Source organism: Lygodium microphyllum, chromosome 29, assembly GCF_053477565.2.
Source record: "Lygodium microphyllum isolate KBCC chromosome 29, Lygodium_microphyllum_v1.1.10, whole genome shotgun sequence".
NCBI lineage: Eukaryota > Viridiplantae > Streptophyta > Polypodiopsida > Schizaeales > Lygodiaceae > Lygodium > Lygodium microphyllum.
The window spans coordinates 28,238,503-28,310,591 of NC_141163.1; positions in this window are offsets into that span (position 1 = coordinate 28,238,503).

Genomic DNA, 72,089 nt, shown 5'->3' on the forward strand with positions numbered 1-72,089 from the left:
TGCTCAACAACTTGCCTTTGCACTACCTTAAACTTCTTCTCCCGTATGAGTTCTTTTGCAATCTTTGAGCTAACAAGTGGCTTAAGTCACTTTGCAAGGTTGACATTGGGGTACAATTTTTCTTGTTTGGCTGAAGCACATCCCAGACAAGAGATTCCTAACCTGATAGCCCTTATTTGTTTCTTCATACCTCGAGAGCCCACCTTCAAATCCTCTACGTTCTTTAGTTCTTGTTTCCTTTGTCGAGGGCCAAGCAATGTTTGCTTCTGTCTCAAAATTTGCAACTACTTGTTCAGCCTTTCTATCTATTGTTGTTGGGCTTTGATATTTTCTTCTTGGAGGTTGCATTCCGCCTTTAAGTTATTGATGGTTCTACTCTTGATGTGCATCATTGCACTCTCCATTGTAGGTGTTGTAGAGATAGCTTTGCAATAGTCAAGAGGGCCATTCTTGCCATCTCCGACAAACCTAAGAAGGGTAGTCAGGTTTGAAAAGGGTGGGGTGCTAATAGTGTGAGGGTCTTTGGGATAAAGAGAACCATCACACCAAAGATCAACATGCCTTGCTCCTCCCTCACGTAGTTACGTCTTCACTATTTTTGAGATGTCATTTCCTCCCCTCCTTTTTTGTAATGGGGCATAAACATTCTCTACGTCTATGTGGAGGTGATACTTGGCATTGGTGTTGAGAGGAGGTTGTTGCATGTTTGTGTCTGCCATTGCACCTATGTGTGTTGGATTTTGTGAGTTTATATTCACCATTGCACCTACGTGTGGTGGATTTTGCACCATTGCTATAGAAACGAGAAAGGCTTTAGAAGAAAATCTCACTTTTTGAAAGTTTTGAATTTGGGGCATTTAATGATGTTTCTTTCACCTTAGGGAAGAAGCTGATTCAGTATCTTGACCATTTAGTATAGATGGGGACACTTTTTGACCCAAAAATGAGAAAATATGCTACATTTCTAGAGAGAGAAAGTTCAAGGTTGTATTCTCTTAGAGGGATCTTTTTTTACCACTAAAATTCTCTAATGCTAGCCACAACACCAAGGTTGGTAGAAAACGAGTCTCCGACTACTATAGTGGAGTCCGAGAAGAAACAACCTACCTCCAAGGCTTTGACTGTAGGCTTTGGAGGAGTGTTAATTGCCATCATTTGGAAAACTCTAGGAGAGGCAGAAATAGAAGTAGTAGAGAAGACCCTGAAGCCATCACCAATCCAAGAGGAGCATCACTCTCCCACCCCATCAAACCCAACCATCTCACTTTCAGCAAAGTAAGAGAACAAAGGGGAGACAAAGTCCACAAGGAATAGTAGGACAACATGGAGAGAGTTACTTAATAAAAAGGAGAATGACCAACCATCTCAACAACAAGAGAGCGAGAGGACAATTCGTGAGCAACAAGGCTAAAAATTCTAGGGGAGAGGGGAGAGGAAAAAATCACACTCTCAAAATCCCCATAAGAAGAACTTGATCCACCTCCAAAGAAAATAGAGAGCTGCAAAGGGTGGAGGAGGAAACGAAAAGACTAGAAGAAGAGCCCAAGAAAATGCCAAATGAGGAGGAAGAACGACTAAGGGAAAAGGGAGGAGGAGATTGCTCTAATGAAGATGGAATCAAAGATTTAGCCTACAAGCTGGCACATCGCTACAACATGGACTCCATGCCATGTCACCTAAGCCTAACACTAGCTTAGGAGTAGAGGAGCAACATGCTCTCCTAATCTCAACTAGTTGAACCTCACAGGAACTCTCCTTGCTAGAACTTGGGGAGCCAACATGCAGCCGCCTCAATAGGAGCCACTAGAGCCAATCCAGGAAGAAGGTGTGACTCTAAATCAGATCAATGAAAAAAGAACAAGTGTAGGAACCAAGCCCCCTTTGTGGCCACAACAAGTACAGTCAGAAGAGAAAGAGCTCCATGCCAAGCCATACATTCCTTGGTAAATCTCTTAGATCCCCTTAAAATGTAACTTACTGTAGAGCATCAGGATGATGTCTAGTGTGCCCCCTCCCAATGGATCTCCAAAACAAACAAACAAAAAAGAGAAAGAAAAAGAAAAGAGAAAACAAACAAATATCCACAAAAAGAAAAAGGAAAGGAACAATGAGCTTTTCCATGAATATCAGAGTGCCACAAACACTGCACCTAGGGGTCCTCAAGTTAGGCATGTTCAGTGGCCTTGGTCAACCGGCTCCATGCCTAACCCTCTAGCACTTCCTGTCCCCTCACTTCACACTTAGGTGCTGTGGGTATCACTTAGGAAAACTGATCTAACCTAGGGAGTTTATGCTCGCCTATGGTTAGATCTGTCTCCCTAAGTGACACCCACAACATCTCCCCTATACACAAACTGGGTCCTCAAGTGTGGGACAACACCACCGGCTTCCCCGAGGTTCAACTCAACTCCCAATTTCACTAGCACCAGACACCATGCAACACTGCACAGTGGGGTAGACACACCCCTAGGTAGTGCAATTTCTTTTTCTTTTTTTAGGTATACTCAACAATGGCGATCAACCATCAACATTGAAGGCCCCACTACCCGATCAAATCTAATCTTGACCTCTACAATCTAATCTCAGTGTCAATGAGCTCAATTATCCTACATCGTGTTGACAAAAGCACAAATGATGTCTCAAGAAGCCTTCAAGTGTACTTCTCCTCAACATCGACAAATTTTTCCACCCCATTGAACACTTGCTTCATCCACACATTGCTATAAGGAACTAGACTAGCAATCTTCTAACTACGTAATATCTAAGTATGCATGTGCACTCACATAATATCTGCACCACAATCTATACATAGTTTGGGTCCTCAATTGCAAGACATTATTCTCAACCTGTCTCCCAAACTAATCAAACTACGTCTTGTGCATGATAAGAAGACTAGCACTACCCCCAGGAAGAGACCACATATGAGAGGTTTTCAATTGCAGGTATTGAAGACTTCAATGAAAGTACCATCAGCTCTTCATCAACGCTCAACTTTGAATTCTTATCCTTTATCATCATGCAAGCCCACCAAAGAATCGTCACACATAGAATCCCTCAAACATCAATACATGTACCAACCATGACTGCAACTCCCAACAAAAAACAACCATATCACCAACTAATCAAGCCAACAACGTGCCCCCAATGACCTTCATCTACACCACCACCAAAACTTCTCCACAGAAAACCACAACAATCCCTTCCACCCACGTCTTCGGTGCATGCCAAAGCCTACTACCTATGATGGTGATTGCCATGGGACTGGCACTTGTCTAGGAGGGGGATAACGTTAACCCTCAAATGAACAAGATGGAAAATCCAAAAAATATAAAGTAGAAGACAAGGCTAAGGCAAAAGTGAAATTGAAGACAAATGCCTGCCCGCAAGTCAATACTTTTATAAAAGAGCACAAGGCGCATTATGATTTATTTTAAGAGCGCCGTGCAAATTGTAAAGGTAGATGGGTTGTAGGAAGGAAGCTAGGAAGATAGGAGGACAATGGGAAAAAGGGTTGACATAGCCAGCCATGTAAAAAAGGGGATGAGGGGATGATCGCCCAAAAGGGATTTAGGGTTTTGTATACAAAGTTGAAAAGTGAATGAGAAGCTCATTCTTGTATGTGGCCAAAAGTAGCTCTCTTCTTCTTCATCTTCTTCTTCTTCTTGCTTGCTTGCTTGCTTGAGCTTGTTCTTGAGAGAGGGACTATGAGAGCATGTGAGGATGAGGGACCATGGTGGAGAAGCTCTCCATCTTCTCCTCTCTTCTTCTCTTCTCTTGCACAACAATGGAGCTTGGAGCTTGAGGGTTGGGCTCACTTGAAGCTTGCACTTAGATTGTGGAGCTACAAGAGTACTCGGGAGAGGAGGCAACTCAATGGGGCATGGAGGTACGCTCACTACACTCGTAGAGAGATAACATGTTGGCTATGCGAGAGGTAGCCATTAGTGCTCAGCTTGAAACGCTTGAAAGAATAAGCGGTCCATGGATCTTGGGTGGTTGATTGCCCCAACACCATAACTATTCATGACTATATGGGACATCATGCATTTCTAGTTTTCAATGATGAAAAATTGTATAATCCATATTTTGTGCAGTTACAACTTTTTTTGGCTATCTCTTCTGAAACCGCGTGCTACCACTTTGTAGACCTTGGCAATGTTTAACTTGAAGGAATTGATGGACCAACCACCACTACAAATGTAAACATGGTAGCATTGATAGTGGTAGCCACATCAACCACTCTCCTTACAATCATATCTAATTTTAATTGTGAATTTATTAGGTTGCATATATTGTTATGGGTAATGTTAGTGGCTACTTATACCCTATAGACTAGAGGAGTCTGTGGGGTACACACTATATCTTTATCCATATAGCATGTGTGCTTGTATGTGTGTAATATCATCTGGAAAAACCATGTCATCTGTGCCTTTGGCCCACTTATCATCATAATCCACTGTATATTTACCTAGGTGCAAACTCATGGATTCCAACATCTCTCTCTCTCTCTCCCTCTCTCTCTCTCATTACTATGTAAAAAGTATAAATTCTATTGTCTACAAAAAGAAATATAATCACAACATTGATTTATCTGTGTATATATGTACCTATATATACATGTGTATATAGAGATGGATAAACATACATATGTATCCCCCCCCCACACACACACACACATGCGTGCATGCACACATGCACACACACATGTATTTTATGTATATGAACAAGTTAAAATTTACATGTTTATACATGAATTTGCACTACTTTCCAACCTCTTATATATAGTTATTATTCAAAAATCTTGTAATATTTAAATCTTTATAGAGGAATATGTTGTAACATAAATACATAATTTTGGCTTTAAAAATATACATGTATTTATGCATGCATAGTATTCACTATTGGCACTATCTCATAATCTCATATTTTGAAAATTTTAGCTTCTTACAATGGATGTTGGACCCTAAGAAGGATTGAATCTATTGAATTTAAAGATAACCTTATGTCCCTTTTATAATGGACTATTAGATGTGGTTTTGATCTAGAGGAGTGGCATCAAATAGGGCATTGGTAAGTTGAAGATTGATAGATTGCATGAAATAATGGGAGCAAAAGGATATAAACATCATGTTTGAGAAATCAATGGAATTAAGAAAAGAAATCCACTTATCAAACAGGTGGAGGAGCACATATCTGGCAAGTTTGGCCACAAGGCCATAAGTGACATAGTAATTGAGGGGCATAAAGAGATGATAGTGAGGAAGGCCAAGATGGAGTCCCCCATCCGATCCCATTGGATCTCCATAAATTACTGCAATAGAAGTGTGGGGTGCTCACCATGACTAGAGGTGGGGCGGCGGACGCCAAAGGTCAAATATGGAGACCAACATAGGCATGAAGAAGAGTGTTGATGCCCATCAACAACTCACTACAGATAGCCATAGAGGAGGTCCTAGTGTCATGCCTACCATGATGCTCATGTAATTGATCATAAAGGCATAGTATTTCTCCTCAAATTTCTCATTAACCTTCTTCTCATCCACCACCTAAACAATGTGCAGGGCCACCCTAGCTAGTTTCTCCAACCTATAAATCCCCTTGATTGATGTGTCTAGCAAGTCTATGTATAGAAACATGAGTGGCACTATCCAAAGCTCTCCTATCCTTATGTGCAAGAAGGATAGCATGTTCACATCCCATGTGTCCACTCCATATCCATCACCTATCAGAAGTAACCTAATGCCACCTTCCATCATTGGGAAGTAGGTGAAGGGCATACCACTGCTCTATTTCTTGATGATTGCATATGCGATGAGGAAAAAGTCACCAGCCTCAAGCTAAAAGGTGGGGCTTTGCTTCTTGTCAAGGATATGGAAAAGCAAGATGAGCATGTCATTAGGGAGGAGGGAGACAAAATGTGAGGCAAGCCACCAATGTTATATCCCACCAAGCCTAATGGCATCACTTGTTCTGAGTGGGGATGGTGATACAAATAGTGCTCGATCACAAGAGACAATGCCCATTATAGAGCCCTAGAGTAGGCAAGGCATCTTTGGCTTCTTTTTATTATAATCATGACTTGCACCAATAGTACGTGATCCATGGATCCACTCAAACAAGCATTGCTCACAAAACAAGTGATGGCACAGAGTCATGAAGGTCTCCTTGTCCAAAGGCACCATATCCAAGTCAAAGCACACTAGGCTAAGGCCCTTCCAGATGATGCTAGCTCTACAAATGTGTAATCCATTGGGAAAAACATAGTTATGCTCTCATTAAATTTCCAATCCATTAGAGCAAAGATGGTGATGCCTAGAGGACAATCTTGAAAGTATTAATCAATGCAACATTATGCCTTAACCAAAAATTGTTGGATCCAAAAATTGTAAAATATATTGCTCAAAATATCTCATGGCCCAAATTTAAGTTAAGAAATTTCTATTTAAAATTTCTCTGTACCTAAGCGATGGTTGGCCACCTTAAGTAGTGTATATGTACTTCGGGTGAAGAGTAACTGAGGTGGCCTTCAAGATGGTATCATGCCTCATTTCCATCTAGTTGTTCTTGGAGCCAAACATAATTAGTATAATATTTCTCCATTTATTAAATTCAAAATGAGTCTCATCTTTCTACATTTGATTATATTCTACAATTACGTACGTGTGAATATGCTCATTTTTTCCTTTCTCCATTCGCAAAAGTATACTTCACTATTTTATGCGTATGAAGATACTCTAACAAAATAACAACAAGTTAAAAAAATTTCTTACACAAACAATTATAAATTACTATAATTTATGAATTTATCTTATTTTAATAAGTAAATAAATAAAATAAAACAAAAAATAACATTATCCAATGAAATACATTTTTATGGAATACAATTTACATCTATAAAAAAATCATTTTTTCTTTTTTTTAGATCAAGATTTAAAGATTTAAATAATGATCTATATTAGATGTGGAATAAGATTTTTTTGAATTTGATTTTAGCCATCGTAAGTAGTACTAATAATTCTTAACTAATTTTCTAATTGAGAATTATTTGAATTAAATGTTTAATGATATTTCTAGTCATATTTAATTATTGTTAATTTTTGAGCTAGTTTATTTTATTTTTAACTTTATTATATTCTTTTATAAATTTTGGTATTGATTGTCCTACTACTTGGGAGGCCTTTCAAAAGAAAAATTTGCAGAATTTTCTTCCACCTCAATTCCATGAAAAAGTAATCAAATAGTGGGATCTTCTGCAACAAAGAAATCATGACTCTATTCCACAATACACTGAGCATTTCTGGAATGCCTTATTGCAACTTCAAATGCTTGAAGATGTACCTGAGGTGATCCACAAGCACGAGTATATGTCTAGTTTGCTTGGTCACTTCTATGCGGAGGTGAACATGTTAAAGCCAATGATTCTGGAGGATGCGATTTCTTTGGCCCATGATGCTGAAGACAAAATTCGTGGACGAGAAAAGTGTCCACAATAATTTTCAACTAACGATAACTTTGGTACAAATCAATTCAATTCTAACTTTCAAATATTCAATCAAAATTGCTTTGTTCCTTCTTCTTTCTGTAAACCCTGGACACAACCTCTTCCTTTACCATCAAACACAAATTCAAATCCTAAGCCATCTTTCTACCCAAATTCTATATACCTAAACTTCCAGCCAGTACCAATAATGTTTCCATAGCCAAGTCTGTAGTTTGCTACAAGTGCCTCCAACCTAGACACCTAGCGGTGAACTGTCAATCCAAAAAACCACTTGTTCACATCAATTACTTGGGAGCGACTAAAGACGAAGACCATGAAGAAATGCCATATTTCATGGAAGATGATGATGATATTGGTACTACTTCAGATATTTTACCAAATATGCCAAATCCTCATTCATTACCACCTCATTTGAAATCTTTGATTGCTCAATACACATTCCCTCTCCCTTGCCTCCACTCTACACCCTTTGGAGTTTCTTTTTGTTTTCTCTCCAATTAGCTACACGTTTGTACCCTCAATCTTCCTAGATGGAGACATCTTCTCAATGTAGAAGACTTAGTGCTTCCATTGAGTCCATAGTCACTTTCAATATACTCAATGAGCAGGACATGTGGATTTCCTTGACCATAATAAAGGGAAGTTGGATAATCATGCAAGGAAGAAAGTGGAAGAGATCTTCAAGAATCAACCCTTTTTTATCATGCTGGAAGGGTAGGATAACGGATTTTAGGCTTGGTGGCTCCAAGAAGATAATCAAAGAAGTATGTTTGTAGCATGTTTTCATGCATAAGGAGCTTCACCTTGAGCCCACTGTATATAATTCCCCTCTCCATAGACCCAATTGTTGGTGCATTTTGGCTGCATTTAATTTTTGGTATGAATGAAGGTCCATGTTTCTTATTCACCTTATAATTGAGAAGGCCATTTGATGTTAATAGACTTGTATCCATCAAGCTTCTGTGTGATAGATGTTATGGATTTCATCCACAACTCTATTGGTGAAGAGCTTTACAAGGGAAGGACCAAGGCGGCAATGTGGCTAAGAGGGGTATATTCTTTTACAACCATTTTTACATACCATCTCCCTCCAATGGGCAATGGGGAGCCTTGTTCAACCTTCCCCCTCCATATTTCAAGAGCAAAGGAGTACACCGAACACATGCTTGAGAGAGTAGCGGGCGAAGAGGCCTACAGTTTTCTAGATGGCTTCTCAAGATACAATCAGGTGTAAGCGCACCCTAACAACAACAAGCACAAGACTGCTTTTGCCACCGAGTGGGATGTCTTCGCCTACATAGTCATGCCTTTCGGGTTGACTAACGCACGTGCTAGTTTTCAGTGGCTCGTGTGTGCAATATTCAAGGACATGCTTAGGAAAGAATTAGAGGTCTTTGTTGAAGAATTATGTGTTCATTCCAACTGGAAGGAACACTTAGACTCCGAGCAATTTTTGAATGATGCAGACTATATCGTCTCTCATTCCTAGTTCTAGATAAAGCATGGATGCATCCTAGGGCATGTGGTGTCTGAGAACGGCATTGCCACTGACTTCTCAAAGGTTAGGGTTATTGTCGATCTTCCACCTCCAACCGATTATAAGGGATTTCAATGCTTCCTTGGCCATACAGGAGGGTACTATCGACGATTTGTGCTAAACTATGCATTGATTGCTAGACCCCTGTACAAGTTGTTGATAATATTCGAATGGACTCAAGAATGCCAACACACATATGAGGAATCTAAAAGAGCTCTAACCACCACACCAATCTTAAGAGCCCCAGACTGGAACACAACCTTCCATGTTCATATTGACGCTTCAAAATCTGCAATGGGAGCTGTGTTGTGCCAGTTTGGTGACCACAATCTAGACTATCTAGTGAGCTTCGCTAGTAGACAACTCACAGATACATAAATAAATTTCTCCACAACCAAATGAGAGGGGTTACCCATGGTGTTTGTCGTAAAGAAATTTCGGCATTATCTTTTGGCTACACCCTTTATTTTCTTTGTTGACAATCAAACCTTGATGTATGTAGTAAACAAACCCTGCACTACAGGCTACATAGCGTGATGATTACTTCTGCTTCTTGAATTTGACTTCTCTATTGTCGTACACAAGGGAAAAAAACACTATATGGATGATCATGTATCTTGTGTATCCCCATAGGAGAAGCGGATGGACAGGGCATTGAAGACGAATTACCTGACGCACATCTATTCACCTTATCTAGTGAAACAAATCTATTTAGAGATGACTTGACGCCATATTGGGCAGACGATATAGTCCAAGTGTTGGAGCACGAACTACCTGATTGACCCATAGAAAAGGCCTGACTGAGGCGGCTCATTCTCAAACTCCAACCCTATCAATTAATAGCATGCCAACTCTATCAACCTAGTCCAAGACAGGTTGTTGCGAAGGTGTGTGTGTGAACATGAAATGCACGATGTACTAGTTGAGGTGCATGGAGGAATTGCAGGAGGACACTTCAGTGAAGATATGACAACTCGCAAGGTGTTGTAGTCTCAATTGTGATGGCCCACACTTTTTCAGATGTGGCATGATTCGTGAAACAGTGTCATGAGTGCCAACAAATCAAGGTGCCAGTTTGCAAGGACAAAATGGAGCTAAGTCCCATCATTGCGAGACAACCATTCGAGAAATGGGGGATTGACTTCTTGGGCCTATCAACCCTGTAGCTCAATATTCGTAGGCCAAATACATCATGGTTGCCACCAATTATCTCACAAAGTGGGTAGAAGCTCAAGCCACCCAAAAAAATGATGCAAAACTACTGCTAAGTTCTTATGGGAACAGGTAATCTCTTGATTTGGTTGCCCCATCAAACTTGTTAGTGATCAAGGTACACACTTCATTAATGAGGTGATTTCTCATCTCCTGTCCACCTTTCTGATCATCCATCGAAAATCCTCACCATACTACCCTCAGGCAAACGGCCAAGCGAAATCAGCAAATAAGATTTTGGTAAACATCCTGACCAAGGTAGTCTCTACTTCATGTAGCGACTAGGATAACAAGCTAATGGCAGCCTTATGGGCTTATCGAATAGCCTATAAAATGGCTATGGGATAGAAATCTTCGTTCTTAGCTTGAAAATCGCTATTCAAGAAAGATGGCAAGGAAGGGAAGCATGGAGGACATGTATAGTTGAGCTAGAACATTTGTCGAAAACTCAACTTCTAGCCACCCATGCGCTGATTTGTGAAAAGGCACAACACAAGAACTAGTTTGGCAAGCACGTCAAGCAGTGTAATTTCACATAGGGTGACTTTTGGTACTATTGTACTTGGTCAAGGGACATAAGCAGAAAATGAAGTTTAGGGGGTTAGGACCTTTCCAAGTTCGCACCATAAGTCGAACCAGTAATGTAGAGCTCAAAACCCTGGAAGGTGAGGGCATAGGCTTCTTTAATGGCAACTGCATAAAGAAGTACTACCATCCCACACATCCATTTTACAAACCCCTGATGCTAGAAGCCCCTATCAATGTACGAGTAGCCACCATTAGGAGGTTGAAGATGAGAATGAGGAAGTCGTAGCCTTCGCTTACCTACACATGACCATTATAGCCTAGTAGACACACGCCATTGGTGCATTGATCAATGAGGGAACTAACTTTAACATCCTAACTTACGATCATTGGACTCAAATTGACAAACCATAGTTACAAGCCACTAACGCCAAACTCAGTCCATTTGGTGGCCGCGCATATGTACTTCTGGGAAAGTGCAAAGTTGTAGTCTCTATCGAGTCTGAGAGCTTGCCCATGGTCTTTTATGTGTTGCCAAACACCAAAGATGCATGCACAGAATCACTATTAGGGCAAACCTTTAAGAAGCAGGCCCATTGTAATATTGACTACTAGTCTCAGCACATTCACCTAGCCATTGGTAATGTACAGATTATCATAGCCTTTAGTAAGGGCTGCACAACTCCATCACAATCTCGGGGGGGGGGGGGGGGGGGGGGGGGGGGGGGGTCACTCATAAATATATGTATATATAATAGGAGTTCAAAATAATGGGTTTTTTAAAAACCATTTTTATACATTTTTTACATACAGAAGGGTGTCATATAAAGGGGTTACTTACAGATTGAATAGAAAAGGGTCATATTTTATTCAAGAAAAATTCACAGATTAGGATATTTATAAATAGGCCATGAACACACGTTATATAGAGGATATATATATAGTGAACCCCCCGAGATCACAATCCACAACAAAGCCACCAGTAGAGAAAACCATCATCAAGCCTAAGGAGGGGGGTCATGATTCGTTTACCACACATGCTGCCTCAACACCAACAAAAGCCAACCACAAAACTAAAACCCTTGAACATCGGTTCAAATGGGTACCAAAACATCCAAGACCGCCACCTAGGAGTGCCCAACCACCAAGTCACAAGGCTAGGAACCTTCCCTCAAAATATAGGAGGCCTAGAGGAAACTATAAGCATTGTCCAATGGTCAAGCCGCGATGGGTCTCCAAAACCTTATTGCAAGTGCAAGGCTATTACCAAGGTAATACCTGGATTTGGGTACCTAAAGCCAAGATGGCCAAGCACACTACTCAAACACAACCCACACAAAGCATCAAGACGAATCAATTATCAATGCCACAAAAGCCTCTGGCTGTAGGGCCCATTTCCCTTCCAATACCTAAACCCATCCAGTATTAGCAAGTCTATCGATCCAAACCGCAACCTGCTACTCCTACATTGCCTCAACTTGGCCCTGCTAGTACCCCAACGGCCGCCCATGCATCTAGTAGCACACCACCCACTGCACGGGCCACCCCTAGTCCACCAATGCCAAAACCACAACCACATGGTGCACTAAATAGTTGTTGAGCTATCCAACCCCACAAAACCTCACCCATTTACTAACCTTAGACCCTCTTACTAGCAGAGATCCATTCTAACCTTGGTCACCGAATTAACTAAGAAAAGATCCATTCTAACCCCACCAAACCTCACCCACTTTGCTGACCTTAGACCCTCTTACTAGTAGAGATCCATTCTAACCTTGGTCACCGACTTAGCTAAGAATATAAGTGACAACTTGGTTGCCTACCTCTCAAATGCTTGGATGTCACATTTACCATGCTTGCTAAGAGTTACGATCGGCTAGACTTAAGTCATTTAGACAAGCCTTTAGCAATGGAAGTGTGAAAGCTACCTTGCTCATGGGAGGAATCCAAATTTGTATTTGTCAAATCTACCCAAGTAGCTAAGGAACTCATTGCCATCGAGCTCTCCATTGAGCAAGCACACAAACAATGCCTGATCACATCTTATGTCAAGAGCAAATTTCTTGCCATGGACTAGGAAATTGAGAAGTTGAAGCAACTCACTGCCAACAATTTCTCTTTCTTACACAAATGGTATGCTCTTTGACTTTAGTGGGAACAAGAAGGCTATCAAATGATGACCAATGCTGAGCAAGGACGCGCCATTAAGACCTCCGAGTATGATCCCACTTACGTAGCTTCTATCTCTTTTAGGATATTGGCCATCACTCGCAATTAATCATTGGAAGATCTTGTCATGAGCCACCCTTATCTAGATCAAGTCCTTACTGAAGAAGAGATGCACATTGCTAGTAGGATTGACTCTAGTGATCTTATTACTAATGTCCTCACCTATATCACACATGTAGGCACTAGACCTCATGATATGGACCGACATGCTCAGTTGGAATATAACTGACAAATCTATGCCTGGCTTGTGCAAGATCATATCCCGCCCAAAGGCACTTAAACACCCTTAGCCTTCACTTGCCAATCCTAGGAAGGATTCAAATCATTCCTGAGGGAGGGAGGGGGTAAGGTGGAAAGGAAACAATCATAGAAGGAAAACTGGAAAACAAGCATGCCTTAAGTGTCAATCAATGTTGAAATGACAAGACTTAGAATGTGGGAAAATTTATCATGGATATTTTTGAATCATATGGATTGCTTGAAGCAGAAATTCTACTCTACACTTAAGCATTTCATGTTCTCAAGAGCTTTCATGTATGTTTTATCTACCTCTCTATGAAAATTGACTCAAGAAAACTAATGGTGGGTCATGATATATGACAAGAACCTAAAATGGCAGGCCAAGACAAAGGTGGTAAGATCCTATTCACAGAGGAAGAGAAAGCAAAGTATGGCTTGATATAGAAACGAGTGGTTACAGCCAGTTCACATTCAAGCACGTCCTAAATCTAGAAGATGACATCATGTTGGAGCCGACGGTAAAACAACTTATGGACGAGTGCATCCTATATAAGTATGTAGAGAAGGTCGATTATAGCAAGTGCACAGAATTTTTGAGGAGCTTCAATGCCGAAAGAAAGTATGGCACAATGACAATAAGAAAAAGAGAAGAAGCCCACAAAGTTGAGGTGGAATTGAGCCCTATGATGGTGGAGAAGACCTTGGGTCTAGCCAGCAAGACTAATAAATGCCCAAGGAGGGATGTGTATAACATGCTGGGGATGAATAAGGTTGCAGTGCACACAATGGATGGGATAAGCTTGGCAAACATCCCAAAACTTGAAATCAAAATGCATGCAAAGATGGTTCACACCCTCTTCTCCAGTCAAAGATACAATGCCCTTATGAACAAAATCAAGATACCATTGCTGGGAAGCATTGTAGCTAGATCTGGTGCACAAATCGGATGCCATATGCGTACATAGTGAGCGTCGGAAGGTCCCCAAGAACAAAGAACTCTACTTTTTGCTCAAAAACCAAGAGGAGAGACTTGCACGACATGAAGCAAGAAGACCAATCATCGATAATCTCTCCCCATGCCTTGTGTGAGCACTCCACAAAGCATGTATTTAATATATTATTCATCTCCAAGCTCAAAAATAGCTCAAAATTACAATTAGCATGCTTTAGCTTTTGTGTTTGCTTTTGTCCAAATAAAGAATAAAGCCGTTGGGCACCCCAAGAGTCGAGCTATGCCCAAATACAATGTCTAATAATGAATATTTAAATCGTGCACCCATGCACATACAAAATAATAAATATATGTCAAGTGCTTTAATAAATAAGCGCGTCAAAATAAATATTGGCGCCACACCTAAGATGCGTGCCTATCAAAAATGATAATTTCTTCTAAATAACTTGAATACACGCTATCGCTCACAGTGCTTCCCAGCGCCACCGCCGCCTGCTCTACACATCAATTGAAGCATTCACAATTGTTAAAAAATAATAAAATTAAACTGACAAAAGTGAATACCTAGCAGTCTTCAGCTAAAAAATAAATAAATAGGTTGGAACTCAATCCTAACCTTAATTTAATATGAGTGTGCACTCTAAACTCATAAACGTCCATTAATTTAAATATGTATTTTGTGGAATCACCCGCTATGGAATCACCCACTTGCACATTAAATTAACGAGATGCTCGAAAAGGACAGGCGTCCCCATCAACTTTTTGCATAAGGAATCCACCTTGTGTATGAGCCCCGACAAATAAATATAATTTTACGGAATCCACTGTGGAATATGCCTCTTGGCATCATACCCCTGGGGTGGGATAGCAATTGTCCTCAATTGCTATTAGCTCAATGTGGAGCGAGCAATGAGGGGTAAGCACTTAGGTCACGAGCGTGCATCCATTGGGCCTCTTCAACAGGATGATTTTTAAATTTCACCAAATATCTAGAATATCTATGACCAATTCTAGTAGTCATAAAGTCAATATCTAGAATAGTCTTAGGTTCAAGGACTTCAGTTTCTTCTTTTAACAAAGGAGGATTTTCATAAACAGGGTGGACAGGTAATTGGCCTTTGAAAGGTCGTAACAAGATGATATGAAAAGCGTTGTGGATTTTCCAGTGTTGGGGTAGTTCTAATTTAAAGGCATTGTCATTGATTTTGTGAATGATTTTGAAAGGTCCATAAAATCTAGGAGCTAACTTTACAACATGGTGTTTCTCAACACTTTGTATTCTTCGCTTTTCAATTCGTAACCAAACATAATCATTAACTGTGAAATTCATAGCTTTTCTTTTCTTGTTTACTTGTTTAGTATATGATTGCTGGGCTTTCGCAATCATATCTTTAACTTCATAAAAAATAGTAGCATGCATGTGGGCAATATCATCAGCAGCTTTAACTTTGTTTGACAATGAAGTAAGAGGTGTAGGCAATCTATATCCATAAGTGATTTCAAAAGGTGCTTTTTGTGTAGCTGTATGTGGTGTGTTATTGTATGCAAGCTGAAGTAAATGCAAGTGTGTATCCCAGGTTTGTGGTTTTGAAATTGTGTATGCACGTAAAAGATCTAAGATTGTGTTGTTTGTAGCTTCTATTTGTCCATTTATTTCAGGATGAAATGCAGATGAAAAATCAATCTTTGTTCCTAAGTTAGCAAACAAAGTAGTCCAAAAATTATTGCAGAATCTAGAATCACGATCAGAAATAATAACTTTTGGTAAACCATGGTTAGTGAAAACAGTTTTCAAAAACAATTGAGCAGCTTGAGATGCAGTTAATGTTTTCTTACATGGAATGAAATATGCTTGTTTGCTAAATCGATCTACAATAGTCCATATCATATCGTGATTAGCTTGAGTGTTAGACAGACCAGTAATAAAATCCATTGAAATATGCTCCCATGGTCTTTCAGGGATTGGTAAAGGCATTAACAAACCATACTACTTGCCATGGTGTCTCTTAACTCTTTGACAAATTAAACACTCAAATACAAAGTTAGAAACATCGGATTCCATCTGTGTGGCCAATAAAAATCTTCAATCAAAGTACGTAAAGTGAAAATAATACCTCTATGGCCTTGATATGGGGGACAGTGAATTTCATGCAATACAAATTATCTAAAAGGAATAGTTAGACATAACCTTTTCTCATAAAACATAAATCCATCAGCATAAGACAATGAATCAATTGGAATCCAGTTATTGTTAATTAATTTATTCCAATCAACTTGAAAACTAGGGTCTTGGTCATAGGTATCTTTCATAGGGATAAGAGAATCAAAAGATATTACAGAGATATTATGAATAGTTGTCTTCTACTCAAGGCATCAGTAACAACATTTTCTTTTCTGGGTTGATATTAGATAAGTGGATAAAAACTTTGAATAAAAGCAGTCCATTTAATGTGTCTGTCAGTTATTTGTGGCTGATTAAGAAGATGTTTAATACTTTTTTGGTTAGTTTTAATCAGAATTTAGATCCCATTAAATAGTGTTTCCATTGACGTAAAGCTTGTACTACAGCTAGCAATTCTTTATTGTAGTAGGTAGAATACTTAAGTTCAGAGGGTTTAAGCTTGCAGCTGGAGTAGACTATGGGATGGGAATCTTGCATAAGGACAGCTCCTATTCTAGATCCACTAGCATCAGTGACTACTAGGAAAAATAGTCTAGTAAAGTCAGGAAGTTGCAATACAGGAGCATGAGTTAAAGCATGTTTCAGTAAATCAAAAGACTTTTGCTTATTTTTAGACAAATGATACACAATACCTTTCTTTAATAATTTTGTCAAAGGTAATGCAAGCAATGAAAATTTTCTCACAATTTTTTTGTAAAAGCTAGCAAGACCTAAGAAAGAACGTATTTCATGCACATTTCTAGGTATCGACCAATTCAAATTTACTTCTATCTTTTTAGGATCAACTTTAATACCTTCATATGAAATAATATATCCTAAGTATTCAATTTGTGTTTGGAAAAATTCACTCTTTTCAGGATTAGCATATAATTGATTCTTTTTCAGTAATTTGAAAACCAAAGATAAATGTTCATAATGCTCATTCTCATTCTTACTAAGAACCAATATGTCATCAAAGAAAAAAATGACACAATGTTGATGCTTCAAAAATATGTGATTCATCATATGACTAAATGTGGCTGGTGCATTAGTTTATCCAAAAGGCATAACAAGAAATTCATAATGTCCAAATTGAGTTCTAAATAACACAATATGAGTGAGTTTGGGAATCTTCCAATTCCCATTTTTTGAACACTAAAAAGGTGGCACCCAGATAACATGCCCATAAGTTTCTCAAAACCATATGGTGTGACCTACCATTGGAAAGCACTTGAAAAATGGAATCTATTGAGCTATAGAGCGCTCGATTTGGAGTTATAGTGTTCAAGTTATGAAAAATCCAAAGATTTGACCATGTGTCCCAAACTTATGGGAAATTCCCATATTCTGTAATATGGTGCTAAATGTAGTTTTGAAAATGTCAGATGTGTCCAGTCGACCTTGATGGTATCTAGATTTAAGGTCTATTTTGCTAAATATTGCAGCCCCTTATAGTTTGTCCATAAGATCGTCTACCCTAGGGATCAGATATCTATTTTTGACAGTGATTTTATTTAAGGCACGATAATCAATGCACATCCTATAAGTGTTGTTTTTATTTTTAATTAATAGGACAGGTGCACCAAATGGAGAACTACTGGGTCTAATGAGTCCTTGGGTTAACAATTCTTCAACTTGAGTTCGAATTTCTTTCTATTCAATTTGATTATGTCGATAAGGTGCTTTACATGGTGGTTGAGAACCTAGAATTAAGTCTATTTTATGATATTCAGGACGTGTGGGTGGTAAACCAGGTGGTAAGTCAACAACAAAATAGTCTTTAAATTATGAAAGAAATTGTGCGTGCCTAGGATGCATCTTATTTTCCTTAACTTCAATTTCATTCACCTAGATTAAATAGGATTTGCTACCTTTTCTTAATGCACATTTAGCCTGTGTATGACTAAGCAATGGAAAATTATCAAAAGTGTGCATACCATGCAATGTGATTTGTTTCCCATGAGAATGAATCTTCATTGAATGCGTGGAATAATCTATATTGGGGTTATACTGATGGTGCAAGGCATTTCTAAAATAATGTCACTAGATTGCAGAGGCACAACTAAGAAATTTCTACGTTCAACATAATCACCAATTTTAATTTCTAAGTCATACACTTATGTGTTCCATTGTATCTAGTGCCTAAGAATGCAGCCTTGATGCGATAATGAGTGGAAACAGTATGTAATTTCAATTCTTTGACCAATTTTGTAGAAATGAAGTCATGTGTACTCCCATCATCATGTAAAATAGTCTTTTCTTTACCATGCACAAGACATTTCATCGTTAATAAAAAATGGGGATTTGGTATACCTGGTAAAGTATTTGAAGTAGTGCTATTATCATCATCATCTTCCGTGAAATCTGGCATTTCTTCATGGTCTTCATCTTCAGTCACTTCCAAATAGTTGATGTGAACAGTTGGCTTTTTGGATTGACAATTCGCCACTAGATGTCCAGGTTGATAGCATTTATAACAGACTATGGATTTGGCTTTAGATACATTATTGGTAATAGTGAGAAGTTTAGGAATGTTGGGATTTGGCTGAAGAGATGGCTTAGGATTTGGATTTGTGTTTGATGGTAAAACAGGGGGTTGTGTCTAAGATTTATGAAATGAAGATGGAAGAAAACGGTTTTGATTGAATCTTCGAAAATTAGAATTGAATTGTTTTGTACCGAAGTTACCATTATTTGAGAATTGTTGTGGACACTTCTCTCGTCCTCAAATTTTGTCTTCAGCATCATGGGCGAAGGAAATTGCATCTTCGAGAGTCGCTGGCTTGAACATGTTCACTTTCGCATAGAAGTGACCAAGTAACCTAGACATAAACTTGCGCTTATGGGTCGCCTTAGGTACATCTTCGAGCATTCGAAGTTGCAATAAAGCATTCCAAAAATGCTCGATATATTGGAAAATAGGCTCGTGATCTCTTTGTTGCAGAAGATCCCACTGTTTGATTGCTTTTTTGTGGAATTGGGATGGAAGAAAATTCTGTAAAATTTTCTTTTGGAAAGTCTCCCAAGTAGTAGGACAATCAATGCTTTTGCGGACAATAGTCCACCATAAGGATGCTCAGTTCACTAAATGATTAGTGACACACTTAATTTTGTCTTTTTTGATATACTGTTCTTCATGGAAATAATCATCAAACTGGCTGATAAAAGTAAGAACAGTCTTTCCATCGCGTGACCCATTGAAAGTATGAAATTTGAAATTTCTTTTACTTATCTTTGTTTCTTTTCAGATAGATTGCGCTTCAAGTGTCGCATTGATCGTATGTCGTATAATATCTTCGGGTTGCGTCCATCTTGATTGGCAATAGATCGTTGCAGACTGGCCAATTGAGCTTGCAAAGTTTTACGTGCTCTTTGTTCCTCTTGAAGCTACATCATAATTAGGTCCAGTTTTTGCTCCATCGTTGGTTCCGGTAGATCACCTTCGGCCATAAAATCTTCCATATTTTGATTGGTCATCCTACAAAATTTCAAACAACCTCACACACTCGAAATCTTGTTAGCGGGATGAGCGTAGCTCAAGTTCAAGATTACAAGGCTTACTTTTTTCTTAATGGCTTTTTATGATCTTTCTTCTTCATGGCTATGGAAATTGATGTTGGCCTTCTTCCAAGAGAATAATTTGTCCGTGTAGATTGCGTGTATCAATCAGTTTGCTGGAATTTGGCTATGTCACAATGCAGGTGTGAACAGGGGCTTGCTAAAGGGTTGAAACGAATTCGAGATTGTCCAGTGTGAGCACTGGCTTAAGAGAAGATTGAAACTTGAAGGTTTGAAATCTTAGTAGCTTTAGAAAATAGTTAATCTTTAATTAAAAATCTTTAACTAATCAATTGTTGTCGACCAAGACAAAAGCATGTCATCGACAGATTCGACGATGATCATGCTGTCGTTGCAGTCAACGAATTTTTTATGGTTAAAGCTTTCTTTAAGCTTTTCAAGCTTGAACTTATTGAAACTTCTTCTTTCTATTTGAAACTCAGAAAAAAAAATTTGTGTTGATAAGGGAGCTTCCCAGGTAGTCCTCCGCCTGCAATGGCTGGTCCTTCGCGATCCGACTGCGTAGCAGAGGGTTTTTCAGCGCCAGGAACGCGTTGATATTGACAGATTGTCACGAGACTGACTGTAGAGCTCGATCATTCCAGGAGCTTTGCCTTCGCACGAGATGCTAAGCGATTGGAAGCCCTCGATCTCAGCTTCACTCTGATACTACTGATGCACAAATCGGATGACATATGCGTACATAGCAAGCGCCGAAAGGTCCCCAAGAACAAAGAACTCTACTTTTTGCTCAAAAACCAAGAGTGAAGACTTGCATGACATGAAGCAAGAAGACCAATTGGGTACAATCTCCCCCCATGCCTTGTGTGAGCGCTCCACAAAGCATGCATTTAATATATTATTCATCTCCAAGCTCAAAAATAGCCTCGGGGGGTTCACTATATGTATATTCTCCATATAACGTGCCTTCATGGCCTATTTATAAATATCCTAATCTGTGAATTTTTCTTGAATAAAATACAACCCTTTTCTATTCCATCTGTAAGTAGCACCTTTATATGACACCCTTCTATATGTAAAAAATGTATAAAAATGGTGTTTTAAAAACCCCTTATTTTGAACTCACGTATATATACATAGATTCATGAGTGATCCCCCCCTCCTCGAAAATAGCCCAAATTTACAATTAGCACGCTTTAGCTTTTTTGTTTGCTTTTGTCCAAATAAAGAATAAAGCAGTTGGGCATCCCAAGAGTCGGGTTGTGCCCAGATACAATATCCAATAATGAATATTTAAATCATGTGCCCATGTACATACAAAATAATAAATATATGTTAAGTGCTTTAATAAATAAGCGTGTCGAAATAAATATTGGTGCCACGCCTAAGACACACGCATATCAAAAATGATAATTTCTTCTAAATAACTTGAATACATGCTATCGCCCAATGCTTCCTAGCACCATCGCCGCCTACTCTACACATCAACTAAAGCATTCACAATTGTTAGAAAATAATAAAATTAGATCGACAAAAGTGAATACCTAGCAATCTTTAGCTACAAAATAAATAAATATGTTGAAACTAATTCCTAACCTTAATTTAATATGAGTACACATTCTAAACTCATAAATGTCCATTAATTTAAATATATATTTTGCGGAATCACCCGCTATGGAATCACCCACTTGCACATTAAATTAACGAGACACCTGTAAAGGACAGGTGTTCCCATCGACTTTTCGCACAAGGAATCCACCTTGTGTATGAGCCCCGGCAAATAAATATAATTTTACGGAATCCACTGCAAAACCTCACGGAATCCACCGTAGAATATGCCTCCTAGCATTAAGATCCATAGATGAGGTGGACTGGAATGCCTTCATGTGAAAGACCATCAAAAACTCAGCAAAAGCCTTGGCCATAGGCACAACTGCAGTAGATGGGGAGTCCCCGGCCTCCACAACAAGGTCAGCCACACCAGGAAAAAGTCCTTCTCCAAGGCATCCACCATCAGGTTTGATGGAGTACTAACTGCCATCATCCAAGTGGCCCTAAAGGATACAAAAGGAGTGACGAGGAAGTAGGGGAGACCCCTGACCATTTGCCACACCCTGAAAAGAAGTAGTCCAGTGAGAGGACTATAAGTGATAGGGAAGAGAAAGAGACACAGTCTGGCCAGAGAGAGCCCAAAAGGCACCAAAGAAGAGAACCCCATCAAAGCCACAGAAGGAAATAAAAGAAAGAATGAAAAAGGAGGAACATGCCAAGAGCTAAAGAGGGCCCAAAGAGAGTCCAAGACGGCTAAGAAGAGAGAAAAAGAAAAGTAGAGGAAGAGGCAAAAGAGTTAAGGAGAAAGGAAGATGAAGACATGGTCGAGACCATGCACAGGTTAGTGGAGAAGACTTTTGGTGTAGAAGAGCTAGCCACCATGATCCCTCGGAGGGAAGGAGAGCGAAGCAGCAGTGCCAGGGCCTCAGAGGTTGAAGCAATCCCAATAGGCCCCAATGCAACCCCTCCCATCAATCTTCACGTCCCATGCTACAACCACCTCAACTGCCCAAGACACTGTAGTTGTCATGGACACTAGCAAGTTAATGTCCATGATGCAGTTTTTGGTAACAAAGATGCTGAGTCGAGGAAGGATCCCAAGAGATAGAATCTAGAGGCCTCTATGACTACACATCCCCATGACACCCATGGCCACAACATACGATGAGTATGTCAAAGAGATTTTAGCATAGCTAGAAAAGGCCGAGGAGAAGAGAGCAATAGTAGCCAAGCTGGAGACCGAAAGAGAAGCCTCAACAACACTCAGGTTGGAAGAAACCCGTCATGCAAAGCATCAACAAGAAATCCAAGAGCTAAAAGAGCAGCTCAAAGCTAAGGAAGGAGAATAAAGAAAGTGGGAAGCAAGGTTGGCTAAGGAGAAACAGAACCTCGTGAGCATGCAACAAATTAACAAGGAGCTAGCAAAGTTCTATGAAGAGCTGCAATGAGATATGAAAAACATTCTGGATGCCGTGGAGGGCTAAAGGCAGCAAGAGAAGAAAGGGCTTGAAGATATCTAAAAGAAATAGAAGAGTGGAATAAGAGAACTGCCCTAGAGTTGGAGGAACATGAGATATTCATTAGGAGAAATATGAACTCTCTTTTTTGCCCCTTAAGGGGTTTCTCTCACCTCTCTCTCTCTAAAAAGAGATTCCAAAATAATATTAGAATAAGAGATCTTCTACAATCAAGCAAATCTTGTATTTGTATTTTCAATAGATTTCACCTTTTATTTTAATCTCAAACTGTAGGATAAGGTCACTTTTTCTAAAAATCCTCATAACTAAAAAAATACAATTCTATTTTCTGTAAAAATAGAGCCAATCATTAATATACGACTCTTTAATTTCCTCATGACTTTTCAACATGAAAATATATTAGAATCATTCTCATTCTTGCTTCTTAAAAGGGCGGAAGTTAAAAAACGATATAAAATGATATACACATCATATTTTAAGATTATTTTTAACCCAGAGACACATTTTTGACTCAAGAGTCTCCTTGTAAATTTTTATTGTTTTTGGACAAGTATATGCCTATTTCTGGGTATTTCTTCATTCCCTCTCAAAGCCCTAGTTTTGTCCGAAATTGTGTACTCTTCTCCTACCCTCTAGAATATGGTTTCTTGCATACGAAATCTTCTGAAGCAATACTCAGTACTATATACAACACTCTCTACCCTGCTACAAGCAATCTCAAGAGTGGTTTTGATAGCATTTATTGAAATCAAATAATCTCTATCTACAACACTCTCTACCTTGCTACAAGCAATCTCCCTCTTCAATATTGTGCTATAAGATATCTTCCTCTTCAACACTCTATACTACAAGCAATCAAGTGATAATGGAGGTATCTTTATTTTTTAAATCTCTATACTGTTATTATTCTTCATATTTTTTGTTTAATCCTTAAGTGCCAATTTAGAGAGAGAGAGAGAGAGAGAGAGAGAGAGAGAGAGAGGGAAAGAGGGAGAAGGGAGGGGGGAAGAGAGAGGACTGTGTGAGATGAACTAAGAAAACTTAGTGATAGAGTAACAAAGAGTAAATTAGGGTACAAGATAAGATGTCGTTATTGTTCTCCACTAGCCAAGCTTCTGTATAAATGTGTTTAAATATCTTTGGTCAATTCTTCTTGAGGGAGAGAGAGAGAGAGAGAGAGAGAGAGAGAGAGAGAGAGAGAGAGAGAGAGAGAGAGTATATTTTGGATAGAACAGAAGACAAGATTGAGATAAGATTGGATGTTGATTAGAGATAGATTAAAAGCTAAGATTACAGGCAAATTAGGGATTGATTAGGGGTCTATCATGACTTAAATCAAGAGAAAGAGACAAGATCCAACTAGGTAAAAAAGAACATAGATATAGTGAATCAAAGGGGTGTAATTGTGTGATTTGAGCCAATCCAGAATTAGATGCATGCTGCTGGATTGATGCTAACTTGCAGCTCCTAGATATTTAGACGTTCTTGCTATTGATCATAAAATTGGCATCGACTCCTTATCTTACTATTAATCAAAGGGGTGTAATTGTGTAATATTAAAATCGGCATATATTTTTCTTTACAGATTGCATGTTCAGGACGTAGCAAGAGAAAGAGAGATATTCACTTTCAATTGGAGGATAAATATGCACCAATGTTCAAAAGAACTGCAGAAAGGGATGATGCAATAAGATACATGATGCAACAAGAAAGAAATGCAGGGAAAAAAAACGTGGACCTTTGGGTTAATAGGTGCATTTATCCACCCGATCTAGTCACTCAAAGGCCACCACAATTTGAAGAACTTACATCATTTGTGAAGGCAACGAAGAATTGTATGGATACACATGAAGACTTGTCACACAAGGATTAGCAGGGGTTCATCAAGCCTTGACAAATATGCAGACAAGATTACAAGGGAATATACAGTCTTTGATAGAAAATGATAGATTATTGATTGAGAAGGATAGGGAGAACCAGAGCCTACAACAAGCAATGTCTGTCATTGAAGATGCTATGTAGGCTACACATGTGCAAAATATAGAGTTACAATCTAAAGTTATGGACTTGGAGAAGGAGAATCGAAAATAAAGAGGAAGCTCATAAAAACTTTGGAGATTGGGCCCACTTTAAAAACCAAAGAAGTTCTTCGATGCATCCGATTAGTTAAACCAATTCACCAATTAACCAAAGGAAATTGACAATATCATAGACAAATATATGTTCAATCTACTACGATGAGAAATATGTTCCCTCATGCAGAGAATGATACTATTGCCAAAGTCCTAAGCAAGGATATGGTCAAAAATGCATTGAAAAATCGTAATTTTAGGGATATTGTAGATGGTGTTGCAAGTGAACATCTTAGGGATGTGAGCAACTTGTTTACTACTACAGATGCTCAGGGATTATGTGATAAGGTGGGAATGAGTTCTGATTCATATAGTATGCTTTATCAACAATTGGATACATGATTTAAGAAAGTCTTCAAAACTAAGTGAGTAATGCCTCTACTAAAACCATTTCATGTGAAGAAGGCTCGAAAACAACTAAATGAGAAAGTTTTAGAACTGATTAGTGAGCCGACACATCTAAAAAATACACACATATTGAAGTATGGTTCCAAAGAAGTTGCATTTGTATTGAATGCATCCAAAAACTTTGTATTGGATATATCTAGGGTTTAGATTGCTATGGTCAAGTTCTACAATATATCTATGGAAGAATGTAGAGGCAAGCTTAAGTTTATCCTCAAACCTGATGAGAGTGACAGAAACTTGAACATGTGAGTATAACACTTATGAATCAAGCATTGGATCCCAACATCAATGAAAACCACCCTTTATACTTCTGTGTACAATCAAAGAATGAAATATGGTGGCTTGCAGCATTTGAAGTACCAAAGGAGGACCATGAGGTACTTAAAGTTTTTTTTAACCTCACTGATATACCCAGTGTTATTCAACAACAAAATAATGGAGCAATTTTACACATCGAGGGGTTTGGGGATCAAGTTGAATGGCATCTTGTAGGTGATTTAAAAATATTGAAGTGTATGTTTGGTCTATCAAATGCAGCAAATGCAAAATTTTTGTGAATATACTGCATGCAAACTAGGAAGAAAGGGAAAGATGGAAAGAAAGAATGGCTTGCCAACACAGAACAACACGGTGCTTCAACATGTGATCAAAAAGTCATAAGAAATGGAATGCTTGTTCCAGTGGATCCAAACAGGTGCCCTATTTTGGAAATACCACTAACAAGGGTTCACTTTTGCACATTGCATTATTTGTTTAGAATAATTGAGAAGCTAGTATATGAATATATATGCTTTGCATACAAGATGCAACATGTGTTAGAAGATGATGCTACATGCAAGAAGGTAGAATGAATCCTCTTTGAAGTTGGATTGCACGGGGGCCAAGTAGAAATAAAGGGGATGAGAAAAAATCGAGAAAGAGTGGAAATATCCCTTGTAAACCATGCTTTGGTGGACCCAAGGAGGTTAGGAAGTTTATATCTCCACCTCGAGATGAGGAAGGCAATATACTTGTAAAACAACCAGAGTAGTATGAAGCATGGAAAAAGTTGCAACTTGCTGTTCTGGATTGGAGCAATGGGGGACGAAGGAGGATTGCAAAGGCAGAAGTGTGGATACACCTAGATAGATTAGCAGCTCTCTTTCAAAAGTTGAGGTTTAGGGATGGTGATTCCAATACATTTAAAGAGACAGTTGCTAAATTTCATAAGTCCATGGTGGAGACATGGACTACAAACAATATAAAACACTACATGGTCAGTATTGTCACCATTACAAAAAAAGTACCATCATTTCGAATTAGTTTGTATTTCTAATTTCTCTTCTTATGCAGCATATACTTGAAGCACATGGTCCATACTTTGCAGATCAAGGAAGTTTGCCAGTATGGTCAACTCAAGGCATGGAATGATCTCATTGGCAAGCTCGCTGTGCTTTTCAAAAGGCAACTGATCATGGAGGTGGCATCAACCAAAACCTCTCAAGCAGAATTTATAAGTAGGGCAATATGTGAAGTGAGAAAAGCAAGATGAAAACAACACAACTAGACAACGCCACACAGAATGGTTGGAAACCCAAGAGAGAGATGGCAAGAAATGGAGACCTAGATAAAGATAATACTTTTGATGCATTTAGAGTCCACGAGAGAGCATAGGTACCCAGGATATGACACGTCAATACTCGTATCTTTAACATGAGATGTCTTGAAAATTTTGTTTAAAATTTCAAAGGTTTGTCACTATGTTTTTCAAAGTTGATTTCAAACTATGTTTTTTAATTTTAAAGTTCATTTACACCACAGTAAGTTTTTAATGCCAAATAGTACAACTATCTACCATCTATTTCATGGCATTACCAAATTTCTTTGTACTATGTATTTCATGGCTTCGTAATGCCAAATCTGATATTTGATATTCTATTTTTCCATGATTTACATTGTGCGTATTTCCAAGTTTTTAATTTTGAAAGTAGTTTTGTTAAAGATAAATTCAATGCACAATCATGCACACATCAGTGAGATCAGTTGTACATAGGTCGATGCACTATATCTTTACTGTTATATTTAGCAATTTAGCAACACTATATCCGATATATGATATTCCTTTTGACCCATTACTTTTTGTTTGAATTTTTAAGTTTCCAATATTTCACATAGTTTGGTTGACAACACATTTAATATGTAGTTGCACACACTCGGTGCGGTGGTGAGTTTTTCAATTATCAGTGAAGTATAATCCAGTTAATGCATTTTCAAAAAATGATTGAACCGTCAATATTTTATAAATCAAAATCTAGTGAAACTTCATCCACATGTCGGGCATCATAAAAACTCATGGATGTTAAAAAATTGGCCCCATTAGAAGTCTCTGGGACATCTGTCCGGAGGCTCACATCTGGGGCCCTGAATTTGGGGATTCAGGGCCCCATACGCCAACCTCCAGACAAATGTCCCAGAGATTTCTAATGAGGTCTTTTTTTGTTGGGTAGTTGATGTACCCTAGATGAGTCCACATGTAAATTTCACATCAATCGGATCATTGGTCATATTTTTCCACATCCTAGATTCATTAATTCAGGTTTAAGGGTTTTTTGAAAGTTTTGCTATAAGTTTAAAGTTTCACCTCATTTTACACATTTCACTTTTGAGTTTTGAGGTATTCTCTCCTAACATGGCATGCACCAAGCAAGCGACTCGGAGACACCCCCTAGAAATCCTATGCAGAGACCACCTTCCCTAGCTCCACCACCACCACCACGCCAGCATTGCAAGCGTTGATGGAAGCCAGGCACAGTGTCTCTTTGTGAGATATGCCATTACCACAAGACCACGCAACTCTTGATACCAGAGGCTCCATTCCAAAAGCTAGTGCATGAGATTATGGACAGCATACTCGTTAAGAATAGCAAGAGGCACTTCCCAGATGGAACACGCTTGCAACAAGCCGATCGTTGGACTACCCAAGCCCTCCTTGCAGTATAAGAACCTGTCGAAGCTTATGTCATCAACTTGTTCGGAGACTCGATCTATGCAGCAGTACATGCAAGGAGAGTCACCATCACCAATAGGGATTTGCAGATAGTGAGGTTCTTGTGGCATTGGAAGGATAGTCCTCACGAAGATCAACAACGATAGGGGTGTACTACCAAAACATATATGGAATGTAGCTTCCAAAGAGATTTTGTAAAACCCTAGTTGTAATGGATCCCATGTAAAATGTTATGAATATGAATACAATTGTTTTGGCACATTTATTTTTATTTATTCACTTGTTATTTGTTTTATTTATGTCTTTGAGTTATCGTTACATGCGTCCGAACAAATACATATTGTGCACAAACTCGATAAAGCACTACGTATTAAATTTAGGGTTCAAATCGTGTTACGTATAAATCCAATAAATAAGCATAATATTCAAATAATAAACAATAATAAACGATACGTATGACAAACTACATTGCATGTAAATCCAACAAATATCTATTTTCATTACTTCAAGAGAAGATTACAAATTACATTATATTGGTGATGAGATATCATTTAGCACTAAATACATCTACTCTCTCCTAGGCTTCTTTGAGCTAGACTCCCCATGGTCAGAGCTATTCTTAATCATAGGCAATAACACATTTTAGCCTAGTAGTTCCTGCCTAATGACATTTGGGTCTTCAACACCAGCAACCATGCCATGGGCCACCATGGAAAAAGTTGCCCATACCTAGTGCTAGAGAATAAGTAGAGGAGCTTTGAATGTCAAAGCAACACTACTTTCTCCAAGCTAGAGTTTGTTGGAATGGTCTTGAAGGGCCCAGCCTTCATTAGTGCCCTCAACTTCAAGAAGTTCTCAAAAAAAGTCAAAGAGCATGTCTTATGGAATACAAAAATATCGCTTACAAGCTAGCTGATATACTCCTTCAATGCTGAGTCCTACACCCTTCCTTGGCTACCAAATCGGCCACCTTGTCTAGATTAAAATCCATCTATATAGACAATGTCCTGCATCACACAAGTTCAGTGTTAGACTCACTGTGTCAAACTCACTATGCATGGAGTGTGGTAAAGATATATATATCGGATTTGAGTCAAAATTTACCAGTAGGGCCTCTAGGGCATTGGGAGTATGCACATCAAATTTTGCTAGGATCGGGCCCCCAAAGCTGTCCTGACCAGAGGCTCGCGTCTAGGGGCCTGAATCAGCTTGTATTTGGGGGCTATAGAGTCAGGTCCCCTAGATGCAAGCCTCCGACTAGGATAGCTCTAGGGGCTCGATCCTGACAAAATTTGATGTGCGTACTCCAATGCCGTAGAGGCCCTATTGGTAAATTTTGATGTGAATCTGATAACATTACCTTTTCTGCATCATCTATCTATTGCTACAATGGAGCATCCAAGTGTGCTCCTGCCAACTGGGCCACCCTCATCTCTCTCTTGGGAAGGTACTGCATAGTTGGGTCAAGGTCCAATTTTTTTTTCTTGCAACCACTCAAACTCCTCATTTCAGATCTCATACTGTGGTGCCGCATTCTCAATCCGCTCTTGGATGCTCACAATGGCAGAGATGTCATCGACGCTCGTGCCATGATATCAAACCACCTTATCAACATGTGTTGGCTCATCTTTTATATCAAAATCTATAAAATCCTTCCCTTAGCTTCAAAATTTCTAGTACATCATGCATGAGTAAATATTCCACTCCCTTGATGATGATAGCATGGAGAGAAAAGCGAGGGGTGGCTCATCGCTTGTGTTGGCATCTCAACAGGTCTAGGAGGTGGGTGCACAATGGCTAAGCTTTGTGCTACCTCTACTCTTGGATCGAGTGTGATCTCTTCAAGCTCCCTCTCAAAATACTCTAGCTGTGGCCAAGAGGGTGTGTCGATGTCTTCCTCACTGTCTTGTTGCACCTCAGTGCACAAAACATATATGGCAAATGCTGCATCGTGCTCTATGAGATCCATCCTGACGTGATCCTGGGATGAGGTGGGTAGTGCTCTGGCATGGAGATGCTGCCCCACATGCATGAGGGCTCGATTTATTACCTTTGCATGGCTTGATCTAGTACGTAAACTATATAGAAAATCTATGGGGATCCATCTAAGAGCAGAGTTTGGAATAGAGCAGGTGAGAGGGTTTTCCGCATCACAAAACGATGCCAGTATACTAGAGCTAGGGTCTACCATAGAAAGGGAGCTCTCTTGACTCAAGGTCGCACAAAACCTAGGGTATATCTGGTCTCCTATGTGTGCGTAGTGTGCGGAGCTAATCCATGCGGCGAATGCGGGAGTGGTAGCCATGGCACACAAAGAGAGAAGGGAGGAGAGCACAAGTGTAGGGAAGTAGAGAATGAAAGTGAAAATGAGTTTGGAGTTATAGCTTTTATGTATCTAGGGTTTTAAATAAATGTTCTTTTTTAACCCTAAAGTTTCAAATTAAAACTCTTACCTTAGTTTCTGTATTTCAATACTTTAAAGTAACCATTAAAATTACTTATGCAAACAAATGATTTGTTCTACATCATTATATCCTCAAATATACTTGGATCGCTGAGTATATTCAAGTCCAACTACAGAAAATATAGAAAATATTTAAGAAAAGAAATCTAAAAGACCTTCAAAATCCCTTGGATCCAATTTAATATTTAAGTAGAAGAGATGAGCTACAATATAGCATTATGCAAATACAATATTGCATAAATTATAGAGCTTCAGCCTGCAATTTAATTATGATTTTAACCAGCACGATCGACTAATTACAGTATGTATTATTACACACTTAGATCATAGTAAACTAAGATTATCTAAATTGAAAGTACTCAAAAGTTTAAAAAATGTTTATATTCATTCTTTATTTTAAAAAAATTACAAGGATTCCACTATCTCAAGGATATGTGGAGAAGCACATTGTTTACATGTCATGGATTGCTCACTACGAATCCTGACTTTTCTATTATCTAACTTAAAATAGAAGTTGTAGAGGGGCTCATTAGACATTAATTAGATTTCTTGTCTCGGAAAAGAAATGAGCCAATGGCTCTCTACGCTAACCACAAAAGGATTATGATCGTTCTACAAGATAACCACATATATGAGAGTTGTATGTGTCTCATGTCGGGTATCTTGATCCAAGCTGATCTACTCCCCTCGCAAAAGTCGCCATCTTCTATATCAAAAGAAAATGCATAGAGTTTGACTAGCAATGAAATACCTGTAATAAAAACAAAAATAATGGTAAGTAAATGCGAATAACACAACAATTCATCTAAGCAAGACCTATATCAATTAAATCAAGGCATTCAAAGTAGTAAAAAAGATTTACCTGAATGTGAGATCTGATTGGTTGACCTTGCATTCAATCGTCTCATCAAAATGTGTTCTTTTGACTTGCCAAGACTCACCCAATAGTTGACTCATCCATTCCTTGGATGGACACTTGCATTGATAAGTAATCTTTGTTTTCTTCAAAACATCACATGAACAAAACAAATGTGCAAATAATGAGAATGGAATAAACCAACTAAGATGCACATCTTTGGAGCCAGTGTGGTGGGTTTAATAGCACTATTGATGTCAGATTTTATCTTGGACTTACATGCTCCTAACAACTCCAAGCTACCAATCAACCATTCACCACTAGATAGTGGCAGCAATGGGGCATGCTACAATCTCTGGCTTTCTACTATATACAATGAATTATAAAAAATGATATTTTGAGTTGCAAGTTGACTTGTAGAGTTATTATCATAGATCAAAGAACCTATGTCTTCATGCCAAACATGTATCTTGCTGCTCCTCAAACATTCCACATTTTACCATTCATGCAAAGTTGATGGATATAGAGTTGTCAGTAAAACAAGATTGAATCAGAACACTACAAAGATTTTTTTAAAAAACTTTGATGTAAAAGAATAAACAATGATAAAATTTAAAAACTTACTATTTTGTTTATAATTTGCAATGTAGTTCTTGTCGTGTACAAAGATTTGTTTGTGCGTATAAACATGTTGGATCAACACTTCTATTATTGTACTTATTCCATTGAACACTTTTCTGAACTCTTAAATTCTACCTTTCCAATGTTTGCTAGGATTTGTAATATCCTTACGCCTGACCTTGAAACTCCCTCGAGTACTTGGGTATATCAAAATCCAATCCAACTTATAGTACTTATCACAAATCCAATTACCGCCATTATATTTCCTATTCAAGACCTCCACTGCAAGTATGTTACTGATGTTTTTCCTCTGTGAAGACATCTATGATTTAAATAGAGTAATTTTTAAAAAAAAATTGTACTTGTAATTCTTTTCACAAAGAAGCCCAGAGATGTTGAACAAGAAGTTGACTTATAACATGACCATTGTTCCTTCATTGACAAATTCCTAGAGTACAAAAACAAAAGAAATATCAAGTCAAAGCATACATATAACTTACATAGGCTTTGTCCAAATGAGTTAAAACTTAACCATGGAGCAACAGAAAAAAAATGGCAATATAACTGTGGCTCTCTTTGCAAAGAAGCCCAAAGATGTTGAAGAAATTGAGTTTTTAAAAAATCATTGTTCTCCACCCTAAAAGAATCCAGGGGTAAAAAAACAAAGAAAAACTCAGTATGCATATAGCTTGCATACATTTTGTCCAAACGAGATAAAATTTAACCATGGAGCACCAAAAAAAAAAGACAACATACTTGTAACTTTGTTTACAAAGAAACCGTAAGATGTTGAAGAAGAAGTTGAGTGTTCAAAATATCATTGTTCTTGACTGTAAGAAACTCCTAGAGTACCAAAACAAAAGAAATTACATGTCAGAGAATGCACATAACTTGCACAGGTTTTGTCCAAACGAGATAAAACTTTACCATAGAACATCCATGGAAGAGAACAATCTACCTGTAAAGTTTTGTGACGAAAATCTCAGGGCTTTGGTGGAACAAGCTATGCTCTCATAAAATGTGTGAAACTCGCTCTGTGTTTGTGTAGAGGAAATGAAATTTCACAAGGTTATAGATACGGAAAGCAATAATGAGGTTGTAAGATTTCATTAGGAAAGAAGAAGCGGGGAAAGAGATATGATAAATTTGAGTTCCACCTAAGAAAGAGGGGAAAACTGAAAAGGGGAGAAATAAAAAGTCAAACATAAAAAAATAAGAAAATGAAAATTCGAGTCACAAACTTCCAGGAAGTGTCACCATTGTATTCCCCACATTTCCCCTTATTTTAGTACTGAGGAAAAATTTGGGCCAAGATATGGGTAGAAGATTCATGTTACATGAGTTTGGAATCCTAACTCTCTCATTGGTTAGGCCTATATTTCTTTATTCACTCCTTAAGGGGCAAAAAATAAAGTCCATATTTCTCCTAATGGGAAAGGGAAATCAAATGCTTGGAGAAAGAGAAAGAGAAAGAAGAAGCCATTGAAGAAGCAACCCAAGGGCTGCAAGAGGAGCTAGAGAACCTAGAGTAGGATGTGGAGGAGATAAAAACCATCGTTAAATTTGAAAGACAGTTGCAGAAAGGAACCCAAGAAGCACATGTAGAAGAACGAAGATCTATCCAAAAGGCTGTCAGAAACTTCCATGCAACTCTCCGTGGCGCAACAAGCCCAGAAGATAACCAAGGAGCAGCTGAACTGTTGGAACAAGGAAAAAACACACATGCTAGAAGTATGGAATGAACAATAGTAGGTGGTAATGATGCTAGCTCAAAGCATGGAGAAGGGCAAGGAGGAGTTAAAAGAGAGAGCCAAACAGTGGAAAGAGCATAACTTCAAACGGGTGTGAGAACTTGCCGAGTGCCTGGCCATAGTAGAATGCAAGCAGGTTTTGGGCAGAGGCTAAGAACCAAAGCCGCAAAAGCAAGTTTAGATGTGTAACGGTAAGCCTTATTAAGCACAATGCTCCATGTAACGCAAGTGGATATCAAGGATTCTGTGGAGAGGATGAGAAGGAACTTAGAGATGAACACTAGAGCCTTGAAGTATGGCTTGCAAGAGTGTGCTTTACCAATTGGCACCAGCCTAATAAGAAAATAACAATGCCAATATTTGAGGCAAGCCAGCCTCTCCACCAATAAGTTGAATAAGGTAGGTTTTGAAGAGCAGGAGTAGCTGCATCCACCCCCAGCTCCAACCCCACAAGAGCAACTACCGAAACTTCGAGCAAGAGCTAAGAAAAGAGCAACAGGCCTGAGAGCTTAGCACACCATTGCTAGATGTACCTCAGGAAGATCCAAAAGGCAGCCAAGTACTTGAGTGCATCATTGCAGCTAAGAGAAGAAGGCAAGAATTGATGGAGCAAGTGCAACTAGCTGAGAGCCAGAATGCAACCCCAACAGTTTTTTGGAGATCCCGTGCCACAACACAAGGATTGCTATTCCATCAACTAGCCCCAAGAATTGAGTATTTGGGAGCAAGGATAAATCCAAACCCAGCCCTTCAAGCTAACATTCCTCTACCCACAGGCCCTAGACCAAGTCCTACCAATGGAAGTAGGGGACAATATAATTCAAGTGGCCAACAACTTGGCGAATCGATGGGTCGAGGAGTAGAGCATAATTGTCACTTGATGGAGGCGAGAGGTCCCAAACTGTTGGTAGGACAAGGTGTACCAAATCCCCAAGATAGTCGAAGGCTATGAAGCATAGCCCAAGTGACAGAGAAGGATCTAGGATACAAACCTTTGTGCATGGATGGCACTTTGTAGCACACTCCATGAAGAAAGGAATGATTTTATCTACATGCCCTACCTTGCAAGGCACGGAGTGGATCACAATAGGGAGGAGCATGTAGGTATGAATTTCCTAAGATCTACAATGCCAATGCAAAGAATCCCGAGAAGTACCTAACCTTCAAGGCAGGAGACATCCGTCCTTCAATCAGGTGCCTCCTCAAGGATTTCTCATCCTATCCAGACCTTGCTTTCATCACAACTTATAATTATCTTAGGACCATTAGGTTTCTACTAAAGCAAAAGCCAAGTGTTGAGGAGGCCCACCTCCCTCCACTCTTTTTTCATCTCAACCTAGGTATAGATAGTTGTGCCATGGCCCGCGACTAATGATGAGGGCTTCCTTGGTACCCTCTTTTTGTAAGAAGGTACTCAAAGACATGAACGATAGCCAGTTTATGAGGTATGGACACCCCTTTTTGTCAATCACACCTCTAAATGTCAGGTCTAATCTCAAGAGCTACATGCGAAGTCATGCCCTTTTTAGCAAATCCCTCATGCCACCCCATAAGGCATCATCAAAAGAGGATCGGGGTGCAACCTGAGAGTACCCTTGTATCTATGATGTTGATTGTGTTTATCTATTAAAAAAAGAGAAAAATAAAGAAAAAAAAGGGAAGATATTAAGTCCCTAAAATCATTCGAGTGCCACAATCCCTGCACCTATAGGATTTTTTTACCTAGCCTCGTTTCCCACTTCATGCTTAGGGCACCTCAAGGGAAGGAGTTCTAGACTTGACCCCCTAAGCCATGCATTGCACCTACAATGATGCACGAAATGGGTCATCAAGTGTGGGACAACACCACAGGCTTGCCAACTAACTCCCAATTCCGCTTGCACCTACACCATACACTACATGGAGAGGTAAACACAACCCTTAGAAAGTACACAACTTTGTCTTGCACGTTAAGATCGTGTTGTATTGACCTCGGAGGATAGGAGGAGGGATCTGTCCAACACCATCTTCAATTTCAAGGGCAGATCTTTTAGTTTTCCATTCTCTAAGAAGGATCCATCCAACACCATCCTCAACAAGGGCTTCTATACAAACCCAAAAAGCCATCTAGCTACACCCGTCCCACCTTCCAGCTACTACCCATCAGTGCCATGGGATTGGCACTTGGCTAGGAGGGGGATAATGTTAACCTCAACATAGAAAAAAGTGAAAAAAAAGAGAAAAGTACAAGTCGGAAGCTAAAAGAGGAGGCCCAAAAGAAAATCACACCTGGAAGACCCCAAAGTACATGCATGGCTCCAAGAAGTCCAAGGTGCATCCATCAAAGGCCAAAAAGTGCTAAAAAAGAGAAGGCACACCTTTGAATGTAAAGGCACAATCAAAATCCTTGTAAAAGAGTGCGAGGCTCCCTCCTGTGCAAATTTTAAATGTAGACAAGGGCGGTAGAAAGGAAGCTAGGAAGATAGGAGAACAAAGGGCCCTAGGCCACGGCCGGGGCTAGGGCCATGTAAAAGAGGGGATGATCACCCAAAAGGGACAAGGGTTTTGTACATAAACTCAAAAAGTGAATGAGAAGCTCATTCTTTTGGTGTGTGGAAGAGTGGACTCGTCTTCTTCTCTCCTTCTTGTTTGCTTGTGTGTGCTTGAGAGAGGGGGTGTGAGAGTGTGAGGAAGTGAGTGTGTGAGGGTGAGGGATCAAGGAGAAGAAACTCTACATCATCTCCTCTCTTTTTCTCTTCTCTTGTCTCGTAGGCGGCTATGGAGGATGGAGGTTGAAGGTGGAGGCTTGAGGTTGCTTGAGCTTGTATCATGAATCGTGGAGTTACCGATGTGCTTGAAGGAGGAGGGTACTCAATCGGATATCGAGGTAAGCTCACTACACTCATAGAGAGGGATAGTGCATTGTCTATGTGAGAGGTAGCCATTAGTGCTCGGCGTGAAACACTTGAACAATAAGCGGTCTGTGGGTCTTGGCGGTCGAGCGTGAGCTCCCATTGAGGGGCTGATCTTGGAGGGCCCCAAGTAGCGAGACTTGGAGGGGCTCATCTTGGATGGCCTCAAGAGGCTCACGTGGTGGGGCTCATCCTAGAAGGCCTAGAGAGGCTCATCTTGGATGGGCTCAGTGTGATGGGAATCAGGCTGGTGAGGCAAGGCTTGGAGGTGCTCAGACTGGTGGGGCTGTGTTTGGATCTTGCCCACTACTGGCTCATTGCTCATACTCTCTATGAGCATGTGTATCTCTCATGTGGGATGGGGGGATCTTGGTTGGTGTGTCAATGGTGAAGAGATGGGATGGTAAGAATTTTTTGCATGCATTAATTTAAGATATCAACAAGATTCAATAACCTATCATATTGTAGTTGTAAGTGGCGCAAGCTATGAAAAACTTTGGGCATGACTATAAGAAAATGTGTGTCCTCAAGAAACTCCACGAGGAAGTTCTCTACAATCTCCTAAAGAGATAGAATTACAAACATGCTCCATCTCATTTCCATACCCATTCCTCACAGATTTCATAAACCAACCTTTGGAAGTGTAGGCATGGTATTGCATACTGCATGTAATTTTCTATCATGCGTAACTCTCCAAGAATCTTTTGGTGAGCCTGGTATCTTATACTCCTTGAGTGAGATGGAGGTATCAAGCCTAAACCAAAGACCAAAGAGAGTCACTAGCAAGCAACAAAGGGTATTGCCTTACACTTGCAAACTATTAGGGATAAAGATGCTTGTGCCTAGCTACCCATGTATTACTACATTGATAGTATTTGCACACTTGTACACTAAAGGTGGCAAGTATCCATCACTATCACTTCATTCTTTATTCTTTTAGTGACATTTGAATAAAGGGAAGGCTAGTCACACATTGGGAGTGTTAGAGTTCCCACATCTTCTCTCTCTCTCTCTCTCTCTCTCTCTCTCTCTCTCTCTCTCTCTCTCTCTCTCTCTCTCTCTCTCTCTCTCTCTCTCTCTCTCTCTCTCTCTCTCTCTCTCTCTCTCTCTCTCTCTCTCTCTCTCTCTCTCTCTCTCTCTCTCTCTTGCACTTGCTCCTTTTACTATAGCTCTTGCATCCACTCTGAGATCACTCCCTTCAACTGGTATATCAGAGCCATTGTACTGGCATTAAGGAGCTCTTCCCTTTAGTTTTCTTTAGCTTGAGACAAAGCTTTAGCTTGAAGGTTCCATGGCAATTCAATCCTCTTCTTCACGAGGTATAAATCTTGCTTTTGCTTCTTCCCTAGTTTCTCCCTCCACTTGAGGCTTGTTCCAAAGCTTGGGTAACCTTGTTTGAGCCTCATTAGCTATTATAGAAGCAATCACTACAAGCAGTAGGACCAACAACAATATTAGTATGATTTGCACCAGTTTTTCAAATCCTATCATTGGCACTACTCTGAAGACATTGGAAGATCTTGTAGCTCCTATAGCATCTAGTAAAGCTTTGGCACCTCTCCTGACATTGTTTGGGACCTATTGAAACATCCTTTGCATGTACATTCAAGACTATTTGTTGTAATATGAATAGGGTCAGCTATTGTTTCATGTTTAAGCTTCACTCATATTCATACACCTATGAATTGATGTTGAGATGCTTGATAGATGACTTGAGATGCTTCTTAGATAGGTTTAGATTTCTTTTCTCAATTTGAAGCAAGGTTCTTTGCTATATATACAGTGGATAGTAAATATTTCACTTGAAAGGCTTATGCATTGAAGGCTTATATGCTTCTCAGGTATGGCATATGTTAATGTACATACTTGGCACTAATGTATGGGCTTGGACATGTCTATGGTGATATTTGAGAATCCATTTTGAGAAACATTGGATGCCTTGACACCTTGATTCTATGCTTTAGTTACTTCCATCATTTCCATTATGGGCTTGAAGAACATCTTAAACTTTATGCTTTCGGATGTATGCTCTTGGATGTATGGATGCCATCATCATGATGTTTTGAGCTTTATTTGCTCATCTATAATTTGACTTTTTCATTAATGGGAGCTATTTGGTTTTAAGTATTGAGCCACATTGCCACTTGGATATACTATAGAGCATTTGGTTTATGTAGTTGAGCTTGAGCTCTTTATAGTGAGAAACTAGGATCTACACTTCATATACATGCTCTCTTCATGCTATATGTATGTAGTTGATGCCTAACGGACTGATTTGTGTTTTGTTTTGGGTAGGCACCTATCTCTGTCACGCTATTGTTAGTGATGTATTCATTTTACATGGCTATATATTGAGTTTTTGCTATCATTGTTCAATTAGTTGTGCCTTTGGCAAGTCACTTCCATTATTTGTGAGACCTATTATATGCATGATGGTTATGCCTATTGAATGTATCTCAATCTGACACATTAACCTTTGATAGTTCTCGATGTGGTTGCATATTCACTCATTGCAGGTTGCAATTCTTCCCTAGCAGTTGTATTTTGCATTCTATCAATGATAGCTTATACTTGGCTTTAATTTCTTACCATTGTACCCTATTTTCAGCATGCTATAATTACATTTTATTGCATTGTTTATGAGAGCAAACACCTCCTCCTGACAGTATTTTTCTTAAAACGGTCATTTGAATGCTCTGATGATAGATTGCATTGTAAGAAAATTCCACCAAAGGTAGATATTGTATCCACCATCTAGGTCCTCTGCAACAATATGCCCTAAGTATGTCTTCAATGACATGATTTACATGCTCTGTCTGCCCATCAGTTGAGGGTGATAAGCTATACTAAAACAAAGCTATGTACCGAGATCTTCAAATAATCCCTTCCAAAAATGTGAAGTGAATAGAGAATCACGATTGCTGATAATTCTCTTTGGTAGTCCATGAAGTCTAAAGATTTCTTTGACAAATAACCTAGCAATATTTGATGCTTTGTAGCTGGTTTTGACCAAAATAAAGTGGATAAGCTTAGTCAACATGTCCACAATTACCATGATCAAGTTGTATTCTCCTTGAACTGAGGGTAATCCAACTACAAGATCCATACTAATGAATTCCCATTTCCTCTAAGGAATATCAAGTGGTTTTAGCTTTCCTGGAAGCTTAACTTGTTTGGCTTTTATTCATTGGCGTCACTTTTGAGATTTTCCCAATGATAGCTTTTCCTTACTGCATTGACAGTTTTGGCATAGCCAAGATGTCCTGAAAATGAAGAATCATGAGCTTCCCATGATATCTTCTTCTTAAGATCTTGACTTGAAGGAATACATAATCTTGTCTTGAAGTAGACAAGCCCTTTGTCAACAAAGAAGTTAAGACACTTTGTCTTAATCTTAGAATTTTGTTCTTTATTGTGAATTTCTTTCAATATTTGTTGATATTTGGGATCATTATTTGCCTTCTCCTTGGCTAGCTCGATGATGGGATTGCTAGGCATTGATATCATTGTAGTTAGTGTTTGAGCTCTAAGAGGTTCTTCTGAGATAAGTGCATTGAGAAATGATTTGCAGATTAAAGCATCTACAATTACATTCTCTTTGTCCAGTCTATATTTCTTCTCAAAATCGTGCTCTTGCAAGACTTCAATCCACTGGCATTGCCTCATATTTAGGTCTGGTTGAGTGAAGATCCATTTAAGACTTTTATGGTCCGTTACCGGTGAGAATTTCTTCCTGCGTAGATAATGTCTCCATAAAGTAAGAGCCTGGATAATTGCAAGTAATTCCAAGTCATGAGTAGCATAATTTCTCTCATGAGTCTTCAATTTTCTGCAGGAATATGCTACTGGATGTCCATCCTGCACGAGTACACATCCCAAAGCAACAGAGCTTTCATCGATTGCCACTTCAAATTCTTTGCTAAGATCGGGTAGTTTGAGGATCGGGACTGTGACTAGACTTAGCTTAAGCCTATCAAAGCTAGACTGTTCAACTTGGGTCCATTTTATGGCAACCTACTTCTTGAGTAGGTCGGTGAGGGGTGCAACAATCAAGGCATAATTCTTGATAAAGACCTGATACCATCCTGTTAAACCCAAGAAGCTACGAACTTCGCTTACAGTGGCTGGAGGCGGCCAGTCTTGTACATCCTTGACCTTGGCCGGATCTACTAAAATTCCCTCTGCTGAAACTATAAACCCTAAATACTCGATTTTCTTCTTTAAGAATGCACACTTCTTCTTCTTAGCATACAGCTTTTGCGACCGCATTGTCTCAAGAACTGTGTGCAATTGTGACTTGTGACTTCCTTCATCCTTGGAATATGTTAAGATGTCATCAAAGAATACAAGGATGAAATCATCAAGATAAGGTCTAATCATATCTTGCATTAATCTATTAAAGGTAGCAGGAGTGTTGGTTAATCCAAATGACATTACGATAAACTCGTAATGACCGTACCTTGTGCTAAAAGCGATTTTTGGGATATCTTCTTACTTGATTCTAATCTAGTAATACCCTGATCTGAGATCAACCTTGGAGAAAATTTTTGCTCCTTGTAGTCGATCAAGTAGTTTGTCTATCCTTGGAATCGTACTTATTTTTTATTGTTACCTGATTTAGCCCTCAATAATCAATGCAGAGACGAAGAGTCCCATCCTTCTTTTTTTGAAATAACACCACAGCTCCCTAGGATGAGTTACCGACTCTAATGTATCCCTAATCTAAGAGCTATTTGAGTTGTTCCTTTAGTTTTATGGCTTCTAAAATGGACATTCAATATGGTCGTTTTGCAACTGGTGCAGCTCTTGGTACTAGCTTGATTTCATGGTCGACTTCACTCTATGGTGGAAGTTTAGTTAATTATTTAGGGAATATGTTAGCATATTCCTTAAGCCATGATGATTCATCTTCAGCTTCTTTATCCTGTTCAATCTTATTTAATTTGATTAGGTATACAGATGAGCCTTTTCTTAAAGCTTTAGCAATTCAAGAAGCTTTTGCTAATTAAATCTTTGGTTTTCCTGCTTCCCCTTGTGTGGTCACTTGTTATCCTATAAGATTCAAGAATGTGACTTGGCCCTTTTCACAATGAATATGAGCGTCATTGGAAATTAATGAATCCATTCCTAACAGGAACTCATAGGTTCCTAGGTTCATTTCTCTGAATTTCATGTTGGTTTGATTGCCACCCAGATTAAACTCCACCTTACTTGTCAGTTGTGTTGAGGAAACTTCTTTTCCATCAGCTGACTCAACTATTAGCCCAGGTGCATGCATTGTGTCTATGCCTAGTTTTTTTTAGCACACCTTGGTAATATGAATGAATGTGTGCTTCCACAATCAATCAAAATTTTAAAGGGTTTACCATTGTAGGTTGATGGTGTTTGAATCATTGCTCGATCACCCTTGCTCCCTCGATGTTGTAGATCAAGGAACCAACCCATCCACTAGCAATGGATGCTAGCTCTTCACATAAGGTTCCATCCAATAGCACAGTAGGTGTGAGCTACTTTTAACTTTGTTCTTTTTCTAATTCTATGAGCAGTAAGTGAGAGGGACCTCCACGAAGTGGTGAGTCATCTTATTGTTCTCTGTTGGCTACGGAGCCCTCATAGATCTTGAATGCACTTGAATGCAATGTGGGTCACCACAAGTAAGAGAGGCTTCTCCCTAGGCTAAAGAGCTTCCACATTTCTTGGTTTTGACATCGTGTCCACTTGAACGTACTATGGGTCACCACCAAGCAAGGGAGGCTCCTCACTAGGCGTGGTGGGCAGAGCATACCTTGTTGTTAACCTTCATGTGTACTTGAACATAGTATGGGTAACCACCAAGCAAGATAGGCTTCTCCCCAGTCTTAAGAGCTCCCACATCGCTTGGTTTTGACCCTCATGTACACATTGAACATATTATGAATTATGACCAAGTGAAGGAGGCTTCCTCTTAGGTGTAAGACCTCCCGCATTGACCTTCATGTGCACCTTTTTACACACCTTTGTATGTGGTCTCTATGAAGAACTCTGATTTCAGTCTTTCTCTCTCCTCCCTCTCTCTCCTCTAAGGGCAGATTCATATGGTGAAGAAGAAGAAGAAGAATGGATGACGGATGCTTGTCCAATGAAGACCGGATTGCTCCGTGGTTCAAGAGGAATGAAGATTGCTGATTGCAGACTGTCATGAGCATTAATGGCTGCTGGAAATCAGTCCCGAGACATGGCAAATAAAAACCCGCAACCCGCAAAGAACGGTAATCTTATTTTTACAAAGGAAATTGATGTTTTATGCAATTTGTTTCATGAATACTTGTTCTTATGGGATGATTATGTATTATGTTGTTGTTTGCTATGATTTTGATTAGCTTATGCTCAGAAAATTGGAAAATCATAAGTGTTGTGACTGAAATTAATGGTGTAAAACCCGTAAAACACGCGAAATATGGAAAAATTGGGTGTTTTTGATATATAAATGGAAAATATAATAAGACACACCAACTGAATTTGTGTTTTTGCTGCAAATGAACCTAAATGCCATAGCCCACAACTCATTTTGTATTTTTAGTTATTTAATATTGCAAAAAATACAAGGAAAATAGGGAAAATGGGTAAAAATAGGGGAAAAATAGATTTTGAGTGCCGAAAATTAAGGAAAAATCAGTTTCATGTTTGTGGATATATGGGGGGTCTGAAGTATGAGGTTTAGCCTCAGTTCAGCCCTACCTTTATGTTTTAGTGAGTTTTTATTGCTTTTCATACAACAAAAAAACATGGAAATGAACCCTAAACTGATTAATAATGCACAACCTAAACGGGTGAGGGGGTAGAGTGTATAAAAGGTGTTTAAAAACCCTTAATTAAATAAAAACCCTTAATTATTAATGTTAGTTAGTTTTTACCTTAGTTAGTCTTTAGTTAGTAATCTTACTTATTATTTGATGATGGGACCTAAAACAGGCCGGCACTGGCTCATGCACTAGCCGGACCTCTATCATGCACTCAACAACCCCACGGCCTCGCGGCTAGGAGCGTTAATGACACATACATCATCTTCCTAAACATCTTGCGTTTGTATCACATCTCGTAGTCCAACTCTAACCCAATTAACACTCCTCAGAGGGAGTCCCAACACATTGCCAAATAGCACGAAGCACAAATATAGGAGGTCCTCCCACGGCTGACTGCCGCTACCTCACTGCGACTCTCCTACACCTTGGGGATTAGCCCCTTGATGCGTCGCTAAACATATATAACACTTCGCACATAGTCCTCTCAAGGTACCAATTGATCGTATCCAGGAATGTACCATTTTCCTCACTTTACTTTCCCCTAGGACCCAACGCCTAGCCTACAACTTGGAACAACTTTACTCACTCAACGTTGGTCACGATCTAGAGAATACAGGTGCTATGTATCCAGGAGGTATTGTCTGATACCTTTTATCATTTTATGCTTCATGCAAATTGTGAATGTCCACATGCTCAAACAATCAAGAAAATCAGCATTTGTGCACATGTGGAAAACATTTCTTTCAATGATTTTGACTATCGCTCGTATGCGGCATTGCATGAACCTAGCACCGAGAAACTCTTATTTCAGTGCGCATGAACCCCTGATTTCTTGGAATTGAAGAACTCGTAGCACCGAGAAAGACTGAAATCAGAGTTCTTCATAGAGACTTATCTGTAAGCTTAAGGGCATCCCCATTTCTTGGAATTGATCCTCATGTATACTTGAATGCCATATGGGTCTCCACCGAGTGAGGAAGGCTTCTCCCTAGGGTTAAGAACTCCAACATCCCTTGGTTTTGACCCTTTGTGTAGTAAGCACTGTATAGATCATGATAGAGCAAGAGAGCCTCATCCTTAGGCTTACGAGTCCCCTCATTGCTTGGTTTTGACCCTAACATGGTGTGGGCTACCACAAAAAGCAAGGGAGCCTTCTCCCTAGCTTCAAGGGCCCTCACATTGATTGGTGTTGACCCTCGTGTACAATTGAATGTAATATGGGTCACCACAAAGAAACTTCTTCTTGGGCATAAACCTCCCATATCGCTTTGGTTTGACCCTCATGTCTATTGAATAATGTATGGGTCACCATAGAGTGAGGCTGCCTTCTCCCTAGGCTTAAGGACTCCCACATTTCTTGGTGTTGACCCTCATGTGCACTTGAATTCCATATGGGTCAGATAGGTCACCACTAAGTAAAGGACGCTTCTCTCTATGGGTAAGACCTCCCACATCACTTTGTTTTAACCCTCATGTGTAGTAAACACCATATGGGTCACATGGGTTACTATCGAGCAAGGGAGGCTTCTGCCTAGCATAAGATTCCCTATATCACCTGGTTTTAACCCTCGTGTGCACTTGAATGCATTATGGGTCACCATTGAGTGAAGGATGCTTTTCTCCATGTGTGAGACCTCCCATATTTCTTAGTTTTGACCTACGTATGCACTTAAACTTAGAATGGGTTATCACAAGAAAATAAGGGTTCTTTGTAGGCATGACCTCCCACATTGCCTAGTTTTGGCCCTCCTATATATTGAGCACTATATGTATCACATGGTTCATCAGAAAGAAAGAGAAACTTTTCTCCAGGCTTTGGAGCTCCCACATTGCTTGGTGTTGACCCTCGTGTGCACCAAATACCATATTGGTCACCAACGTGCCCACCCTAGTTGTGAGGGAGGCCCCTCAATGGGGCAATGGGCAAATAGGATCGCTTGTTGTTGACCTCTATGTGCACTTGAATGCACTATGGTTCACCACCAAACTCTCTCCCTCTCTCTCTCTCTCTCTCTCTCTCTCTCTCTATCTCTTCTCTCTCTCTCTCTCTCTCTCTCTCTCTCTCTCTCTCTCTCTCTCTCTCTCTCTCTCTCTCTCTCTCTCTCTCTCTCTCTCTCTCTCTCTCTCTCTCTCTCTCTCTCTCTCTCTCTCTCTCTCTCTCTCTCTCTCTCTCTCTCTCTCTCTCTCTCTCTCTCTCTCTCTCTCTCTCTAGTGATGGAGAATCCCAATTATGGTACCTCTTGAGCTATGATGACTTTGAACCAATGCATCCCATGGATGTTGGTCCCAAGTACCAACCAATGCAATGCTACAAAGAGCCACATGCAAAGAAGTAGAGAAAGGATCATGGCACCATTGTGAGATCACCAAAATCAATGTCAAGGGAAGACATTTTTTTAGTTGTGGCATGCCAATGGCATAAGCGAACTCAAGTTTTCCTGATGAGTGAGCACAAGGATACTCTGGCTACTACTATGCAAACAACCTCCCAACTCTACAATGGATGTGCATTAGGGGACTGTATACCTTTGGCATATTTGATTGGATAGAAATGCTTCAATCTTCACAGGACATTGCAAACCTCTATCACATCTAATATTTGATTTTATGTCGCAAGTATTATTTCCATTTTTTGTTTTACTCTTGAGTTCTTTTTGGATACCCTGGAGGGAGTTTTTTATGTCTTTTTATACCTTTTGAGAAACCTACATAACACAATGTTTGAATTAAAATCGTACAGAAAATTTTGAAAAAAGCAAAGCTTGCACAAAGACACAGCTAATCCATGTGATTAGATTGCTGATTATTCCCATGCAATGATAGGGATTCGAAGCTCACACGGAGACAAAACTACTCACATAATTAGATTGTCAAATATCCATGTGATGATTGAACTTTATGTTGTTCTTATTTTTTTCAGGTCTACTCTTCCTAACTAGTGGTCTATTCTTTATGCTCAATGAGGACTATTGTGCTGAGGGTTTTGCTTCCTAGCATTCTTCATGTCAACTGAAGGTGTGAAGCTTCAAGCTTTCAGGGTTTCATTCTCCCCAACTGCTATGATGCCACCAGTACACAAATTTGCACCAATGGGTTAATCCCCATTGTCTCTACCCTGACATTGAAGAGGAAAAATAAGGATGAGGGAAAGGCATTTGCATTGTTTCTTGCATGATCACATATAGTTAGTTATAAGATGAATTTTGGGTTCCATGGAGCAACTAATTAGATATTTGTGCATTATAGGGAAAAACAAAAGGGATGAGTATCTAGTACTTAGAAAAATATGCATTATAGCACATGAACTGTAGGAGGAGTATGGCTTGAGCCTTGTGGGGAAGGTTGCTTGGGTCTTAACTAATGTTGATCTCCTCAATGAACAATGGCTCAGAATGCTCAAGTCGTAGCACCAAAAGAATGCCAAGTTATACATAAACCATCTATAGCCTGAATTTTTGAGGACTATAGACTACTCTTTCACAAGGTTTATCATGTCCCCCCCATCATGTGGGGAGATCATGGCAAAGTTTGTCTAGTGCTATGCATTCGAGAGGTGTATTGCTATAAAAGAAGACCCTTACACTCATAAGATTGCATGGGCAAATTTTGGGACGATCGTGCTAGAAATATGCAAAAGTGAGCCTAGAGGACTTGAAATGAAGTTGGACAATTGGAGGAGGACACATAGCATATTTTAGGGTGGCAAGCATGGGTCAAAAAGAAATATCGACTACACATAGGGTGCAAGCATCATGTACAGTGAGGAGGATAATTTCTTTAAGTCGAGACCTTCTAAACTAGATTACATATTCAATTTATAGGGCATTGCTAAGAGGGTTCTGACAAGCTACATGCAAAAGTTGAGCAGGTCACATGAGGTAAGGGCATCTCTCCAACAAAAGAAAAAGATCTTATTGAGGGCTAAGGTCTTCAATGCCTTGTCTATGAGAATTAAGGACGACATTACCATGTTTGAGCAATGCTTAGAGGAGCAAAGCATTGAGGGCTAAGGTCTTCAATGCCTTGTCTAAGAGAATTAAGGATGACATTACCATGTTTGAGCAATGCTTAGAGGAGCTACATTGACAAGGTCTACTTGATGTTGAAGAGCTAAATGAAGTGGAGACCAATCTCGAAGCGTGTGCTCCATTAACTTGGAATCATTGGTGTAATGTCTCCTCCCCTCCCCCGTAACCCCGTACTAACCCTCCATAGGAACTCCCCCCCTTTTTATTTTTTTTCAAAAAAAATTATCCCTCTCCCTCTCCCCAGTATGTCGGGGAGAGAGTGAGAGAGAGTGAAGTTGAAGAAGGGGGGGCATGTAGCCCCAGGTGGCGGCGGACAGTTGCGCCCCCCCTTATAAAGCCTTCCCCCCCTCCCTGGTACACACAGTCCCCCCCCTCATCAGAGACAGGCGCCCCCTCCATCCGTTCTGGTGATCATTCCCCCCGGGCTTCCATCAAAAAACTCTCCTCCCACTTGCGGCAGCAGCTACGCACACCTGAGCTCTCGGCAGGGAAACCCCCCTGTGGGGGCCGACGTTTGAAACCCCCCCCCCATTCGTTGACAGTTGCGCCCCTCCCCCGTGAACAGTGTGAAGAGAGGAAGAGGAAGAGGGAGAGAGAGGAGGAGAAGAGGGACAAGAGGAGGGAGAAGGGAAGGGAGAAGAAGAAGGAGAAGAAGAGGAGAGGGGAAGAAGGAAGAGGGAGAGAGAGAGAGAGGAGAAGAAGAAGGAGAAGAAGAAGGAGAAGAAGAGGGAGAGAGAGGAGGAGAAGAGGGAGAAGAGGAGGGAGAAGGGAAGGTAGAAGAAGAAGGAGAAGAAGAGAAGAAGGGGAATAAGGAAGAGGGAGAGAGAGAAGAAGAAGAAGGAGAAGAAGAGAAGAAGGGGAATAAGGAAGAGGGAGAGAGAGGAGAAGAAGAAGGAGAAGAAGAGGGAGAGAGAGAAGGGAAGAAGAGAGAGATAGGAGAAGAAGAGGGAGAGAAGGAGAAGAAGAGGAGGAGAGAGAGAAGAGAAGGAGGAGTAGAAGGAGAGAAGGAGAGAAGGAGAGAGAGAGAGAGAGAGAGAGAGAGAGAAGAGAAGGAGAAGAAAATAAGAAGAAGAGGAAGAGGAGAAGGAGAGAGGAAGGAGTGGGAGAGAGAAGGGAAGAAGAGAGAGATAAGAGAAGAAGAGGGTGAGAAGGAGAAGGAGAAGGAGAGAGGAAGAAGGAGTGGGAGAGAGAAGGGAAGAAGAGAGAGATAAGAGAAGAAGAGGGAGAGAAGGAGAAGGAGAGAAGAAGAAGGAGAGAGGGAAGGAAAGAGGAGAGGGACAGAAGAAGAGAAGGAGAGTGAGAAGAAAAAGAGAAGAAGGAGAAGAAAAGAGAAAGGAGTAGAAGAGGAAGAGGAGAGAGAGAGAAAAGAAGAGGAAAAGAAGGAGGAGAGAGAGACAGAGAGAGAGAAAGAAAGAGAGGGAGTGAGAGTTGGTGTGTAGCCTTGAGGAGTCGCGTTCATGAAGCCAGCTTTTGGCGAAGGACCCCTATCTAATGACCCTTTGTACCCGAGCCTATCGTCCTGAAATTCGTCAAGGTCTAGACTGTCCAATCTCCGCGGGGCAAATGGCCCCCAAGAAGAAAGTCGTGAGAAGCGTAGGTGCCAAAGCTACTGTTGTTGGTACCGATAGAGGCAACTGGAGCGACCAATGTGACGAATGCCCCTACGATCACCAATCAAACCCAGGTTCTTTAAGGTTTGTAATTAATTATGTTTTATTTCTCGTGAAAGAAATGAAGGGGTTAGCTACGAGCATGGAACACGGACGAGTCTTAGGCGCTAGGTTGCATGTGTGAAATGATAGAGTATGGAGTTCGCATAAGTTTATATGCATGAAATGATAGCTTTTACACACATAAAATGATAAGGTTTTTGCATTATTTCACATAAAATAATAGCTTTTAAACCAATTCAGTGCATGAACAGTCATTTAGAAATCATGCTTCGCGATCATGACTAAAAGAAACACATGAAATGATAGTTTCCGATGGATAGAAACCTAGACCTTCATGAGATCCGGTGCATTAGGAATAAGTATAATTGCCTGCAAATTGTTTTATCGATCATGCTGTGGACTATCGCAAATGGATATGCTCCTAGCTTAATTGAAGCTGGTGACCTAACCCTAAATGGATTGTTGACCCAAGTTATGCTTGGTTGTTTGAAAAGGTTATAAAACCCTTGAGCAAGTGTTTTGATACATCCAAGTTAAATTCTGGTTGTGCATGCAATGGGATTGCAATGCCTTAAAGCAAGAGGTTGTGCATTCAATTGTTGTTAATGTGGTATTGGATGTTAACCCAAGTGGGGTGTGTTTGATGATTGCATGGCCGGGTCTGAGATGACTGATTGCATGGCCGGGTCTGAGATGACTGATTGCCATGGAAAAAAAAGGGATGTTTTCCCTAGTGATTGTTTTTAAGCTGGGTGCTTCAGCTGTGGTTGATTTCCTAAAGGGATAATTAAGGAAGGATGGCACTAGCTACCCCCCGCGAACCGCCAAACCCTAACCAAGGGGGTTGTGAATCTGCGTCGGGAATGTGGACCGAACCCGCCGCGAGAGGTCTCTCTATGGAAATTACTTAGCGTAGGAGGACGCTTCAGTGGGGGCTTTGGCCATAAATCCCAATGCCTCCGGGCCCTACACAAGTATTCTACGTGACTCGAGATAGGATCTCGAGGCCTTGATACTAGTTAGAAGGTGGAATCTTGGGAGGATAAACCATCGGGTTTTTATTGCTAGAAGACTGAAGGATTTTTCTACGGAGGTAGAAAGGAACACTTAATTCTCATGTATGGGCGGGAGACAAACATTAATCTGAAGATAAGTTAAGGAAGTGTTTAATCTTGTTTTACTTGCTTTTGTGTCAGTGCCCTAAATTACATAAAGGAACCTGTGATTAACGGGTTGATTAAGGAAGCTACTTTTATGTGTCAACATGATGTGGTAGGTAATTAGATAATTAAAACAACCCCCAAGGGAAGTGTGGTGGATGTGACCAATGGGTCTATCCTACGGAAGGGTGGTCTCGGTTAGCCAAGAGCTTTCCTCAAAGGAAATGTTAGGAAAAAGTCGGTCTATTATCAAGAATCGCATGGTGGGGGGACTTGCTTGAGCTGCTATGCCAGACACACACTATATACACAAGAGGAAGCTCACTCAAGTACACAAGAAGAGAGATGAAGGCCAAAACGTTTTCTTGCTAGTTTCTTCTTCTTCTTCCACACAGTATACAATGTACACAAATTATAGATAAGATACAACATAAAGGAAAGTGGCCTACTAAGTCAAACAGTGCATAACCGACTACACTAATCGACTGGTGCTATGTCTTTGCCAGCTGTAGGTAGGTGTAATAAACTAAATATAATAAGTGATAAGTCAGTGGCCATGTGAGTATCATAATGACCACCAACATGCTAAGTGTAGACGTGTGGACCCATCTAGCCAAGCGGTCCATCATCAATGTCCGCACGTGTTGAGCTTGCCATCTCAACACTCCCCCTCAAGCTCAACTCTATCTCTGCAACTCCAAGTAAGCTTTAGAACTTTCGAAGCTTCTCTGCACCCAATGCCTTTGTGAAAATGTCAGCTATCTGATCCTGTGTGTTGACATATACCAAGTCAATCTCTCCTGCAAGTACCTTCTCTCTCACAAAGTGGTAGTGCACCTCAATGTGTTTTGTCCTAGCATGGATCACTGGATTCCGGACCATCTCCCTGCACATCCAAATCACCTAATAACTTTTGCAACCATATCACCTCACATGCTGCCATAGTAGCACCTCTATACTTAGCCTCTGTACTCGATAAAGCAACTGTAGGTTGCTTTTTGCTGCTCCATGTAACTGCTGCACTACCAAGGGAAAACATGAATTCACTTGTAGATCTTCTATCTAACATGCTACCAGCCCAATCTACATCTGTGTATCCAAAGACCTATATGTCCTTACCTACCTCATAAAAAAGTCCATAATGTAAAGTGGACTTCACATACCTCAATATATGTCTAACTGCATCCAAATGAGGCTTTCCAGGCATCTGCATAAACTGACTAACAAGGCCAACATCATAGCTCAAGTCTGACCTTGTGATAGTCATGTAAATCAAACTCCCTACTATCCTCCTAAACATAGTAGGGTCTTCTATCTCATCTCCAACATCAGCACTCAACTTCACATTTTGCTCCAATGGTATTGAAAGAGGCTTATATGCTATCATACCATACTTGGATAACATATCCAAGCCATACTACCTTTGGGACAGCCATATACCATCATCACATCTGATCACCTCAATACCAAGAAAGTATCTCAACTCACCCAAATCTTTCATCTCAAACTTCTTTTTTAAGAAGTCCTTAACTTCAACAATCCCATTGTCATTGTCACCTGTAATAATCAAGTCATCCACATAGATGACTATGATGACCAAACCTGCATCTCCCTTTCTCACATAAAGTGAGTGATCAGCATCAGAAATACAAAATCAAATATTGATAAGATACTCTCCAATCTTGTCAGACCATGCTCTAGGTACTTGCTTGAGCCCGTAGAGTGCCTTACTTAACCTGCACACATATGAAGGATGCTCTAAATCCTCGTAACCTGCTGGTTGCTCCATATACACTTCTTCTTGCAATTCACCATGCAAGAAGGCATTCTTAACATCCATTTACTACAAACTCCAACCTTTGGCTTCTGCCAAGGAATTCACACACCTAACAGTTGCCATCCTAGCAACTGGGCTGAATGTCTCTTCATAATCTATGCCATATGTTTGAGCATAGCCTTTTGCAACCAGCCTAGCCTTATACTTGCTAATTGAACCATCTGCATTATGCTTGACTTTGTAAACCCACTTACAGCTAATAGCTTTCTTACCCTTAGGCAAGGGTACCAAATCCCAATTCTTGTTGGCTTCTAATGCAGCCATCTCCTCATCCATTGTTGCATCCCAATGAGCATGACCAACAGCATCCTCAAAACAAGTGGGCTCAACATCCTCAACTAGTTTCACCATATAAGCATAATGGTGAGCTGCATAACCTTCAAAACCAAATCTTTTAACAGGGTATCTAACCCTGCTAGATCTGCGTACCACCTGATCACTCAATGGAGCCTTTACATTACTATGAGCTCTTTGTACACCTGGTGTTCTGACAGAAGGAATACCAAGCTCATCATCCAAGCTCTCCGAACCACTAGAATCTCCATCCAATCCCAAATGACTGGTAGATGCATCATTACCATCCAGTAATTTCTTATTTCCTTTGTCCTTCCTTGCAACACTTATAGATCCACCTGAAGATGTGGGGCTACTCCTTAGTCTCCCAGACCAAGGGCTCATTGTAGGTGTAGTACCAGATGATGTTTTTGGTCCACTAAGACTCCGTGATTCTTGTTTATCTTTTTGCACATAGCTGTCCTGATCATTATCATCATCCAAAACATCACCAACAGGTGTATACCAACTTCCCATCTCATCTAAGATAACATCCCTGCTCACTCTGAACTCACCTGACAGGGTTATAACAGCGATACCCTTTTTGCTCTAAAGAGTATCCAATAAAAACACATTTTTTGCCTTTGGATCAAGCTTATTCTGTAGCTCATCTAGCACATGAACGTATGCAACATAGCCAAATACCTGCAAGTGCGAATTAGGCTTCTTGCCAATAAAGCATTCTTCAGGAGTCATCCCATGAACTGCAGCTGTGGGAGTTCTGTTCATAATGTAGACAGCAGTATGGACAGCCTCACACCAAAAATGTTTGGGTATATTCTTTTTAGCCATTAATACCTGTGTAACTTGTGCAATATGCCTGTTTTTATTTTTTGCAACACCATTTTGCTATGGGGTATACCTGCAAGTAAATTGCCTCTTTATCCCATGAGTCCTCAAGAATCCACTGAACTCGTTAGAGAGGTACTCTCCCCCTCCATCTGATCTCAAGCACTTTACTTTTAAGCCTGTTTGTGTTTCAACAACTGCCTTAAAAGATTTAAAGTGCTCAAACACATCACTTTTTTCCTTCATAAAGTATACCCATAACTTCCTTGAACAGTCATCAATAAATGTGACAAAGTATTTGCTGCCACCAAGAGATACATTCTGTGTAGGCCCCCAAACATCTGTATGTACTACATCAAGTATTTTTCTACTCACTTCTCTATCATGCGAGAAGGGTTGTCTTTCCTGCTTACCAAACTGGCATGCTTCACAGACTTTATGCAATTCTACAACTCTAAAAGAAGGCAACCCTGTAACCAATCCCCTGGACTGCATTAATTTTAGCCTTTGCACATTTGTATATCCAATACATTTATGCCATATTTCAATATCTGCAACTACTCCTTTTCCTTTAGCATACATAGCAGCATCCATTGCAAGAATTCCAGCATCCAAAGTGAACATTCAGCCAACTCTACTTCCTTTTGCGACCAACCTGCACTTATTATTAAAGTATTCTACAAAATAACCTTTTGCATTGAATCGGACCTACAACCCCTGCTCTACCATTTGGCCAACAGATACTAGATTCTTTGTAATTGATGGCACATGTAATACATCTGTCAGACTCTTTGTCTGGCCATCAGACAAGGACAAGGGAACCTTTCTAATGTGTGAAATTGGGTGGCATGAATCATCACCCGTTTGCACATAACCTGGGTTTTGTAAGTCTTGCATCTCTCCAAACCATTTAACATGATTGGTCATATGATTAGATGCACTTAAATCGACATACCATACATCATCATGTGTCCCCTTTCTTGTAACTGCATTCGTCATATGCTACATAACAAACATACGCTCATTTTTGTCTTCATTCTGTCGTGAAGACGATGCATAGTTTCCTTGCTGCAATTTACCACTGTGAATATCATCCTTCTTTGCATAGCAATGGGCTGCAATATGGCCTGTTTTGCCACAATAATGGCAAACAATAGCAGAATTGCCAGAACCTCTATTCTGCCATCCACCTCTTCCTCTAGAGCTCCCCCTACCTGTAAAGTTTCCTTTGCCTCCAGAAACCTGCATTTCATCAAACTGTTGATTGAACCTGTTTTGCTGGTTATCGCCAGCACCTCCCATACCACGGCCTCTTGAAGAGGATCTACCACAATTCCTTCCTAAACTCGAGTAAAATGCTTGGACCTGTTCACCATTTCTTTTAGACAAATCACCCTGCATATTGATCTCTTCAATAATCATGAGAGAGATTAGCTCATCAAAATCTGGAAATGGCTTCCGTACATATATTGAAGTAACAAAAGATTTCCATGCCTTCTCATTGTTAAGGCCACTCAGAGTGGATGAAACCAAATCATCATCATCCGGCATTGCGTCAATCGCTGCTAAAGCATCTACAATGCTCCTCACCTTCAACACATACTCATTGACAGACATTTTTCCTTTCTTCAAGGCATTCAACTCTTGCTTGAGTTGAATCTTTCGTGCCTTTGTATTTACTTAAAACATGATCTCAAAAATTATCCAAGCTACATGTGAAGTTTCTACATTCCTGATATGTCCCAGCATAGTATTATCAATTACTGCAGATAGCCAGTACATCACCTTTTTGTCTTTCGCATTCCACTCTTTCCATGCTTTTAACTCATCTACAGTCGGAGGGATACCCACATAGTATTATCAATTACTGCATTCCTGATATGTCCTGGCATAGTATTATCAATTACTACAAATAGCCAGTACATCACCTTTTTGTCTTTTGCATTCCACTCTTTCTATGCTTTTAACTCATCTGCGCGGTCGGAGGGATACCCAACTCTGGCTCCTTTTCTTCACCTGAAACAAATTCATAAAGGCCCTTTCCTATGAGGAAGTTCGTCACACAGAACTTCCATGAATGGTAGTTGTTCTTGTCGAGCTTCTCAATAATGGGATTTCCACTGTTCTCTGCCATTATCACAAACAAGGATATAACACAGCAAGCTAGTCTTCTGCAATCTTCCACAACACGTGCACAGTAATACACCAAGCAACCTTTTTCACTGATTGCTCAATAGTACATGTAATCTGCAACCTGTTTGTAGATAAACCTTATGTTTGCTTCTTGCAAACACCTCAAAAATTACAGATTCGCAATCTGTAACCTGTGCACCCACTTTTGGTCAATACAGCCGAAATCATAGTGTACCCTGAAACTGTTGTCCGCAACCTTGCGGCTCTAAAACGGGGCCTGAAATGGCCTCAGATGCCCAAAATAATTGTGGGAAAGTCCTAAAGGGCCCATCTGCAGAATATATAGTGATCTGCTTGCACAGTAAATCTCACAGCAATCTGAGATTTTTGCTCGACCCTGCTTCCGGTGCCTCCATAGGCACTATCCAAGAGAGAGAGTGGAAGAATATGAGAGCTTCTTACCCTTGGCTTGCTTGCTTGAACCTTGCTTATTCTCATTCACTTTAGCCTTCAAAATCAGCCTCTCTCAGTGGCGTGTCTCTGATACCATGTCAAGAATCGCGTGGTGGGAAGACTTGCTTGAGCTGCTACACCAAACACACACTGTATACACAAGAGGAAGCTCACTCAAGAACACAAGAAGAGAGATGAAGGCCAAAACGTTTTCTTGCTGGTTTCTTCTTCTTCTTTCATACACTATACAATGTACACAAAGTATAGATAAGATACAACATAAAGAAAAGTGGCCTACTAAGTCAAACAGTGCATAACCAACTACACTAATCGACTAGCGCTATGTCTTTCCCAGTTGTAGGTAGGTGTAACAAACTAAATATAATAAGTGATAAACTAGTGGCCATGTGAGTATCATAATGACCACCAACATGCTAAGTGTAGACGTGCGGACCCATCTAGCCAAGCGGTCCATCATCAATGTCCGCACGTGTTGAGCTTGCCATCTCAACATCTATGACCTTAGACAATGTTGACTAGGAACCTGGACTTCAGGTCGATCCTAGTGGGAACGGCTGGATAAGTTCCATTGCGGGGCAGACTTGAGAGATCCTAGTTGGCAAACCTCGTGTCATTCCTTGGGAGTGCCAGGTGGCGTCTTCTAGATATATCTCTCGATGGACTGCTAAGACATATCCCACAATTTGAGGAGCGGGCATGTTACAATTGGTATCAGAGCCAAACTTCTTAAATGATACATGATTGATTAATGTTCAGTTCATGGACATATCCTAAACAAAAATAACCTAAGTGGTATGGCTTGATTGTCAGGCACCTTTTGCAACCACGAATGCTGACATGCAAGAGAAGAAGTTCCTTCTCAAACAAATTAAGCCACCCGAGTTTGATGGCAAGGGAAGGACTGTTCAAGCCGACGCCGAGATCTGGATTGAGCCTATGGAGGACTATTTTGAGGCAGTAGGAACTGCATTTACTAACCAAGCCATACTCACCAAACTTAAGCTTACAGGTGAAGCGAGAATTTGGTGAAAACAGTGGTGCAGAGACCAAGCGATCTTGGAGGGGATAGTCACTTGGAATAAGCTTAAGGAATCTATGCAAGGGAGGTATCTGCCACCTACCTATCGCACACAAAAGATGAATGAATTCTATGGCTTGAAGCAGCTAGGATTATCCCTTGAAGCATATTATTCAAATTTCGTTTCATTCCTAAAGTACGCACCCCCAATGGATATGACACAACAGGTATCAAAATTCTGTATTGGGTTGAATCTACCCATAAACACTCAATTGGAATCAATGCGCCCACCAACAAACTTGCAAGACGCATTATTTCGAGCAAATCCAATCGTTCAAGAACTTAAAACATGCAACTATGATGAAGATGACTCACGAGATCAAGACAAGAGGTGCCACAAGTGTTGAGAGATAGGACACATCCGTAAGAGATGCCCCAACCGCTGATGTTTCCACTGTGATGGACTAGGACACATCCAGGCAGATTGTCCTGAGTTGGACCCTGAGAATTAGGAATGAGCGATCAAACAAAGCCATCTAAACTCTACTTTTGGCTCATATTATGAACCACATGATGATGAAGGCTTGGAGCCTGTTTTAACCTTTGAGGATGACTAGATATCCTAGGAAGATCCTCTTGAGGTAATAAGTCTTGTACTTGGAATAAATCCTATTGAATCCTATGAGTTGTGACAAATTGTTATTTTAAGTTGAGAATTTGAGTGATCAAAGTAGCACAGTGGAAGCGTGATGGGCCCTAACCCACAGTCTATAAGCCCAATTGTGCTTGTCTTCCCCAGTTTCTCTTGAGATGAGGACATCTTGATTCCTCTAAGGGGGAGAGGATGTTATGTCTCCTCCCCTCCCCCGTAACCCCGTACTAACCCTCCATAGGAACTCCCCCCCTTTTTAATTTGTTTCAAATTTTTTTTATCCCTCTCCCTCTCCCCAGTACGTCGGGGAGAGAGAGAGACGGAGTGAAGTGGGAGAAGGGGGGCATGCAGCCCCAAGTGGCGGCAGATAGCTGCGCCCTCCCTTATAAAGCCTTCCCCCTGGTACGCACAGTCCTCCCCTCGTTAGAGATAGGTGCCCCCTCCGTCTGCCTTGGTGATCATGCCCCCCTGGGCTTCCATCGGAAAACTCTCTTCCCCCCGCTTACGGCAGCAGCAACTGCGCACACCTGATCTCTCAGCAGGGAAATCCCCTGTGGCCGACATTTGAAGCCCCCCCCCCATTCGTTGACAGTTGTGCCCCTCCCTCATGAACAATGTGAAGAGAGGGAGAGGAAGAGGGAGAGAGAGGAGGAGAAGAGGGAGAAGAGGAGGGAGAAGGGAAGGGAGAAGAAGAAGAAGAAGAGGAGGAGGAGAAGGGGAAGAAGGAAGAGGGAGAGAGAGGAGAAGAAGAAGGAGAAGAAGAGGGAGAGAGAGGAGGAGAAGAGGGAGAAGAGGAGGGAGAAGGGAAGGGAGAAGAAGAAGGAGAAGAAGAGGAGAAGGGGAGAGAGGAGAAGAAGAAGGAGAAGAAGAGGGAGAGAGAGAAGGGAAGAAGAGAGAGATAGGAGAAGAAGAGGGAGAGAAGGAGAAGAAGAGGAGGAGAGAGAGAAGGAGGAGTAGAAGGAGTGAAGAAGAGAAGGAGAGAGAGAGAGAGAGAGAGAGAGAGAGAGAGAGAGAGAAGAGAAGGAGAAGAAAAGAAGAAGAAAAGAAGAAGAAGAAGGAGTGGGAGAGAGAAGGGAAGAAGAGAGAGATAAGAGAAGAAGAGGAAGAGAAGGAGGAGAAGGAGAGAGGAAGAAGGAGTGGGAGAGAGAATAGAAGAAGAGAGAGAGAAGAGAAGAAGAGGGAGAGAAGGAGAAAGAGAGAAGAAGAAGGAGAGAGGGAAGGGAAAGAGGAGAGGGAGAGAAGAAGAGAAGGAGAGTGAGAAGAAGAAGAGAAGAAGGAGAAGAAGAGAGAAAGGAGTAGAAGAGGAAGAGGAGAGAGAGAGAAAAGAAGAGGAAAAGAAGGAGAAGAAGAGAGAAAGGAGTAGAAGAGAAAGAGGAGAGAGACAAAAGAAGAGGAAAAGAAGGAGAAGAGAGAGAGAGAGAGAAAGAAAGAGAGGGAGTGAGAGTTGGTGTGTAGCCTCGAGGAGTCGCATTCGTGAAGCCAGCTTTTGGCGAAGGACCCCTATCTAACGACCCTTCATACCCGAGCCTATCGTCTTGAAATCCGTCAAGGTCCGGACTGTCCAATCTCCGCGGGGCAAATGGCTCCCAAGAAGAAAGTCGCGAGAAGCGTAGGTGCCAAAGCTACCATTGGTACCGGTAATGTGGGAGAGGCAAGCGGAGTGACCAACGTGACAAATGCGCCCCTACGATCACCAATCAAACCCAGGTTCTTTAAGCTTTGTGATTAATTACATTTTATTTCTTGTGAAAGAAATGAAGGGGTAAGGTACGAGCATGGAACACGGACGAGTCTTAGGCACTAGGTTGCATGCGCGAAATGATAGAGTATGGAGTTCGCATAAGTTTATATGCATGAAATGATAGCTTTTACACACATAAAATGATAAGGTTTCACATTATTTCACATAAAATAATAGCTTTTAAACTAGTTCAGTGCATGAACAGTCATTTAAAAATCATGCTTCGCGATCATGACTAAAAGAAACACATGAAATGATAGTTTTTTATGGATAGAAACCTAGAACTTCATGAGATCCGGTGCATTAGGAATAAGTATAATTGCCTGCGAATTGTTTTATCGATCATGCTATGGACTATCGCAAATGGATATGCTCCTAGCTTAATTGAAGCTGGTGACCTAACCCTAAATGGATTGAACACATGAAATGATAGTTTTCGATGGATAGAAACCTAGAATTTCATGAGATCCGGTGCATTAGGAATAAGTATAATTGCCTGCAAATTGTTTTATCGATCATGCTATGGACTATCGCAAATGGATATGCTCCTAGCTTAATTGAAGCTGGTGACCTAACCCTCAATGGATTGTTGACCCAAGTTATGCTTGGTTGTTTGAAAAGGTTGTAAGACCCTTGAGCAAGTGTTTTGATACATCCAAGTTAAATTCTAGTTGTGCATGCAATGGGATTGCGATGCCTTGAAGCAAGAGTTTGTGCATTCAATTGTTGTTAATGTGGTTTTGGATGTTAACCCAAGTGGGGTGTGTTTGATGATTGCATGGTCAGGTCTGAGATGAATGATTGCCATGGAAACAAAAGGGATGTTTTCCCTAGTGATTGTTTTTAAGCTGGGTGCTTCAGCTATGGTTGATTTCCTAAAGGGATAATTAAGGAAGGATGGCGCTAGCTACCCCCCGAACTGCCAAACCCTAACCAAGGGGGCTGTGAATCCGCGTCGGGAATGTGGACCGAACCCACCGTGAGAGGTCTCTCCATGGAAATTACTTGGCGTAGGAGGATGCCTGGGTGTCAGTGGGGGCTCTAGCCGTAAATCCCAATGCCTCCAGGCCCTACACAAGTGTTCTACATGACTAGAGATGGGATCTCGAGGCCTTGATACTAGTTACAAGGCGGAATCTTGGGAGGATAAACCTTCGGGTTTTTATTACCAAAAGACGGAAGTATTTTTCTATGGAGGGAGAAAGGAACACTTAATTCTCCTGTATAGGCAGGAGACAAACATTAATCTGAAGATAAGTTAAGGAAGTGTTTGATCTTGTTTTATCTTGCTTTTGTGTTAGTGCCCTTAAATATGTAAAGGAACCCGTTGGTTAATTAAGGAAGCTGCTTTTATGTGTCAACATGATGTGGTAGGTAATTAGATAATTAAAACAACCCTCGAGGGAAGTGTGGTGGATGTGACCAATGGGTCTATCCTACAGAAGGGTGGTCTCGGTTAGCTGAGAGCTTTCCTCAAAGGAGATGTTAACGAGAAATGTTAGGAAAGATCTATGACCTTAGACAATGTTGGTTAGGAACCCGGACTTCAGGTCGATCCTAGTGGGAATGGCCAGATAAGTTTTGTTGCGGGGCAGACTCGAGAGACCCTAGTTGGTAAACCTCGTGTCATTCCTTGGGACTGCTGGGCAGCGTCTTCTAGATATATCTCTCGATGGACTGCTAAGACGTATCCCACGATTTGATGAGCGGGCATGTTACACATTGGGGATTTCCAACTTCTTACGAAAGAGGTAGAAGCTCAATAGGTACTTTTGCATTACCTTTTGGCATCATCCTTTTCTTTTGGTAGCTATTGTACTACGTTAGCCTAGTATTGTATTTATTTTGGTGTTTCTTGAATATTCTTGATAATTTTAGAACATTTTGATACATTTTTACCGAAACTGTTTTGCACATTTGGAAGCATTTTGGTATATTTGGATTGGTATTGACCCTTATGTATAATGATAAGGGTCACTAGCAAGTGAGGGAGGCCTCACACTACAGGTAGAGAGCACCTACATCACTTTTTTATAACCTCCATCTACACCGAATGCCCTATGGGTCACCACCAAGAAAGGGATGCCCCTCACTGGGGCGGAGGGCCCCCACATCACTTGGTGGTAACCCCTCACATGCACCAATCATCATATGGATCAACAATAGGTGAGGGAGACCTCTCCCTTTAGCAAAGGGCCCCCCCTTTGCCTAATGGTGCCCCTCATGTAAACTTTTTAGAAGGACCACTATCCATGGCTTAGCAGAGGACCCCCCATTGCTTTTTTGAAGAACCATCCATCACTTGGTAGAGGAACCCCCATCACTTGGTATTTTTGTAGTATTTTTTATACTATCTGGTACTTCTTATTTTTGAATATCAAATATTACTTTGTACTTCCCATCACTTGGCAGAAGACCCCTCATCACATGGGAGAGAACCCCCATCACTTGGTACTTTTTTGGTATTTTTGGTATAGTTTGATGCATTTTTATATTTTTGAACATCAAATATCGTTTGGTGCTCCTCATTGCTTGGTGGAGAATCCCCCATCCCCTTGGTGGAGGGCCCCCCATTTCTTGGTCCGTCGCTTGGTATTTTTTATGCTATTTGGTCCTTTTTATTTTTGAATATCAAATACTGATTAGTACTCCATGGTACTATTTTTATTATGTGCATTGTGGAGCATTGTGCACCCAACTATTTGTGAATTTTCCCTCTGAAACATTTTGGTATATTTTTCATGTATTTTGGTATATTATGGTCTACCTTTTGCTGCTTTTTGATAGTGTTGATACTATTTGGTACTCTTTACTAATGATATTTTCATGTTCATTAAGAAAATGAAATGTGACTTGCTCACAACCAACAATCGAGAGGCTTAGGCCCAAAGTGATTTTCTTAAAATGTTAAATGCAAAATTGGAGGGAGGAAGAATGCTTGTATTGTTTCCCAAGCCCTAGGTTGTGGATGAAGGCAATACAATCTATGATTTGGGGACGTGTTGCTTGTGGAAAGTCTTTAGACTCCACCTATGTAGTGGGTTCTTTCATGTTAGCTTGTAAGCACCAATAATATCCCATGTGTTTGTTTGTCACTCTCATGACAAACAATACTTCTGTTAAAGTTGGATGCAATCATCGAATCCCACAAGTGGCCAAGAGTTGGGCTCAGAAGGGATATATTCAAGAGAGTAAGTAACTATTTGCTTGTTTTTCATATTGTCTGTCTTATTCTTCTTTTCCTTATTTGTTATGGGTCATCTTACAGAAATTTGTAGATTGTGTAGCTAATATGGCATATGGAGACAACCATGCTATAGACAAGGACCCAAAGGGTCTTAGACATGACTCTAATGATGCCAAGGGAGAGATGATGGGGGACCCTAAACTCGGGGTGATGCAAAAATGCAGATAGAAATACCTATTGATCCTATTATATGTGAAGAGCAAAAGGGGGAGCTAGAGGGAGAGAGGAGCCCACTATGGTTCCTATCTCTAGAGAGCAGAAAGGGGAGCTGGAGGGAGAAGGGGAGCCCACTCTAATTCCTAAAAACAATTAGAGACTAGGTAAAGATAATATGTATTTTACCTACTTTTGAGTTCAACTATTTGTTAAGTCTCCTATAGAGAAGTGGAGTCGACTATGGAAAGTAAGCTTCTAGGTGATGTTCCTACCAACCAAGGGTAGATTGATAATCATTGATTTCAAAGAGGTGCTCTTGAAGGAATCAAAATAACCTTTTAAACAGGACTGGCTATTGGGGGGTCCAAACCAGTTCGGCTTAGTGAGGATTAATATTGTATAGTGAGGCCTAAAGCCAAAGATTTCCTACTGTCACTTAGAGCTGAAGCAAATATCATGGTTTGGATCTGTTCTAGAAAGCCAAAGCTAATGTGGATTTTGTCTACATGCTTTTCCTACACATTGAGCAATGAAAAAAACCTTATAAGTAAAGCTACTTGGAGGTTGTTGGTATTTTTATATCATTTTCTAGTATTATTATTGATTAAGTCTTACATTCATGTTTCTATATGAACAAATGTATTCTCTCAAGAAGATTGTGAAGTGTGGCGAAAGATTTTTTGCCATATCCCTTGTGTCGATGAGAAACATTGAAAAAGGTAGGTGTTATTAAAGAGGTTGTGAAAAGTGTGGGAAAAAACACCCTCCGTTTGATACCAAATATACCATACTCTTGGAGGATTGTCGATACAAGTCTCTAAAGAATGAGTATGAAAACTACTTAGCTGTCCATTCCTATGTACCAAAGGTTAAGCCCTTGGTAGTTCATTATATTTGATGGTGGATACTGTTGAGCCTTGATTTCAAGGGTGTACCAAAGATCCCTACCCACTTACCTACTATACATGAAATCCAATGTATGATGTCAAAGATAACGTGAGTTGACTAGTGACAAATTTCCTCATTTAGATGGAAGGCTACTCATATCGATGTGAAAGGTTAAATGTATCAATTGTTCTAGCTAGCGTATGATGTAAAATCTACATGGATCACCACCAAGCAAGAGAGCCTCATCACAGTAGTGGAGTTCCCTCCTATCGCTTGATGGTGACCCTTGTGGGTTGCCACATTCCATGATACCACATTGTGTGTATACTTTTGTATCAAGTTATCAATGCCTTTTTGGATGATTACGTGTTCACGTAATGATGGTGTAGGTGATAATATGTGGTGATCTTAGAGCTTTTAAATATCTCAGTAGTGATTAGGTTCTAATTATAACATGATAATATATTGTCGATGGTGATGAATGGTGATCTCTAGGGTTTTAAAAATTCAAATGTTCATTATAGTACCTTGGGAAATTATGCTGAGGAGATGTCCATCGTGTTAATATGACCTATTATCACTTGTTGGTGACCTTTGTGTGCTATGAACCTCACATGGGTCACCACCAAGCAAGAGAGCTCCATCAGAATAGTGGAGTTCCCTCCTATAGCTTGGTGGTGACCCTTGTGGGTAGCGAGGGTGAGAACCACAAGTCCTAAGTGTCATATGACATTGTGGGCTGTGATACGTATTGATCTCCAGGATTTTAAAATGTAAATGTTGATTATAGTATCTTGGAAAATTATATTGAGGATATGACCATCGTGTTCATATGGTCCATTATTGCTTACTGGTGACCTTCATGTGTTGTGAACCCCACATAGTTCACCACAAGCAAGAGAGTACCATCATAGTAGTGGAGATCCCTCCCATAGCTTGGTGATGACCCTTGTGGGTGGCGAGGGTGAGAACCACAAGTACCAAGTGTAATACCATGTTATGGGTAGAGATGGGTAGTGATCTACGAGCTTTTAAAAATGTAAATTTTGATTATGATATCTTCTCAATATCTTGGGAAATTATGATAAGGAGGTGACCCACGTGTTGATATGGCATGTTATCACTGACCTTGGTGTGATGTGAACCCCATCGATGAGTCACCATCAAGCGAGACCATCCTATCACAGTAGTAATGGAGTTTCCTCCTATAGCTTAGTGGTGACCCTTGTGGATGGCAAGGGTGAGAACCACAAGTGCCAAGTGTGATATGATGTTTTGGGTGGCGATACATGTTGATCTCTGGGCTTTGCAAAGTAAATTTTGATTATGTTATCTTGGGGAATTATGTTGAGGAGATGACCATCGTGTTGATATGGATAGTTATTGCTTGATGCTGACCTTCGTGTGTTATGAATCCTACATGGTTTACCACCAAGTGAGAGAGCCCCATCAAGATAGTGGATTTCCTTCCTATAGCTTGGTGGTAACCCTTATGGGTGGTGAGGGTGAGAATCACAAGTGCCAAGTGTGATATGATATTGTGGGTAGTACATGTTGCTCTCTAGGATTTTAAGAATATAAATGTTGATTGTGGTATCTTGGGGAATTATATTGAGGAGGTGACCATCATGTTGATATGGCTTGTTATTATCACTTGATGGTGATCTTCTTGTGATGTGAACCCCACATGGGTCACCATCAAGTGAGAGATCCGCATTATAGTAGTGGAGTTCCCTCCTATAGCTTGGTGGTGACCTTGGTGGGTAGCGAGGGTGAGAATCATAAGTGCCAATTGTGATACAATGTTGTGGGTGGCGATGGGTGGTGATCTTTGAGCTTTTAAAAATGCAAATGTTAGTTGTAGTATCTTAGGTAATTATGTGAGGAGGTGACTATCATGTTGATATGGCCCATTATCAATTGGCGGTGACCTTCATGTGATGTGAACCCTACATGGGTCACTACCAACCGAGAGAGCCCCACCAAATTCCCTAATATAGCTTGGTGGTGACCCTTGTGGGTGATGAGGGTGAGAACCACAAGTGCCCAGTGTGGTATGATGTTGTCAGTGTGACAGCCGACCCATATCTAATCCCACAATTCGAAACTATCTCGACCTCAATCTTGACTGCAACAAGAACTTTGAAAATCTCTCCAAAATGATGGCTAATTCTGGTGTAATAGGCCCATCTTTGATCCTGTAGTTCCAAAACTATCCTGACCTCAATCATGACTGTGATAGGAGCTTCATTTCATAATGAGTCAATAGGGATTAATGAACCTCTAAAATTTTCTTATAATCCCTTGTTGAACTATATCTATTGGAGTACTAACCTTTAATAGAATATCTAGCAGAACACAATGCTCCAAAATTGTGAGACCTCGAATGCAACAATTGATGAAAGATGACCACATGAAATACACACTAAAGGACCTCATGCTACTAGACTAGCTCCTAAAACCAACACATGAGCATCAAAAATCCACCAAGATGCTCAATCTAATGGAAACCCAAAGGCTTCTAGAAGTCAGTACAACCATGAATAGGGAGGCCACTCATTGACTACATGTTCAACTCAGAAGGAAGGAGACTTTTGGAAGTCAATGCAACCATGAACATGGAAGCCACTCATCAATTACACATTCAACACAGAAGGAAGAAGAAAACAAAGATGAGACACCACCATCTCGAGGTGAGGAAGAATTAATCATTCATGTGGTTGTATCAACTATTAGTTTAAGAATGTGGAATAAGGAATTTGAGAAAAGGGCCCTAGTAGGCCTATGCCATGGTCCCCACCCTCTCACAAAGATCATGTGTGCTATTGGAAATCAATAAGGTTATAGAGATAAACTATATGCTCAACAATTTCTTCTATTTTCTATTTGAAATAGAGGAAATGTTGTTATAGATTTTACGTATCTGTCAAAGGATGATTAAAATTTCACCCTTGACCCTATTGAAATGGCTCCTAGGTTTTAGCTCCCATGCAAACAATTTGTTCAAAGTCCCTATCTAGGTTGAGCTCACTAACCTACCAAGAAATATCTTCCCCTTTTTCAAAATCATGGTAACTCCATTAGGAATATTGTTAGGTTGGAGACCAAGAAATCATGTTAATCCTCCCATGGGCAACCTGTGATTTGATCTGGTTTAACCTCTTCCATGGCTACATAGAAGGGGATCAAATAGGGCAAGCCTACAAAGACTACTGGCCAAGAAAGGTCTAACATCTTGGAAAGATTTATGGGACTATTAAAGGGGGAAATGTAAGAATTTGGAGTAGCTAAGAGTAACAAAGAGTCTTGGGCAAGAAGACTTAATAGTCATCCAACATAGAATTAACTATCGGACACCCTATGTTAGCCAAACAATCCAATTGAATATGAGCTTTAATGTAAGAGGCCTATGTTGGCAAGAGAATAAACCTCTACTTTCCCTACCCAACATCAAATACCAAGCAATTACTTTGTTCAACAAACTCGACAACAGATGCAAACTAAAGTGGTGTCCCAACCAATGGAAGTATGGATTTAAGATGATATGGAACAATGTAATACAACCAAAAATCTCATGTTTAATCTGGCTAATCATGCACCAAGCAGTGTGGACAAACAACATGGCAAACAAATTAGGTATTGGTTCTAGAATATATCCAAGATGTCACAAAAGTATGGAAATTATTTCTCGTTTATATCTCAATTGTGAAGCCAATACTAATATCTTGAGTGTTATGTAGGTACTAATAGCTCCTTATCACCCCACTACAGTCACATGGAAGGAACTACTAATGGGGAAAATCTATGGATTGCCCCCAATATTTTGGAATTGGTGAAGAGGCCTCTTTTTATGGTCCATCTGGTTATTAAGAAATAAGCAAATATTTGAAAAGAGTATATAGAATCCAATTCACACATTCATTTTTGAAGTTCATGTTGTGCAGGTTACGTAGGTCATGGAGAAGTAACACAAGAAATGGCTCAACACCAAAGCAAACCACGAGCTGTGGATAAAAATCGGGAGATTGCACGGAAATGTAGATTGGCAACTCATAGACTAGAGACCATAAGGAGAGAAGCTCTAATAGAAGACTTGACCACACTTCATCCTCCAATGAAGTAATGGATACCCTTCTTGAGAGTGCACAAGATTGCAAATTCATTTAAGTCGAATGAATCATACAACAAGCCTACCACTAACGATTGCCACTATAAATGATTGTATGTAACTTTGGACTTACCAACAAAATAGCCAGTGTGATTTCCTCCAAGAGGTCAATTTTGGTTTAAGTCATGGTTTTGGTTCAATTCATGTTAGTAATGTTAGTATGAGATTGGCGAGACACCTAGCTAGTAAGATTAAGTCTAAGGCTAGACTTCCTAGTTAAAAAGTCATCAATATAACAAGTTTTTTTAATATTTTAATAAAAATTAACATTCACAAAAAAAAGATGCAAAAAGATATAGTTGAATTAATAAATATTAAGCACTACATAGAACTATGGCCACTTGACATGGGCATTGCATATAACTATGGTAATCATAGTAAATTCGTACTTACCACTACTTAAAGTTCAAAGTTACAATAGAGAATCCACTTTAATCCTTAAAAGTAAAAAGATTATGTTTATATTGAGTACATATTATATGATTTCAATTGTTTTTTATTTTAGATAGGCATTCCTTGTTATTGCCCCTCCATAAACATTTTCCCAAAAACTTTACAATTCCATATAGATTGATAATTTTTTAGGTTGGCAGACTGATGAAAAGTTCCATGTTATTTTGCCATCCTTACAACTTGTTAGAGACCCTTAGACCATCTTTGCATCTTGAGTTTAATCATGTTGTACAATTAATCAAATCTCTTCTTCAACATGAGTCCCTGACCCCAATCAAATAGATGAGGTATCTCAATGGTGCCCCTGGCTTAAAGTTGATCTCTTTGAGCCAACTCATGGGAGGGCTCCATGAGAGCATGATTGTCTCTATTTTTTCCCTGCTAATTTTAGTGCCAGATGGGATAGCTAGTTCTTCATACATCTGAAGGAGTTCTTTTGTGGAAGGTTGCCCCAAACCCATCATTTAAAGGGTTCCTAGTAGAAAGGATCATGAGAGCCTATCATAAGCTTTTTTGAAATCCATGATCAAAAGGAGGTCTTCAATATGTAGGATTTTCTCACCCTCCTAAACACAATTCTCACTCTTACCACATACAAGAGTCGCAACTATGTGATATGAGGGCCCTCAATACATTGACATGGCGATATATTGCTAAAAGGTAACCCATGTGGGGTTCACCTCATGAAAGGGTCACCACCAAGCAATATGGCACTATCCACCCTTGGGAGGGGCCTCTCTCACTTTGCGGTGACCCATTGTGGGTTTAAACCACGTGAGGGTCATGATCAAGCAAAAAGCTCTTAGGAATTGAAACAGTGAGATCTGTGAAATACATGGGACCTAGAGCATGGCAGATGCAGAAGGTATGGAGGTTGAAAGAGAAAAAAGAAACTCATGAAGACATTGACCTTGACTAGAACAAATTCTTACACAAGTGAATTAGGTTCCAAGATTGAGACTTGGACTCATAAACATAATCTTGTGTATTGACAGTGACATAACACTTTACTGGAAAGAAAATAGTACTATCATTGCATTAGAAAAAGAGTGCAAGTACAATGCTTTATAGGATTTGAGTGGTGATACTTTCTCCTACTGTGCATATGGGATTCTAGTCCTGAGCCCTCACTGCTCCTCGCAAAGGGACTGAAGTAGGTGTGATTGCAAATATCTCAACACCCATCCTCAATCACAACCAAAAGTACAAAGTGTGTAGAGGTTTTAGTGAAAGCAACACCTACAAAGTGTGGGCACACCATAAACATGGAAAAACACCAGGTGCTATAGTAAAAAAGGCTAAGTGTGGGTACCACAAACATGATGGACATCCAAAGGCTATAGCAAGGGCCTCACAAAGTGTACAGAGGCTATAGTACAAGAATAACTGAGGAGTTTACAAGTTTATGTCTGAGGCATTAGGGCTAGGAAATACAAAGCTAAAAAAGTATGTCTGAATAGAAGGACTGATGAGGTTTGTCCTTCTCCTGGTGGTCTTCTTCTTCTTCTTCCTTTTCTGTATTTTCTTCTTCTTCTTTGACTACAACTAGATAGGCCTTTTGGGACCTCTTGCTAGCATGGCAGAACTTCTCGAAGTGTCTGGTCCTTTTGCAAAAATCAGAGAAGAGCTGATCCTTCTTGCCTTTGTACCTATTGCCAACATATAATGCATGCTCATCTCTAGAGGTACTTGGTTCTTCCTTAGTTTTCCTGGATAGCAACAAGTTCGGGGTTTGGCATATTAATTAGAGTTGTTGATACATTATTATATTCAGGAGGAAAACTCTTAAGTAGAACACCGATGCAAACATCTTCTTCCATTTTAATGTTGATTCCTGCAAGTTGGTTTAGAAGTCCTTCCATGTAATTTAGATGTGTGGCAAGTGATGTGATGGACTTCATTTCAAGCCTGAAAAACTCAATCAGGAGACTATACTTTGATGATTTAGACTGTGCACCGAACAAAGTGTCAAGTCTCTTCCATGTATATGTGAAGTCTCGTAGTTATCCACATGGTGGATATAGATGTCATCTAGCTCTAGTTTGATAATGACTTGAGCCTTATCATCGTTCTTTTGCCAAGTAATAGCAAGATCCGCATCACGAGGCTTCTTTTCTTTTCCAGTGGTAATGGCCCAGAGGCCCTTCTTCATTAGGATTAGTTTGGTGCGGGTCTTCCAGGTATGAAACCCGACTCCTTTGAAACGGACAATTGGAGAATGTTTGCCCATGTTCGACTTGAGGGACCATCAGCAAATCAGCTTCATACTTATCAAATTTAAGCAGCAGAAGAGTTGGTTGAGATTTGTCAAGAGACACAAGTGTTTAGATCACTAAAAATGAGTGTCAATAGACACTATGTTTCTTCCCTGAGTCTTTCAAACCTGCAAAAATCCTTCAAGTTCTTTCAGATCCAGATCTTCCCCTTCTTGATTTGATGTTAGAACCTTTATGTCTGAGTGGCAGTGGGTTGTTCCAATGGCAAAAGAGAGAAAATGATGAGATTTTTTAGCTTGGTGAAGTTTGGCTATGGCTATCCTGTCAAAACAGGCACCAACGGCTGGTAAATGAACTCCCATGAGCTCCACATGTCAAATATGCTCAAACCCTTTCAGATGGAGGACCCTCACTAATTTTTCTAACTCCCCCTAAGAGGGTTTGTACTATGGCTGTCCTGTCAAAACAGGGACCAACGGCTGGTAAATGAACTCCCACGAGCTCCACATGTTGAATATGCTCAAACCCTTTGAGATGGAGGACCCTCACTAATTGGTCTAACTCCCCCTAAGAGGGTTTTTCCCGAGTTGAGAGATCCAAGCCTTCAAAGTGGTCGTTGTCAAAACTGTGCCCAGATTTGGGAAAATGCAAATGCCAGGCATGGTGTGCATCAATCCCATTGATTTTTGTGCCAAGAAGTTGCACTTGACCTGAAGAACAACTCTTGCGAGAAAGCTTGAAGAGATATGGCATGGTTGATGTGATATGGCTACTCCAACAGAGGTAGCTAGGTGCTATTCACAAGCACAGTTATGGCAGCGACTATGAAAAGAGGCAATGTTGAAGCTATAGTTTCCCAATCTCAATGATTGAGGTGCCACAGAGGAGCTATGGAAATATAAAAACACTTATCTAGAAGGAATTTTAGAGAGATTTGGCTTGTGGAGAGAGATATGAAAGCTTCAAGCTGACAGGGTGCTGCTGGCCATGGTTGCCATGGAAGCTTCATTGAAGGTAGGAATGCAAATGAAGTTGGAGATAGGGTCCAGTACTCAAACTGAGCTGAGCTGAGATGGAAAGGAGCTGAGAGGAGTGAAAGGAGAGTTGGTCCATGCTCAGTTGAGCTCTAATACCATGTGAAATACGCAGGATCTAGAGCATGGCAGATGCGGAAGCTATGGAGGACCTGGTTGAAAGAGGAAAAGGAAACTCATGAAGACAATGACCCTGACTAGGACAAATTGTTACACAAGTGAATTAGGCTCCAATATTGAGACTTGGACTCATAAACACAATCTTGTGTATTAACAGTGGCATGACACTTTAC